General features: G+C 57.5%; 1 protein-coding gene across 1 annotated transcript; it reads right to left on the bottom strand.

Moving 5' to 3' along the window:
* Positions 1–9,507: 9,507 nt before the first annotated feature.
* On the bottom strand, positions 9,508–45,636 carry LOC120248690 (collagen alpha-1(I) chain-like). The gene is made up of 15 exons (XM_039257136.1): positions 45,614–45,636; positions 43,646–43,791; positions 42,869–43,318; positions 38,307–38,516; positions 37,978–38,221; positions 37,360–37,510; positions 37,184–37,316; positions 20,205–20,369; positions 19,989–20,086; positions 19,657–19,798; positions 18,913–19,145; positions 17,432–17,542; positions 16,615–17,050; positions 15,561–15,705; positions 9,508–9,910 (listed from the first exon to the last, which is right to left on the bottom strand). The coding sequence occupies exons 1-15, from the start codon at positions 45,634–45,636 to the stop codon at positions 9,508–9,510; spliced, it is 3,090 nt and encodes a 1,029-aa protein (XP_039113067.1).
* Between the last annotated feature and the right edge of the window lie 24,106 nt (positions 45,637–69,742).

Genomic DNA, 69,742 nt, shown 5'->3' on the forward strand with positions numbered 1-69,742 from the left:
GCTCCTTCCCTGACCTCTTACTGTCTGCGGGTCGGAGCGCAGTCCCGGCCCCTCCGGCCCTGGGCTCTCAGCTCTGCACCAATGACTCCCAGTGCAGCTCCCCGCGGTCCCCTGGGCCCAACCCCAGACTCACGCCGCTGCCTCCTGGGCCTCTCTGCTCCAGTGCCCGGTGGGCACCTCAGAGCTCCAGGTGCCAGCTGAGAGCCCCTCCCCGAGCCTGCCGGTGCCCAAGGTAAGGGGCCTCAGAGGCGCATCCCTGCCCTTGGGCTCAGCCGGGACCACCCTCCTCCCACACACCCTCCTCCCATACATGCACCCAACCCCTTCTTCTCATCCACTCACTTCAGTCTGTCTGGACGCCTCTGTAGTAATGATCGTGTGTAATCTTTGCAAAATCTTGTAGACAATTTCCCAGTTTTACAGACGAGGCAAGACACAGGCAAGGCCTATTGTGGCCAAGATCGGGGGCTCGTTAAGTGGCAGCCTGAGCTGGACCCGGAAGGTCTGGCTTTCTGGTCGTTCAGACAGGGACACGGGGGAGCAGGGCTGCTTCAAGGTGACGGGTCCCAAGCCCAGTGTCTGTGCAAGTGGGGGCTCACATCGGGACCCCCTCCCCTCTGTCGGCTGCTGGGTTCTGGGGCACGGGCAGCAGCTGGGAGGGACATTCCGGGGCCACAGGAAAGGCAAGCAGGAGAGAGGGACCCTTGGGGGCCTCCCCTGCTCACTCACTGGGTGTGTGATTAAGTCATCAGCTGAAGTCTGTGTGGAGCCTCTCATGGGCTCTGCTATCTGGGTGTCCCCGCGGGTAGGGGTGGTCTTGGGACCGAGACGGCCAGCAGCCTGCCCGGGGACACTGCCGGGGCCTCAGGTCCTCACCAGGCTCGCCCGGCCACGTCGGAGGCATTAGATAGCCACGGACCAGCCACCAGAGCCAGTGCACGAGTTCTCCGGGACGTGGCCTGTGGCACGCCACCGACCCTGCCTGACCTGAGGCCCAGCCCCCATGGCCACGCCCCATTTGCCCCATTTTGATCTAGTTAAAAAAAAAATCAGTGTCCTTCAATTCCGGAAGCGGCTTCCACCACCAGAGACAGTCTCGGCTCTGCCTTCGCCGGGGCAGGTGCCCTGGAGGAGACCCCTCTGCCTCTGGCCGCACTCACAGCAGGTCCGAGCCCCAAGGCTGAGGCTTCAAGGTCCGTACACAGGGTCGCGGGTGTCCCTCCACAGGCACGACCAGTGGCCCGTGAGGACCCCGGCCCCGGAGGAGGGCGGTCCCGAGCCCTGGCTCCCACCCCTTCCTCCCACCAGCGTGGCCTTCAGGAGACTGGGCTGGTGTCCCCCTGAGAGGGTCCGAGCAGCTGCAGCTCCCTGCCGCGTCCTCGGGGCCTCCCTGGGCCAAATCCCACGGAGGCAGTAGAGACGGCCCCGTGCTCTCCGGATACTGTCCGCTCGACTTCATCAGGGAGGAGGCCTCATGTGATTGCAGAGTGGGATGTGTTTGTGGGGCCTCACTTCCAACTTACTAAAATCGGTTTTTAGGTGTGCGTGGGGTGAGGGGCCCAATGATCTTCTCTACGAACACGCATCTACGTGGCTGTTTGTCATTCCCAGTAAGAGAAGGGGCACGGAGTCTTGCCTACTAGCCGGGCAGGCGGCGCAGAGGCCTGAGGGCACCTTTGTCTCAGAGGCTCTGGAAGGTCTGTCACACTCCGGTGCGGACCCAGAACAGCCAGAACTGCAGATGTGGGGACCCCGGCCAGCACCCTGCTCCGCCCCCCTCATCGACACCAGCGCACCTGCAGGCTGACCCACCGACCGTATCGCTCCCCGGGGCCCGGCTGTGGGAGCGAAGGGCTGCAGATGACCCAGACGTCGATCCCTCTGGGGCTGCTTGGAAAGCATGCGGGCGTCAGGAAAGAGTGAGGAAGACCTGCTGGTACCAGAACAGAAAGGTCTTCAGAAGATGCCGCTAAGGGGGGGGCGGGGGGGGGGTGCCTGCTCAGTCCGTTAAGCATCTGGCTTCAGCTCAGGTCATGATTTTGCGGTTCATGAGCTCGAGCCCTGGTGTGCTGTGTGCTGACAGCTCAGAGTCTGGAGCCTGCCTCGGATTCTGTGTCTGTCTCTCTCTGTCTGCCCCCTCTCTGCCCCTCTCAATTTAAAATTTAAATTTACAAATTAAAAAAGTTTAAAATTTTTAATTTAAAAATGAAAAAAGAGAACATAATGCTAAGAAAAAAGCAGAAATGTATAGCAATGGGGGAGGGGAAGAATGAAGCATTTGCTTGCATTTACATGAACACAGAAGAGCCAGGTGCACACCGGGGGCAAAGGCTTGTTCTAAGGGGCAAGGGGCAGTGGATCAAGTGCGAGGGGCAGTGGATCGAGGGCGAGGGGCGGCGGATTGAGAGCAAAGGTGTGGCAGACGCCATCATGCACGTATCTTTAAACCTGACCGGAGTATCTGAGCAGTGTAAGGCGTCACCCAGCTACACAGAAAGCCGAAGATTAGCAGGACTCCGACCTGGGTCAGCACCTCTGGCTCGTCTGTGCCCGGGGTGCCTTTGAAGCCACTCGGACGCCAGCTCATCCCTGACGCGCCCACTCAGGTCTGGGTGCTGTGCCCGGCATCCCCGCCGCGCCATCTACTCGTTTATTAAAGCATTTATTTCGCTCAGCCTTTTGTAACACTCGGTAATTAACCTGCCCGCCTCCCCTAAATGATACATTTCTCGAGGGGAGGAGCTGTGTGCTAGTCATCACGGCGCTCTGCACGGAGAGGGTGATTGAACCAGTGTTTGCTGACGACCGGGTGACTCAGGGGAAACCTGGCTGGTGAGGAGGCTCTCCCTAGGATGGAAGCGGGTGTGGGGTCTGTGGGAGCAAGTGCCCGGCCCCGGGTGGACCGTGGCAGTGAAAGCCCCAGAGCTCCCCCAGCCACGTGCCGTCAGACCTCGGGGAGCCTCAGCTGAGTCCCACCGTGGGGGACGGCGATTCCGCTGTGCGACACGGAGGCAAAGGCCCTTTCCGCATCTCACATTGTCAGGCTGCTCCCAGGCGTCCGCCTCACGCCAGACAATTGCAGGGCTTCACCAGTCAAAAAACGTGATGTTCCAGTCATGAAAATACGAGGCGATAACAACTAATGACATATTTGCCTTGACTGAAACCTAATCACCTTGACGAAGGCCCCTGGCGCTCGGGGACACTGACGCCTTCTTCGGAGAGTCCCGAGTGGCCTCCGCCCTCCCTCGGAGGCGGCCCAGGCCTGCTGGGAGGTGGATGGAGTGACTGGAGAACTGGTTTGTGCTAAGTGCTCTTTCTAGGAGGTGCTGTGACCTCCCGGAAGTGCCACTCAGCGCTCCGCCAGCGCTTTTCATCCCGAGATCCCACGCTTGAGGGAAAGGGCCGCGCACCACCTCCCCGTCTCCCGGGCCCCTGGCGGGGTGAGGTCTGGCCCCACAAAACCAGAGCCACTCTGGGTGAGGCTGAAGGCGGCTTTGCTCCCAGTGATTCATGAAATGCTGATCTTCCGAAGCAGGAAGGGGTGTGACGGGTCACAGCTCACGGCGCCCATCGTGCTGGGGGCCCAGGTTCCCGGGAGCCCCGCTGAGCGGAGGCGCCCGATGGGTCCTGGGGGCTGGGCTCAGCGGGTCAGCATTTTCCACAGCACTTGTGTGGCCAGTCAGCTCCACTTCCTGTCCGCCCTGAACCTGCCACCATGACGGAGAGGGGAACGGCCCGGTTTCTGTTCTCTCCCGTCTACAGTCCACGTGTGTGTGAACCGCCGCCCAGGCACCAGCGGACGGCGAGGAAACAGTGACGGGAACATTAGCCTGGCGTTTGCTGAGGGCTTTCTAGGCGTCACGTGCTGCTAGCCTGACAGTGGCTATGGCTCGCGGGCCCTTCCAGGAGAAGGCCCAGTGCACCCGGGCCTTACAGATGAGCTCCGGCCACAGCAAGGACACGGTGTGGCCCAAGGCCACCCGGCACGTAAGTGGCACACACCGCACGTCTCTTCCACTGTTTCGTGGGCTGAGCCCAATGACACGTTTTATTTCTCTGAAGCATTTGGTTAACAGTGTTCAAAGGGAGAGAAAACACTTCTGATCACCTACTGGGGGTTTGCATTCAAGTTGTACAAATAAAATAATAATAAATAAACCCCCCTAAAGTCATTTTTAAAAATTCAGCATTTTTGACCGTGAATCGGAAAGTACACAGGGTTCATGGCTGGTGCAGTGAGGGAGTCTGTCTGTGAGACTCAAACGGCCTGCGGCACGTCTTGGTCCCGGGGCTCCCTGGTCTGAAGACATGGCTCCGAGGGTTCGCGAGCTTCCCATTCTGCCCCCCACTCTGTCCCCCAGGGTGGCGGTGCTCTCGTCCGCATCACCGCGCTGGCTGGGATGCTGTCTCGGGCCCCGCCCCGCCTGTCCCCCCGCGGTCCCGGGGCCTGGCCACGCGGACGTTTGACAGGTGCTCCCCTGAGATACGGTCTCAAGTCCTGAGGTCTCTTCCCGAGCCTTATGATTCATGCTGTCGTTGAAATTCCCGGGCCAACGAAGCCGGGCTGGGCGGGGAATCCGCGGGCCCGGTTGCGGGTGGGCAGCGGTTCTGCTTTGACAGTGGCTGACGCCCGACCCGGAGAAGGGACTGAGGTCACTTGGTTTTTCTCCTTTTGTTGAGATGGGTTTGAATCTGATTTGCACTTTTCCTCCATCACTGTTAAGAGAGCTGTTATTTGTTCAGCAACAAAACATTTGAGGAAGTGGAGCCAAAGACAAGTGCTTGCCCCTCGTGCTCCGGGGCCGGGCTGCGTTTGCTGCGAACCCTGGGGTGGGCCCGGGGCCGGCATCTGGGGGGCCGGGTCAGCATAAGGCTCAGCGGGACCAGCGATCTGCTGGCCTACAGCTTGGGGGAGAATAGGACGCCCGGGCTCACCTGTTAGAAGGCTTCTCTGCCACCAAAGGGGCAGCTCGGTCTCTCTGGGTCTGGGGGCTTCTGCCCTTGTAAAGAGGCCCCGTGAAGACCCTTCAGACTCTCCAGGACTCTCTGAGGCCGGTGACACAGCCTCGGAGACTCCTCGGTGGCAGCCGCTGGTGTCCCGGGGCTGGGCTGGCCGCCGGCTCTCCCGGCCCACAGAGCTGCCCTGTGTCCTGCCTCGAACTCTCAGCTCCCGCACAGGGCTGGGCGTCTACCCCACCCGGAAAGTTCTGAATACAACCAGCCCGGGAAGTGACTCCAAGAATCTGAACATGCAAAGTCAGTCCAACAATTCAAATGGAAAGAAATCAGATCGTAACCCAAACTCGTTCACCTCCTCAGGTGCGGTGTCAGGAGAGGCCCGCTGCTCTGGCTGAGGCCACCGACCCCGTCCTGAGGAAGAGAGTCGGTAAGGAAGGGAGGTTCTCTCTCGGCCCCGTTATCTCTGGCTCCAGGAAGGGGTGGCCGAGATGGGCGGAGGCAAACTGCCCATGGCCCGTCTGACCCCCGGCCTTCACGGGCCTGTCCTGGGGCTGGGGGGCGGGGAAGGGCCGCATCTGGGAGTCACAAGTGTGTGTCAGATTCTCCCTGGGACACCGGACCTTTGGATTCGTGGGAGGCACTGTCAGGTGTTTGAATCCATGTTGGTTTTTTAATCTTTTATGTCAGAACTGATGCCTTCAAACTTGCTATTTGACGATTGTGTTCACTGGGTTTACTATGTCTTCATGTCACCTGTAAAGTTTGCAAAGTTTTATAATAAGTAACTGTCTGGAACGTGAAAAATCTCTTTTTTCTCGATGCCAGAGGGAACCCATGGCTGCAGAGAGTGGAGAGCGCGTGGAGGGCACCGGGGGGCACATGGAAGGCACGTGGAGGGCCTGGGGGAAGTCGTGCCTTCGGCTGGCACATGCACAACCCTGGGCGTGGCCCCACGTGGTCCTAACCGGGCCTCCCCTCTGCCTGGCTCTTCACAAGCGGGTGGAGAGGGTAAGGCCCTTCCTCTGCTTACAGACGGGGCACCGATCGGGGATAGCAGCTGCAGACCCGAGGGCACCAGGCTGACTCGGCACGTTCCTCCAGGGCCCGCACGCCTGGGGGTGTCCGTGAGCCCGAGGAAGTGGGGGGCCTGGGCATCTGTGGCTCGTGTCCCTGGTGAGCAGACATCTAGTTTTTATCAGAACTACAGAGGAGGACCCAGCGGAAGCCATGGAGACACATGATGTTGAACCTCCTGTCCTTCAGATTCCGAACATACTCTCCAAACTTCCTTCCTGGGAGAAGGAGGTGTTCTCACCAAGGCAGTGGCCAAGGTCAAGAGTGAGGTCAGTTCAGATGTGAAATGGGAGGGTCCAGGACAGACACTGGACCAGGCCCCATCCAGCTAACTTAGGCCCCCGAGGCTCGAACCGTTCTGGGCTACTAGTGGAGAGGCCCGGAAGGGAGAGGGGAGGCAGGCACAGCAGCGGTCAGCCTGGGTCGCTGGAGGACCCCGCGGGTGGGTTGCAGGGAGGGCTCAGGTGACAGCTGCGGGTTCTGCCCTGTGAGGAGGACCTCGCTCACGCACACTGTGTCTGCACACTTTGGAAGGGCTGTGTCCTGGCTCCCCGTGGAGGATTCCCGAATCCATCCCGAAGCTGGGGGCTAAGGTCCCAGAAGGGATCCGTCTTTGGGTCACCCCCGTGCAGAGCTTGGGCAGCTGGGCTTATGTAACTCGCTCCTGAAATAGCAGCGTCCCTGCCTCCCCAGGCACACCCCAGAGGCGGACACACAGGTTAGGCCACCTTCCGGGATTCCTGAGCTCGACGTGCACTCAGGGAGGCTTGGCCTTTCTGTCCAAGTGCGTCCAGAAGAGCCGGTCGGTCGGGCGCCCAAGATGCCACACCCCGGGCTGGGTGGGATAGGTTCCCACCCTGCGTGTCTCCCCAGCAGGGAAGCCAAGAGCCCGCGGGGGCCTGGATCTTCATACGGGGTGACTCAGACACGAGTCTGCAGCTCCAGCCTGCACGCGACGGAAATGTCAGGCTGTCAGGCAGGTTGCACTGTCTCGAAGCCCAGGGACAGCTGCAAACTTAGCAGCCTGCAGAGGAGAACCTGCCGTCCTGTGCCGAGTGTCAGGCGCCTGGCTGATCGCCTGCGGCCGGAGCAGCGCGCCACCTGCAGCAGAGGCGGGGGGGGGGGGGGGGGGGGGCTCCCAAGCTTGTGGGACCCGTGTATTGCAGATCACGTTGCGTCTCTAACAAACACGGTTAACAGGACGGATTTTACAGGTCATCAAAACGCCGTTTCATGTAAATGCAGTGAAATGCACATGTTATCCACCAGCATATGTGGGATTCTGGAAACTGGGGATCTGCCTGATTTACAGGACGGATTGTGATTCTGAATAGAAACTTTTAATGAATTCGGTATCTCCAGGTGGTAAAAATTAAACCACCTGGCCATTGATGCTACCAATTCTTCTCTTTTAAGAAAATGAAATGTGAGTTCTTTCCTCCAAAGTCTTAGAAGATGGGACCAATTTTTAAAAATAACCCCCTGCTTCCCAGATGCTGTCTGCTGGGCTCACTCTTGCTCCGGACAGGTGCCAGAGGCGCCCACTGAAGTGGTTTTAGAAGAAAGAGTATAAATCTTCTACATTTAAGAAATGGTCTCTGTTGCATAAGATGTAAGGTTCTGTAATGGTGGGAAAGCAGGAGGCTTTGAAAATATGAAAAGCCATAGGCCCTTTTCCCAGACACACACACACGCACACACACACAAACACATAATTTTGCGTAAAATTTCAAGGGGCTGACAATCCCCTTTGAACGCTGTTCAAGACCCCATGGTCACCTTCTCTTATTAACGTGAGGCTGTGTCCACCCAGCCTTGGGCGCGGTCTGCCCTTCCCGGGTTGAAGCCCAGCCCCCCCCCCGCCCCCCCTCCCCGGCTTCCTTCTCTGCTGCCCCGGCAGCGACCCGTCTTTCCAGGAGTGGGGGAAGGGCTGTCCGTGGGCGACGCCGGTGCCTGGGGGCAAACAGTCACAGCTGGCAGTGACTCGCCGGGGCCCTGCCCCCACCCCTGCACCCCTGCAGATGCTGCAGTGCGGGCTTTGCTCTGCGTCCACTTTGTCCGCTTGGACAACACCCTGAAATGGGGGCAGAGAGAGCGGCCTCTGCCCCAGGACCAGGGCACGGACGGCAGGTGCGAGCCGTCAGCCGTGATCCGGCCACTCAGGGCGCCACTCCACGTCTGGAACATGGGGACGCCGGCCAGGTCCCCGCCCCTGACTGCAGGGCCCTTCCCCCCGCCGCGCCGCCTCCGGCCCCGGGCACCTGGCGCTCTGGCCCGAAGCGCAAGACCTTGCTCGCCCCCCTGTGACCCCGGAGCCCCGAGCTGACGCACCAGCGAGTGCGCAGGGCGGTGCTGAGTCCGGCCTCGCTCGCGCGGCCCCGCACGCGGAAGCGCGCGCAGAGCTTCGCCCCGAGGCCGAGGCCGGTCTCCCCGGACCAGGCACGTGCGCGGGGCTCTCGGCCGCCTGCCGGGGACGCGCGCGCCCTCTCCACACCCGCGACCCCGGTCCTCCCCCCGCCCCCGCCCTCCCTTTCTTCCGCAGTGTGGACACGAGTCAACACAATGACACACAACGCAGTCAGATGTGTCTAAAAGTCAAAATCTGTGCGCTCTTTACTGTGTTAATTCATTTCTAAAAAAGTGTTTTCACATAGTTTGGGTACCTCTAAACCCTCCCACTGGTAGACAGTCATAAAATGACACTGCTCTAAATACATTATTTATCTCGTTTAAAAATTTACCACATGCCCATCCATAATGCATGCGGCGGGAGAACGCTCTTTAGCTTCCGGCCCAGCACCGAACCGCAGCTCAGACTCGCCTTGCACTGCCCTACTCCGCCCAGAGAGGCGGGGGCAGGTCAGCGCAGGGCCGAACCGTGCAGCGCCCCCCGCCCCCCCCAGAGCGGCCGTGGCCCCCCCCCGTGCCCCCCAGAGCGGCCATGGCACCCCCGCCACCCGCCCCCGCTCCCCGCCACCCCCCGGTCCCCGCCCCAGAGCGGCCATGGCCCCCCCCGTCCCCCCCGACCCCGCTACCCCCGAGCAGCAGTGGCCCCCCCGCCCCCCGCCTCCCCCGAGCGGCCATGGCCCCCCCGCCCCCGGCCCGGCCCCCCCGGAGCGGCCCGCAGGCCTCCACGCGGCCCGCAGGCCTGCTCCCCGTAACCGCTCAACATCAAAGGCTCACCCCGCAGACACGAGGCTTGCAGAGCAGTCGCAAAGGGAATTACGATCTTTTCGGAGGGAATATTCTACCCGCTCGCAGGGACTCTGCTCTGGGAGAAAGTGTCCCCGCCAAATTGGGTCATGAGCGGATGGAAAGAAATGTACGTGCACAGCCGTTTCTTTTCTTTCCCTATAGACGTTTTTAAGGTCGTCTTAAAATTGCTCTTCACTGAAAACGTCCCTGGGGACAATCTGTAAAACCCAATGATTAAAGTACTCTAAGCAACCAGGACTCGCTCCCAACGTGGGTTCAAACATCTCTGCCGTCTTTCCGGCGAGAGAAGGGGGCCGGCGGGGGCAGCAAGGCGGGGCGCGCCCCCCGAAGGACGCCGGGCGGGGCCGGGCTCGGCAGCGGGGAGGGCGCCGGTGGCTTGCGTCCTGCAGGACGTTCCCGGTGTCGGCCCCGTGGCTGAGCGGCGCGTCCGCGGCCGAACTCCTTGCGGAGACCACGGGGCACATGTTTTCTCCAAAAGCGGTCTTTCCTTCGAGCCGGGCCTCCGGCTCTGCCGCCCCAGAGCCGAGGGAGCGTTTCCTTCGGCCGAGGGTGGACGCTGCTGGGGCCGCTGGGGCCCTGGCTCAGGGTCCGGGACGCGGGACAGCAGCCCTGGCCGGGGGCACGGGGACCCCAGGGCGAGGATCCGGGGCTGTGCTGCCTGTGGGTGGAAATGTGGAGCTGGGGTGGGGGTGGGGGCGCCACAGCGACAGGGCAGGAAGGAAGCATGTGCCAAAGCTCCTTGTCTTCCTTCCTTCCTTCCTTCCTTCCTTCCTTCCTTCCTTCCTTCCTTCCTTTTCCTTTTTTTTTTTTTTTTAAAGAGAAGCCAGGTATTTAAGCTTTAAAATGAAATATAATTTTGAACTATTGTCAAGCCAGTAGGCCTGCGGGACAGGATTCCTAGCTTGGCCCCCAGAGCCCAGCCCTCATTTTAACGGGTGCCCCCCTGAGGGTTCTGCCGGGAGTTACCGTGAGGCTGGGGCCAGGCGCCCCTGAATTCTCTCTACATGTGGGGACATTTCTTCCCTGGTGGGGGAGGGACTGACGGATCCCCGGCTGAGCCACAGCACGGCCCTGGAGGCTCATTGCCTTTAAGACTCAAATACGAAGGGCATGTAAATATACATTTTTAAATATATGAAAAGACATACATTCATGTACATACATGTATGTGCTTATATGTATATAAATATCTACGCATCGCATTGCGCTACAGCTGGCCGTGTGCGAGGGGACAGGACCACCCCGGAGTCCTTCGCCCTCTCAGAGATGTCGCCAGATGCTCACGGGATTCTGTCCACATGGTGCAAGGACGGGCTGATGGGAGGGCTTCTGTCACGGATACTTAACAACGAGATAAGGTAGCCTCAACAAGCCCCTGATAAGGAGGGCCTGTGGAATTCCTCAGAATGCCTGGAATTCACTGTCAGGGCGACTGTCTTAACACAGGGCTCAGCTCTGCCTGGGTAGTGGGCAGCCTAGGTGGGGAGCACTGGCCTGGCGGCGGGGAGCACCGGCCTGGTGGGGGAGCACCACTTAGCCCCACTTGTGGCCACTCAGTGTGACCTTGCGGGCAAGGCAGTTCTGACCCTCACCTTTTTCTCATTTCTGAAATAAGGAGCCTGGACTGTTGTCTCCCCAGTCCCTGGGGTCTGAGAGGCCCATTGCCTGCCACGTGACCTTATGTAGATGCCGCAACTTTTGTGGGCTTTGATTTTTCTCCTCCGTGAGCCAGGTCTCTTACAGCTCATCAGGACAGTGAGGCCACGCTGCCGTGGACTCCCCGCCCTCCCAAGGTGCCACGTTGAACATGGTCTTGCCCCACACAGGGACTTGCTGCAGACCAAGTCTACCCTCCGGCACAGCAGTCAGGCTGCACAGAGTTTGAGATTTTACAATAACCACGAAATGCTGAACGCGCCTGAAAGCCTGGTGTTCTGAAGTGGTAACCGTATTCCAGTCCGGAGGGGTCACGTCTGGGGGCCGGGCTGTGAGAATCACGGTTCTTCTCAGAACAAACAATGACAGACTCGTTTGAGGATTTGAGAAGTGGGAGGCGTCAGGACCAGCCGGCTGCTCAGAGGCTGGGGGTCGGGTTGAGGTGCCGACCGTGAAATTGCTTCTGCTCGGCAGCTCTGTTCCTCCTGGAGATGTGGGTTACGATGGCCAGTTCAGGGGCCTGGTGGAGACTCTCCGGCCACCATCCTTGGACTTGAGGCTCTAAAATCCTGGTCTGGGGGCCCCCACGTACAGGAGGAGACCAGTGGAGACACTGACCTCCCCAGTCCTCAGAGCAGCTCAGGTTCACATCCATCTGACACCAAAGCTATTGGCCACCAGGCTCTTCTGCAACAGGGACGTTTAACGTTATCACGGAGTTACTGGCTGTTGGGAACCTCAGCGCCCCTTCAGCTCTAAGGTCCCACAGATATTCCTCAGGCGGGACACGGAGCCCAGAGTCCCATTCTCTTCTCCGTCCTGCTTCTCAGCTTCTGGTCAGTTTGCTTTTCTCCACATTTCTTGGTTCTAAAATTTGGGTCAGTCAGGGTTCAGCCAGAGAAACAGATCAGTAGGAAACACTTATGATGAAGGTAGTGTGAGGAGGTGGCCTGTGTGGTGTGGGGGGCAGGCCCTCGGTGCCGGGGAGGCAGGCCCTCGGCATAGCTGAAGCCTCGTCTCCCGGGCGGGGGTCTCTTCTTCCTCCGGGAGGCCTTGACATTTCTCTCCTGGCTTTTCAACGGGTTGGGGCAGGCCCACCCAGCTTATCTGGGGCCATCGTCCTGACTTAAAGTCACATTCTGTACACAAAGTCACGCAAACTTTGGTCACATTTACAAATGCTGCAACACTTACATGAATGTCTGGGTCACTGGCAACTGTAGCCTCACCTGGTGGACAATAAAACTGACCATCACGGTTCAGCCTTTGCCGACTTGGACCCATCTAGTCTCCTTAACCTGTAGGCAATCTCCAAGTAAAGACAGTCATGAAGCCACACTTGTGCTGACGTGACACAGCTCTCCTGTGTGCCACCCAGAATGCACTAACCCCCTTCTCCAGAAGCGGAGGTGAAGTTCCCGTGTGATGTTTACTCTTGTCTGGATATCCTGTATTTATACTGTGACATAAAGTTACTCTTTATCAATTCAGCTGTGTCAGATGATAAAAGAAGAAGAAAGGAAGAAACAAAAATATCTGGTCGGTATATACAAACGTATTCCTAACAAAATAAGGAATGGATACTCATGACAATTACAGTCCTTTCTGTAGCTGGTCACTAAGTCGTAGCTGGTGTTTGTCACTGCCTTCTTTGCCCAGCCGTTCTGTATTCCCTTTGTGCTCAGCAAACATCCCAGCTGCCCCTCAGCTTCTTTACCTGGCTTGGTCCTGAAGGGTCTTGGCCACTACGAGTGTCCTTGAATTGAGGGTCTGTATTCCAAACTCTTCCCTCCATCATGGAGCAGTGGTTCAGTGTCCCCTTGGTGGTCAGGGCCACTCACCCACGTCAGCACGGGAACCCACACTCTGTGCCTGTCAAGTCAACACGTGAAGGGCTCCAAGTGGCCGGGAGTCAGTTTAAGCTTCCAGATCAATGAAACCATTGTTATGTCTCCTGGTGGAAGGATTTCACCCTCTGGAACTAAGACCTCTAGACTGGGGACCCCAAGATTGCAGGGGCGGGAAGCAGTGGGTCACTAGGGCATGAAATAGGGCAGTCTCCTCTTTGTCTCACTGTTGATGAAGATAAACACATTGGAACTTTTCTTTGGAAGGCAAGAAACAGATGGGATTAACTAAAAATAATAAATACGTGGGCATTCCAAAACCCAAAAAAGTAACCAGAGTCCTTTGGACGTCTGCTTCCCTCCTTCTGAATTCAAGAGGGAGAGTGGCTCTCCTATTTCCAGCCACACATGCATATGGTGCTCATATCTCCTCAGTTACGTGCCTGCGTCCCAACTGGGTAATTTACATTTCACCCACTTAATATTTCATTCACTTATTCACTGACTCATTCACCCATACACTCATTCATTTTCTCATTCATTTATTCAACAAATATTTACTGAATAAAACCAGGTGCCAAGCTTGGTCCTAGGTGCAGGGGATGCCCCTGTGAAGAAAATACAACTATTTCTGCCTCACAGAGCTTATAGCCAAGTGCATCTTAAGAAGTAGCTCTTAAGTTCCCGACCCCTAGATCTTACAGTGACAGGAAGAGAAACTGTGATCTGCAGCTTCCCTTAGCAATGCCTCAATGTGCTTTCTTTGGAAGATGATGCAGTCAGCACTAAGGGTAAGGCTCAGTGCAGTGACGATCATGTTTCAGTGGAGATGTGTGATAGCCATTGTCCTTAAAGAACATGACAAAAGTTTAGATTTGAGAAGTTTCCCAAAGCTTTTCTTGGCACCTTGAGAACAAGAACGATACATTTTTACTGGGAATAAAGAAAATACATTAACCAAAGAAAAGAGAGAACCCATAGGATCTAATAGACATGAAAAAGCAGTTAACAAACTTGATGATAAGAATGTTTCGACATCTTGGAATAGGAGAGAAATTCCTCAAGTTGATAAAGAGAATCTATGAAAAATCTAGAATAAACATCCTATTTATTGTAAGATAATAATTATTTTCTCTTGAGATTGGGAACAAGGATGTCCTCACCACTCTCTTCAACATTTTGTTAGAGGTTTCAGATAGTTCAAGAAGGCAATGAACAGAAAAATGGCATAAAGACCAGAAGCAAAATAAAACTGTCATCATTCACAAATGATATCGATAACACACGTTGAAAGCCCTATGAAATATACAAAAAGGCTTTCAAGAATAGATGGATTTAGCAAGGTCACAGGACGTAAAGTGAATAATGAAAAGCAATTGCATTTTCTTAAGTTAGCAATGAGCAACTAGAAAACTAGGAAAAAAACTAAAAAATAGTTTCAAATAGAGAGGGAAGCAAACCATAAGAGACTCTTAAATACAGAGAACGAACTGAGGGTTCACGGGGGGCTGGAGAGAGGGAGAAATGGGTGATGGGCATCGAGGAGGGCACTTGTTGGGATGAGCACTGGGTGTTGTATGTAAGCCATGAATCATGGGAATCTACCCCCAAAACCAAGAGCACACTGTCCACACTGTAGTTAGCCAACTTGACAATAAATTATATATATAAAATGGCATCAAAACCATTAAATGCCTAGGGATAAATGGACTTAGAATAGTCAAAACATTTTTGAAAAAGAACAAAGTTAGAAGATTTATACTACCTGAATCATGAGTTACTATAAAGCTACAATTATTAAAACAGTTTGGTATTGGCAAAAAGATGGGCTTATAGATCTTGTGTTACAAAATAGAGTCCAGAAACAAATCCATACATTATAAAGTGGATTGGTTTTCAACTAGTGCCAAGTTAATCAAATGGAGAAAACAAAATCCCTTTGAACAAATATTATTGAAACAACTACATATTGTGTGGAAATAAAAAGGGACCTTGACCTTTTTCTTTCTGTATACACATAAATTAATTTAAATGGAGCATAGACCTGAATGCAAGTTTCAGAACTATCAGGCTTCTAGAAGAAAATATAGGACAAAATCTTCATGAGTCTGAGCTAAGCAAAGATTTATCATGCAAGATACTAAAAGCACTAACTATGAAAGAAAAACATGACAAACTGAACTTCATCAAAATTCAAATTTTCTGTTCATCAAAAAATAGCTTTAGGAAAATGAACGGGCAAGCCATAAACTGGGAGAAAATATCTGCAGCACATATAGCTGATAAAGGGCTGATGTCCAGAATATATAAAGTTCTCCTATGAATCAACAATAAAAGATGAACGAGCCAATGTAAAATGAACACAAGATTCGAACAGCGAACATCAAGAGCGAGCACGGAAAGGTGTTCGACATCACAGTCATCATAGAAATTCAAACCGGGCCGCAGTGGAATACCTTTCGCACTCACTGGTGTGCAGGGCGTGCCGGTGGCCGTGTGGGGTGCGGCAGCCATGCTGAAAACTCTTTGCAGTTCCCATGTGAGTTAATCACACCTTCCTGTGATGTAGCAGCCCGCTCCCGGGCGTTTACCCAGGAGAGGAGAAAGCACAAGTCTATCAAAATCCTCAGTTGGGTGTACAAAACCGCTCAAACTGGAACCAAAGGGAGCTCGGGAAACGGAGAAGCATGATGTGCCGTGTGCACACACGTAACACTCCTCAGTAGTGACTGACCCCCACACAGCACAGACGCGCCGCGAAACGGCGGCAGCGCGAGAGGCCCGCGCGCTGTGTGACCCACTTACACGGACTCCGGGGACAGGCGACATGACCCCGGAGGGACGGAGACCGGACGCTTGGTCGGAAAGGCGAGGAAGGGAACTGCCCAGGGCGATGAAGGGTGCGCGTACAAGTGTGCAAACACGGGGCTGCGCGCGGAGCAGTGTTTGTCTACATGGCGAGAGGGAAAACGCGTTGGTTCTTTGGCTCCTGCTGCAGCAAGCGCTGCGCGCCCCCCTCCTCGGGCTCAGCTCCGGGCAGGTGTTCCTGGGCGAGACAGACCCCTGGGCCCGGCCCCTGCGGCCTCGGGCAAGGGTTTCGGAACAGGGTTCCCTCGCGTTAACTGGGGGAAGACCCGAGGGGTCTATTTCGCAGATATGTTTAGACGTCCGGAGCCCTGTGTTCAAAAGCGTGTGCCTAGCGGGGCCGCAGACGCCAGGACAGGAATGTGGCCCATGTCCTGATCCAGTGTCCTGACAGAGGCCAGACAGGAGTGACGTCTCTCTCGATCTCGTTTTACATACATTCTCCTAGCCTTTGTTTTTTCATGTTTATTTATTTATTTAGAGAGAGAGAGTGCGTGTGTGAGTGGCGAGGGACAGAATGAGAGAGAGAGAGAATCCCAAGCAGGCTTCTTGCCTTCAGGGCAGAGCCTGACATGAGGCTTGAACTCACAAACCTCAAGATCATGACCTGAGCCAAAATCAGGAGTCAGACACTTAACCGACTGAGCCCCCCGGGGGCTCCCACGTTTTCCTCACCTCTAAATGGCATAAAATCATATAGAAGAAAACACACAAAGCAAAACCGAAGCGCTCCCGGAGCTCCTGAACCGGGCGCAGCAGGTGCTATCGCTGCAGGACTTTGAAGCCCCTTCACTTGGATACATTTCTCCCCACAAATTCCGATTATATCGCACACCCCGTGTCAGGGCCCTTCCGCTTAGCAAACAACAGAAAACACTTCCCGTGCTCTCAAACAACTATTCTGCAACGCGGGTTTTGACTGCAGCGTGGAGTCCTTCGTGGGAAGGCGGGCGGGAGGGGCCGGGGTGCCGCAGGGGTGGGCTTCAGCCCTCACCGGCGGGCGGGGTGGGGTCTGGGCCCAGTGCGCAGTAGGGAGCCCCCTGCGCGGCCCCAGTGGGCCCGGGAGGGAGGAACAGGGTGGGAGGGCCAGGGAAGCGGGCGCGGCTCCCCGCTCCCCAACCCCGCTCCGCAGTGCGCCTTCGGCAGGGAGCGTCCAGTGCAGGGACTGGCGTCGGGCAGGTGGCCGGGCCCAGGCCGCAGGGCGGAGGGGAGGCGCCCGCGGGGGCCCTCCTGTGTGGAGTGAGGCCGCCCTGGCCGCCAGCCGCCCTGTCCCCGTGTGTCCGCACAGCCAGCTCGCCGTCCTGCGGGGGGCCTGGGGGGCCTCTCCCCGTGCGTTGTGTGCGCCCTGGCCTCCCGTCCTGGGCGGGCTGCAGACCCGTTCGCACTCCCTGAATAGAATTCCTGAGCCAGCAGTCCGCTCGGAAGGCCCGCTGGCCATGGGGGGGGGGGGGCGGTCGGGGTGCGGGCGGTGGGCGCCGGGGCAGGACTGCAGGCTGGCGCCCTTCCCCGCGGTCAGGAGGGACCCTCGGGCTCCACCAGGGTCTCTCCTGAGACACTGAGCCTCCCTCTGCAGGCAGTCCCCCCCCCCCGGGGTCCACTTCAGGGCGTGTGTGCGTGGAGTCGGGGAGGCCAGCGGTCTGCCGCCCCCCTGCTCAGGGAAGCCCCGGCCTCACTGGACTTCTCTCAACGGCTGTGCCAGCTGGGCGCCAGCTCCTCGCCCCTGCAGCCTCTGCGTCAGCTCACGGCTGGGCCCTGAGGATCCCCGGGAAGCCGGGGCAGGGGTGGTGGGGTGAGGCCCAGGGTCCCCTGACTTTCTCCAGGACCTCGTGCTCCGGGATGTCCACCTCGGCCGACAGCTGCGTCCTCTGCGGCCCAACTGCCTTCTCGCGAATTGTCTCCGTAATAGTTGCGTCACTGAATTCCTGCAAAGATGCAAGTGCGTCCCACTGAGTGTCCGGAACATGGCAGGTGCTTGCAAAGACTGCTTTCTCTTTTGCCCCTTTGCCGCATACGCGGCGGGTTGGCACGGAAGGCCGTGGGAGCGGAAAGGACGTGGCATGCACGCCCCCAGCAGGCTGGGGGGAATCTGCAGCTCAGGGGGAGGACTGGGGGTGTGTGTGTGCCCAGATTAGAGGGCCCCAGACGATGGGGGACGTGGTGGGCTGCTTCTCAGGGTCCCAGCCGGGGGACCCCCTCCAGCCTGAGGTGGGGACAGGGAACATTTGCCAGCTCCCCCAGGACATGTATCCAGCGGAGCAGGGGCCTGGTGAACTTGGGGGTGTCACGCCCTGAGGACTGGGGAGGGCATGTCACCCCCTGTACCACCTGAAGTTCACTCTTAGCCCCAGTCCGACCAGCCCCCCCAGGGAGAACCTTCTTTCACCATGGGTGTCTGCTGGGTACTTTGCACAAAGACTAGTACACAGTAGGTGCTTACTAAAGTAGGCTCAGAAGCTGGACTTCAGGATTGTTAGCAGGTGTACACAGCCGCTGCCCATGGGAGGGGTCTGGACTGGGCACCGGGTCCCGGGAGGCTGTGCATCGCACCCCCTCATGGCCTCTCTCAGGAGGTGGGTGGGGTTCTCTGCACGGGCACCTGACCTTGCCCCCGGGCCGGGGCGTGTGCAGGGCTCGGGTGGCTCAGGCCCCAGGAGGCCTGCCTTCATGGTCCTGCAGCTCCGGCTGAGGCCCCCCCCCCAGTCAGGGCTCCCAGCTCGCCCTGGGCACCACTCCGTGTACTTTCCCCAGGAGGCGAGGCGGCGGCCTCGGGCAGCGGGGAGGGCAGCTCGGTCTCAGGCTGATGGGAAGCAGCCTTGGAAAAGGCTGTAATTACACCCAAATTGCCCAGGGGCGTGGGGAGTTCGGAGAGGTCGGGTTTGTGCGACTAACGGGCCTGGCCCAGGCCCTCCCCCTCCCGGCCGTTGGCACATTCTGGCAGGAAGTGTTGCACAACGTCCAACCCGGGTCCAAGCACACGGTCGAGTTCGGAAAGGCGGAAAACGGAGGCCGAGCGTCGGTCTCCCAGGAATGAATGTGGGCCGTTGTTTAAAATAAACTGTTTGTTCAGAAAGCCCGCACTTGTCCAAACACAGGGGGGCGGGGGTCCGACAGTGGGAGTCACGGGGGGGGGGTGTCAGAAACTCAAGCCCGCGAGCCCCTCCCGCCTGCGGGTCTGCCCCGGCTGGACCCGGTCGAGGGGCGCGGGCTCTCCAGACACACACTGCTCTCGGCTGCGCCCCCAGTGTTCCTGAAACTCCCCCCACCCCGGAGAGTGTCCCCTGAGTCACCGCACCCGCGGGGCGTCCCGGTGCCCCTGCAGCCCCCCTGGGGGCGGCTCCGGGGAGGCTGGCCTCACAGGTGACCGGCGGCCCAGTGGGGACGGGGGCCTGCCCTCAGACAGGTGGCCGTGGGGACTCGGACTCGGCAGTCGCACGGCCCGGGCCCCGGCGGGCGGCGAGGGGCAGCGCGTGCGGCGGGAGCCCGGGGGAGGGCGGGGGCGTCGGTCCACACGGCGGCCCACGCTCGCTGCGGGACAGGCGGCGGGCGGAGCGGCCCTGGCCCCTCCCGGGCCGTCAGGGGACGCGCGGAGCTACTCCGGGAGGCCTGACGGAGGGACGCGGGTCACGAGGCGGGGGGCGCGGGGGTCTGTGGGGCGCGTAACCCAGGGTGCTCCGCTCCCCGCCAGCCGGACACGGGGCGTCCGCCGGGCCGGTCCCCCCACGCGTCACATGTCTCACACTCGCGTCACGCGCCTCACACACGCATCACACACGTCACACACGCCTCACATGCCTCACTCACCTCACACATGCGTCACACGCCTCACACACGCGTCATGCGCCTCACACGCGTCACACGCGTCACACACGCCTCACTCACCTCACACACGAGTCACACGCGTCACACACGCGTCACTCGCCTCACACGCGTCACACGCGTCACGCGCCTCACACATGCGTCACGCGCCTCACACACGCGTCACACGCCTCACGCGTCACGCGCCTCACACACGCGTCACGCGCCTCACGCGCCTCACGCATGCGCTCCGGCAGCTCAGGAGGGAGGCACGTTGCGGCTCCTGGAACAGCGCCTGGCGAGGCTGCGGCTTGGGGACAAGGCGGCAGGGTGTCCCCTCCACGCTCGCCCGGCCTTGGCTTTGCTCCCCGGCAGGCCTGCTCCTGGGGGGGGGGGTGCCGGCCACCAGGGGCACCAGAGACAAGAGAAAACGCCCCCCGGGTCTTACGGGGGTCTCGCCTGGGGAAGGGCAGGTCCAAAGCCGCAGGAGCGCGGGCGGGAAGTGACGCCGACACCGAGTGGCGGACGTACGCGTGAGTAGCACATCCTGTCTCCGAGCCTCAGTTTCCCCACCTGTGGGGCGCACGCGCGGTCTGACAGTGTCCCGCTGAGCGAGCGCCACAGATGGCGCGGGGTCCCGGGTCCCGGCTCGGCGCGGACAGACGCCTGTCCTGGGCGTGGGGGGCGCTGCCCGGGCGGGGTCCGCGTGGAGAGGGGGGCGGGTGCCCTCACGTGCCCGGAGCCCCCGGCGCCGCACCTCAGATGCGGGAAGGGCGGCTCAGCCCGGGCCCGCGGGCGGCCTGGGGTCGCGCTTCGTCCCGGCCACGCGCACCCCCTGCGGGGCGGCGCCGCCTCCGGAGCCACGCGGGCGTAGCTGCGAGGCTGTGACCGCGTGCGGGGACCTTCCCGCCCGACTCACGAGACGCATTTCCGAGACCTTCTGCCCCATTTCTTCTGTGAAAGAGGGCGGTGAGGAAGGGGCGCGAAAGGAGCCTCACCTCCGTGCCCCATGGGCCTCTCCCGGCCCCCCCGCAGCCTCCTCCGTCCCCCCTCCCGGCCTCCCCCCCCCGCGGCCTCCTCCGCCCCCTCTCCCGGCCCTCCCCCCCGCGGCCTCCGCCCCCAGAGCCGGCCGCTCAGGAACTTCTGAATGTCGGTCCCCACGTCGCGGCCCAACACCAGCTCTTTTTCTTTTTAATTTTTTTTTAACTTTATTGATTTGGGACAAGCACCGGGCGTTACATGTAGGGGATGAAATACTGGATTCTACTCCTGAATTATTGCACTAGATGCTAATGACCGTGGATGTAAATGAAAAAAAAAAAAAAAAAAAAAAAGTTTATTCATTTATTTTAAAAGAGACAGAGAGACTGAGTGAGGGAGGCGCAGAGGGGGAGAGAGAATCCCAAGCAGGCTCTGCACTGCCAGCCCAGAGACGATGTCGACCTTGAACCCACAGAGTGGGATCAGCACTGAGCTGAAATCAAGAGACAGACACTTAACAGACTGAGCCGTGCACGTCCCCCCGGTCCCAGTCCTGTGCTGATTTATGGTCAGTCCCCATTTAAAAAGTGTATTCTGGGGGCTAAGTCACTTAAGCGACCGACTTCGGCTCAGGTCAGGATCTCACGGTTCGTGGGTTCGAGCCCCACGTCAGGCTCTGTGCTGACAGCTCAGAACCTGGAGCTGCTTCAGATTCTGTGTCTCCCTCTCTCTCTGCCCCTCCCCCACTTGTGCTCTGTCTCTCAACAATAAATAAACATTAAAAAAATAATAATAAATAAAAATGTGTTCTGGGGGTTATTATCATTTTTTGAAAGATCTAAAGCCTATAAGCATATGGAAGATCAGAGGGTAGTTTTCACTCTCAGCCGCCGTATCAAAGACGTGCCCTGGGCCGCACTCTCTGTGTTGGCCTCAAATAATAATAATAGGTGAGTGTTCGGTATTGTCAGGCGGATGATGCCCCAGAAAGGCGGCGGCCTGAGGACCTGCCGTGCCCAGGCCAGCTTTGGCTTCTGCTGGTGAGCTCGTGGTGAACTCTCGCCAAGCAAGCAGCTGGGAAGTCTGCAATCTCCCATTTCTGTCCTAGGTTGAGGGCGGATGAACAAAACGGGCCCAGGCTGCCTCACGCTTCTCACTAATATATTTGCAAATGAGAAGAGAATTGGCAAGCAGGGCTCCAATTTGCTCTGCCAATCATCCCGAATTTTCTCTCTGCGTTTCCTATCGAGACAGACAGACAGGTTTTAAATGGTTGAGCAACTTTCGGCTCAATAACGTGCAAAGTAAACTTACCAACCCCGAGGACAGGCAGCGATGCCCGGGAGCGTCTGTGCTTCACTGGAGGAGGCCCCCCAGCCGTTGGACTCACATCCGCGAGTCTGGACGACGACTCCCTGAGTAACACAGACGGAGGTGCACTCTCAGGGCCTGGATGCTGTGCGAGGCCACCCCTCCCCAGCGGACAGCCGAAGCCTCAACAGAGTACAATTCACTGAAATACCGGATTGCGGAAGCAGATGTCAGCTGTGTCTACCAGGAGGGGGTGACGGTGGGGGCGGGTGGGGCGCCCTTTGTGGCCCTGATCCCTGCACTCTTTCCCTCAGCCATCGGGTAGTGTTATTTGTGTAACCACAGACCCTTTGTGCAGCCTGCCTGTATGCCCTCGTTTGTAAAAACAGGATTCTAACGATGCATTGCTTGTGGACAGTCAAGAAAGATCACGGATTTTAGAACACTTGATAGAATTTGCTCCTTGCAAATACACAAATTATAGGTAAGTCACTGCGGTGGAAGGTGGCTGTATCGTGATCGCTGAATATGAGCCTAAGATCTGCGCGACCAGAGCCTCACCAGGGCGCTGACATTGGGAGACCGGCCAAGGAGAGAACGACGTGGGTCCCCGTCAGGCGTCAGAAACCAGTGTGAGGCCAGACCCGTCAGGGCTCAGAAGACACTATAACGGTACAGAGGGCGAGCCCAGGTTCCTATCAGTGAGCAACGGACATTGTAGATCATTCAATAAGTGGTATTGGTATTGGGACAATCACTTATTTATTTTGGGGAAAAAGATCCCAACTCATCGCCTTTGCAAAAATAATTTTCAGGCAAGGAACCGAATGTTACAAAAAATTCTAAAACTAATGACTGAAAATGAATGACAGGCTATTTCAGTTTTCTGGAGGTAGAAGTCCTCTCTCTCTCTCTCTCTCTCTCTCTCTCTCTTTTATGCTATGTTGTGATCTGAATTTTAATGATGGAGGAACCAAGCCTTGAGGAAGTTAAATTTTTTATTTTATTTTATTATTTTATTTCACTTCACTATTTTATTTTGTATTATTTTACTTTACTATTTTATTTTCCCTTACTTTAAATTATTTTACTATTTTATTATTTTTAATAAATAATATTTAATAAATAAATTTCCGGTATAGTTAATGGGCTGTGTTATATTAGTAGAAAGTCCTTCTTAAGCAAGACCCCCAAAAGAAATGAAAGACTGATAAATGACCACAAAAAATTTTGGGGTGCTTAAACCTTTCCCATTAGACTTTCACTGACTTACTATCAACACGCAGAAGAGGGCCCAAAGTCGTGACTGGTACCATGAGGCTGTGCCCGAGCCATCCCGGTGTCCGTGGTGACACACGTGGAGTGTCGGGCTCCTATGCAGGCCGCAAGAAACGCAGTCACCTGGCGGGGGTGGTGGTACTGCGCAGCTGCCAGTGTCGGCGTGTGAGTCGCCGCCTTGACCTTCCCAGCGTGTCCCCGCCTGGGCACTGCCACCATGCCAGTCTCCGTCAGTTGCAGGGAGGGAGGCGGACGCTCGCTTGTTTGAAGCCGAGGTTTGTTGCACAGCAACACGTACGGGAATCACCCCTTCCCCGCGGCCGCGCAGAACCAGAGCGGTGGCTCGTTTCTGGGACCCTGTCTCCGGTCCTCGTGGCTGAGCTCCCACCGATGCCACAGAATGAGGCACCTGAACACCATTTCCTGTCTTCCGTGCAGAGTTCTTACACATATTACTTCTATTCCTTTTGCATTTCCTGAACACAAAATTATCTCGTCTAAATAAGTGAGTTTTATTTCTTACTTTCCCACCCTCCTGGTTGCTCTTATAGACCAGGCCAGGCTTGCGGGGACCGTATTGAATGGAAGGGACAATAACAAATATCTTCATCATATTCCCAGTCTCCGAGGGAACGTTTTCATATTTCACCATGATGTATGATATCTGGGTTAATATTTTTCTTTTATTTCCGTTGAGGTACATACCTTCCATCAGATTATGGACATCCCCTTTCATTTCTAGTTTGCTAAGACTTTTTAAACCATAAATTTTTTGAATTTATTAAATCCTTTTCTTTGCATTTTTGATATAATCCTATGTCTTTTTTTCCTTCATTCTCTTAATTTTTTAAAAATGTTTATTTATTTTTGAGAGAGACAGAGACAGAGCATGAGCGGGGGAAGGATAGAGAGAGAGAGGGAGACACAGAATCTGAAACAGGCTCTAGGCTCTGAGCTGTAAGCACAGAACCTGATGCAGGACTCAGGAACAGTGAGATCATGACCTGAGCCTAAGTCAGATGCTTAACCGACTGAGCTCCCGTGTGCCATTCCTTCATTCAGCCTATTGCTGAAACATTGATTGATTTTCAAATGTTAGGTCAATCTGGAGTTCCCGCTGTAAACCAAATTTGGTTGCTCTGTATTTTTCTTTTTTTATATCATTGGATTCAATTTGCCTTTTTTTCCCTTCTATTTTTTGGGGGAGTTTGGCCTGTAATTTTCTCTTTTGTAGTATCCTATTTTGCAACAATTTTGCTGGCCTCATAAATCAGGTTGGGAAGCTTTCTTTTTCTATGGAAGGGTTATGTTACCATTTAGTGTTTAAATGTTTGCTGGAATCCCCCAGTAAAGTCACCAGGGCCTGGAGCTTTCCTTGCAGGAATTTTTAAAATTATAAATGCAATTTCTTTATTAGATATACTGCACAAGCTAGAAATGACTCTTTGTGATATCTGACATGATGAAAACAACACTATCTGAGTGCTGTAAAACTAAATAGGGATATTGCTGTTTTCTTAAAAGATATGTTGAGAGGTAAAAATTTGGAAACAACTTAAATTTACAGGATGTAGAATGATCCCAATATGTATTTGTTAAATCAAGTGATTTCAAGAGCAGTGTGTATAGTTTGAATCTACATACAGCACATGAATTAAAAAAAAAAGAAATAAGATTTATTTTCTAAACTTGCAGTATCTGTGTGAACACATGTAAAAATGTGTCATGACTCACAGCAAACATGCGAGGGTGACCTCAGTGGAGGAACGAACCAGCACGGCAGGCTGTGTGATGGTAGCTCTTCTTCTAGGTAAGGAAACAAATTTGTATGTAACTTGTACAACAGACAGCTTGCTGTGGGCATCGAGGATGGACATCCCTGCAGCTGAGCTGTGGTCTAGGGCAGCGGGCAACCCCGTGACCCTGCCTCCCAGGACCAGGGTCTTCCCTCTGTTGGGCGGGGCTCCTGCCCCCGTCATCCCCCTTCCCCGCCCCCGCCAGCCCAGGCTGACCGGGTCCCTGTGGCCAGAAGGCGGTGTAAGGGGTATCGTGCCACCGGGACCAAATCTGCAAGGACACCGGTTCACTTCAGGCACAAAACCTGCCTGAAAACAGGACACCATTCAGTTCGCTTAAACCCCACAGGCAAGCTGCCCTCTAGCAGCGGGGGGCCGTGGTGAGCTCTCTTGTTTTTGAAAGATTTTCACTCATTTTAGTTCTTTGCCCTTGTGTTAGAAAAGAATCCTTCTGGGTCGGCAATAATGTTTCTCTTTTCCACTTTGCGAATCTGCCCACGGGCCTGAGGTGCAAGCCTTTGGGATCCTGAGCCCCCAGGAGATGAAAAGGCCGTGTCCGCAACCCTAGGGGGTTTGGAAAGGGAATCTGAACTTCTGCTCCAAAAGGTACTATTAAATTTAAAACTTGGCAGAAAATTAGCCACTCTGTAAATGAATATAACCAATAATAATAATAACGTGGCAGCGTAGAGCCAAGCCACATGGGGAAGAGGGCACGGCGCCTGTGTCTTGGGGCGTTCCTTAGGATGGGACAAAGTTCATCTCAAAAGCACACGTTGCACTGTGTGCTTCTGCAAAGCAGGGAGCGCCCTGATGAGTGGCGGGAAATAGGGAGCTCACACGACAGGGTCCTGCTGTCTGGAGTCCGAGGAGCCCGGCGGGTGTGTGTGGGGGGACCAGCTGTCTTGGGGACTCTGGTCTGATGCGCTGGGGAGGCGGCTGGGGAGGACCAGTGCCTACTTTGCAGCACGGCGCCTGTCCGGAGGCTGGTGGCGGCCACAGCTGGCGACTCGGTGGGACTCGGGCCCCTCAGCCTGTGTCTGTGAGTCGGCGACTGGAGGAGAGAAATCCACTGTTCACTCCAGGGGTGGGGACTTTGTGGGAGCACGTGAGAGGGACGGAGCACAAGGTCACCTCTGCAGACTCACCGCGCTGTCACTCTTCCTCGGGTCCACGAGGGACAACCAGCGTCTGGCTCCTGCTGAGATAACCTGGCTGTCACCTGTCAAGGCAGCGCTGCGGAATCCGGCCAGGAATCTGTTTCAGATCAGGTGTAAAAGGATCACATAGAAATTATTGTAACGTTTCTACCCTCTGATGAAAGTGCATCTGGTGTGTTTCCTCCTGGAGCAGCACCGACGGCCCCGGGGCCCTGGGCAGCCGGGGTCCCCGGACCCACACACCTGTCTTGGGATCGCACCACTGCCAACCTGCTGGCCTTCACCGTCACACGTGGAGAGTGAAACCTCCATCGCGGCTGGGGCGCACAGCCCATGTCGTTTCTCCCCCGAGCGAGCGGCTGGCACGGGTCAGAAGCAGAGAAAGAGCAGCCCCGTGTCAGCCGGCCCTGTGCTGCGCCCGCGCCCGGCGAGGTGGGTGCCCTGTACTCCTTTCCACGCCCGGCGCATGCGGCCCTGTGGCGAGACGGGAGAAATCTACTGGGCACTTAGGTCATGGAGAAGGGGGGTGTGTGTGTGCATATGATTCGGGGCCAAATTATTTAGTGCAAAGTATTAAAGTGTAGGGGTTTAGGGACAGAGAAATAAAGAGAAGCGAAGCAATGGTAATCATGTAAAAAAAAAAGTAGTTGTTCATTTGTTTTATTTATTTCCTCTGAGTTTTATTGAGAAATAGCTGACACGAAGTAGGGGATGCAGCCACCACGGTGTGATTTACGTGTACTGTGTAGTGACCAGAACAGAGCCAGCTAACACCATCCCCTCCTACACATACGGTAAACAAAACAAAACAAAACAAAAAAACAAAATAGGAAAAAAAGGAAACCAATTCCCTTGTAATGAGAACTCAGGATTTACGCCCCTAACAAATCTCCTTCACCCAGCACAGCGGCATGAGCCACGGTCCTCAGGCTGTGCCGCACATCAGTACTGATCGTTTGTCTTGTGCTGAAGTTCATGTCTTTGTGTTTCAGATCCCATACGCAGGTGAGATCACACAGTGTTTTCTCCCTGTGTCTGACTTATCTACTTAGCATCATGGCCTCTGGGCCCATCCAGGTCGTCACAGATGGTAAGGTTTCTGTGTTGTTTTGGTTTGGTGGCCCACTCATCCGTCCGTGGGCACTTAGGTTGTTTCCATGGCTTTGCTGTTGTCAATAGTGCTGCTCTGAACACAGGGGCGGGGGGCGCGGATATTTTTTTGACTCAGTATTTTTGTTTCCTTTGGGTAAATACCCAAGAGTGCGATTACTGGATCGTAGGGTAGCTCCATTCTAAACTTTTCCAGGAACCTCCCTACTGATTCCTCAGCGGCTGCGCAAGAGGGTCCCCCTTTCTCCACACCTGCGCCCACACCTGTCGTTTATGCTGTTGATTTTAGTCCCTCTGACAAGTGTGAGGTGGTATCTCATCGTGGTTTTGATCTGCATCCCTGATGATGAGCGGTGTTGAGCATCTCTTCATGTGTCTGTCGGCATCTTAATCCCTTATAAGGTACATAGTTTGCAAATATTTTTTCCCATTCCATAGATTGTCTTTTTACTTAGCTGTTATTTTGTTTGATGTAGTCCCACTCGTTTGTTGTTGATTTTGTTGCCTCTGCTATAGGTGTCGCATCCAAACATCCCCGCCAAGAGTCTCACCGAGGAGATGTATTCCTGTTCTCTTCTGGCAGTTTTAGGGTCTCCGGTCTTTACTTTGAGTTAATTTTTTGTGACTGCATTAAGATATGGGCCCAGTTTCATTGTTTTCTGCGTGAATATCCAGTTCTCCCAGCGCCATTTATTGAAAAGACTATCTTTCCAGGGGCACCGGGCAGCCTGGGCAGCTGAGCGTCCGACTTCAGCTCAGGTTGTGATCTCACAATGCATGAGTTCGAGCCCCACGTCAGGTTCTGTGGTGTCAGCCTAGAGCCTGCTTTGGATCCTCTCCCTCTCTCTCTGCCCCTTCCTCATCGTGCATGCTTTCTCTCTCAAAAGTAAACATTTAAAAATAATAAAGAAAAGGCTATCTTTCCTCCACGGAGTATTTTTGGCTCCCTCGTGAAACATCAGTTGACTGTAAAAAACAGCTAACTTAAAAACATTTTTCTTAATGTTTTTTATTTATTTCTGAGAGAGAGAGACAGTGTGAGCAGGGGAGGGTGAGAGAGAGAGGGAGACACAGAACCGAAGCAGCTCCAGGCTCTGAGCTGTCAGCACAGAGCCCGATGTGGGGCTCAAACCCACGAACCGTGAGATCATGACCTGAGCCGAAGTCGGACGCTTAACCGACTGAGCCACCCAGGCGCCCCAAAACATCTAACTTTTTAATAGAGCCATTAGCTGTACCCCTTAGGGTTAGATTCAGATGCGTGTAGCAGAAAACCTTTGTAAGAGAGACATAAAATGCATCAAGTAAAATACAAAAATCGCATAATTTAAGTCTGGAGCTGGCTCTCGGGAGTGGGGTTGTTATGTCTCCCTCCCCTGCTATTAGGGTCCTGGCCTTTCTGGTCTGCTCTGAATTCCCTCCTGGGTGCAGAACGGCAGTTACAGCTGGGGCACCGCGTCCACATTCCATCCGCGGATTAGGCTCCTTAGACGGCGCCCCCGCAGCCCCGTCCCACAGCTTTTTACCGCGCGCCCCGTCCTCACTGCAGGCGCCGGGGAAGATGGCATCCCAGAAGCCCCTCTCTGCCCCGGCCCGTAGAAGTGTGTGCCTCCCAGGAAGAGGAGGCGGATCCAGGGAGGCGCGGGCACCTGCATGAGCCAGCTCCTGACCGGCGTGAGATGCGAGCCCCCCCCCCGGTCTGTTCCGTCCGCCGGGCCTCCCCTTCCTCGGTGCCCACCCCATTTCCCTGTCCTTCTAGACCCCTCTTGGACGGGCCCCGCAGGAGAACCAGGGCCCGCGGCTGTGTTCCATGCTTCCACTCGTGGCCTGTTCGCCTGCACGGTCCGCCGGCCGCCCAGCCAGGCTCTCGTGTGCCCTGCTGTGTCCCGTGCTGACGGCAGCACCAGCTGGGGCTCCACGGGACCTGGGGGTGGGGGTGCACCGGGCAGACGGGGCAGCTGCGCCCCCTGAGCTCAGCATGGCGAGGCTTGCCATGCCTGTCACCTGGGTGCAGGCAGAGGGGACAGCGGGCCCGGGAGGCTCCTGGGACAAGCCTCTGTGGGCAAATAATTACTTCACCAAAGTCCTTTTTCTGGGTTTTGCTTTGTTTTGTCTAAACACTGTAATTCAGCCAGTCCACCTCTTTACTCATCACCGTCCCACCGGGGTAATGACCATCATTAGCTTTCACAGAAGGATAGTTTTCTGCTCAGATTATTTTAATTGGAAGGAGATGACAAGGCTGTATGTCTGCAGTCAGGTGGGGCAGCGGGAACGAGGCCAGCACGGCGACGAGCCACGAGACCCTTGCAGAAGCGGGAGCCCTGGGAAGCCAGGGGTGAGGCCGCGGCCAGGGCAGGAACGTGCACGCTAGTCTCTTTCGAGAAGAACGATTGTATTTCTCAGAATGCTGTTAAGTGCGGAAAAGCAAAAATTCATCCCGATGTCATTGCCTCGAACTCACAACCGCGCATCTGGTAAACACTTCAGAGATTCCTCCAGACGGCTTTTCTCATGGGTACGAACCATTGTGCAAAAATAAGATCAATGAGGGGCGCCTGGGTGGCTTAGTCGGTTAAGCGTCCGACTTTCGCTTAGGTCATGATCTCGCGGTTCGTGGGTTTGGGCCCCGCGTGGGGCTCTGTGCTGACTGCCAGCTCAGAGCCTGGAGCCTGTTTCAGATTCTATGTCTCCCTCTCTCTCTGACCCTCCCCTGCTCACACCGTTTCTCTCTCTCTCTCTCCTAGAAATAAAAAAAATAAAATAAATAAGATCAATGATTTTTAAAATACATCACCAGAGGCACCTGGGGAGCTCAGTCAGTTAAGTATCCAACTTCAGCTCGGGTCATGATCTCACGGTTCGTGGGTTCGAGCCCCGCGTCGGGCTCTGTGCTGACAGCTCGGAGCCTGGAGCTGCTTCAGATTCTGTGTCTCCCTCTCTCTCTGCCCCTCCCCTGCTTACACTCTATGTGTCTCTCTCTCAAAAATAAATAAACATTAAAAAGATTTTAAAAATACATTAATTAATGGATTTTGTATTACTTGGAATTGACCAAAAGAAATGAAAAGAAAGGAAATATAAGTTAAGATATATGTTTTTTTAAATATGTGAAATTAGTTCTTAAAAACCCAAAGGATCAAAGGAATGAAGCTAAAAGATTGGGGTTATGGTCGACTTTCATTTTTTTAAAAATAATGTTTAGTTATTTTTGAGAGGGAGAGAGAGAGTGTGTGAACAGGTGAGGATAGAGAGAGACACAGAATCTGAAACTGGCTCCAGGCTCCGAGCTGTCAGCACAGAGCCTGATGAGGGGCTTGAACTCACAGACCACGAGATCATGACCTGAGCTGAAGTCAGATGCTTAACCGGCTGAGCCACCCAGGCGCCCCTCAACTTTCATTTTTAAATTAAAACCTTCAGCGTTATAACGTGAAAACCCTATTGATTCCCCTTTGCATCCTGACCTGTCCCCCAGCCTCTGCTCCCAGCCGCCACCAGCAGCGTCTGTCGGTTACACCACGTTTGCAGACTTGATTTCTTACCGTCTACACTTCGTTCTGCACCCGTCATGGCCCCGGTCTTCCGTTCTGGTCCTTTCTGCCTTCAGGGAGGTTCAGCGGCTTTTCACCCCAGCTTTTCACCAGTAAGTTTTAAAGAAATATTGATTTAGCTGCTGTGTGGCTCCATGTCTGACATCCCGCATCGTTTTCAAGAAGGTTCTACCAGCCCCGTTCTGTGGCGGAGCAGCCCCACAGGTGGGCGTGATTCTCGGGGAGCCCGTCCTGAGGGGCTGCTTCCAGAACGTCTTCTGGCCGGCAATGCTGCTGAGTCTGAGGCCGGCCTGCTTCCCCTCGGTAGCTGATGCAGACGCCTACCCTCCCGCCTGGACACTCAGACGAGGTGTCTCTGGTCCCTGAAATTAGTAAGGTCACCAGGGTAAGTCTCCGTGACCGACGGTTGTGACCAGTGCTTCCTGGAACAGGGAAAGCATCCTTTCAATCTACAGCCATGGCTTTTTCTCACTTCTGGAAACCTTCCCATGATATGTACGTATTCTTGTGTGTCATTCTTGTTTCTGATACACCGATTGCCCTCTGGCTCGTCTCCACGTCTAGTTAAGTTGAGCCGCACGGAACTGCCACTTTCGACTTTTTAAACCTGCAAACACGGCGTTTACTCATTCCAACCGAACACGCTGTCATGATGTTGCTCTCGCGTTCATTCTCCTCGCGGGAGCGTCTCAGCTTGGCTGCGGCCTCCTTCCCGCGCAGCCCGGCGTCAGCTCTGGCTGGCTGGTCCCCAAGGTTTCGGATGTGGCCGTCCCTTCTCCCGTGTGACTTCTTGGCCTCATCTGTTTCCACGTCTCTGCAACGTTTCATTTTATTCTGTTGTCTCATTTCATCCTCGAATTCTGTTCTCTGTGATTTCTTATTCTCTTTATTTTTAGCTACATTTCAAATAGCTTATTATAAAAACTTTTTTTTCCTGTTTCTTGGAATATGTATTTTTATTGTTTTATTTTTGAGACAGAGACAGAGTATGAGCAGAGGAGGGGCAGAGAGAGAGGGAGACACAGAATCTGAAACAGGCTCCAGGCTCCGAGCTGTCAGCACAGAGCCCGACGCGGGGCTGGAACCCACGAACTGAGAGATCACGACCTGAGCCGAAGTCGGACGCTTAACCGACTGAGCCCCCCAGGCGCCCCTTGGGTATGTTTTAAGGGTGGCTTTGACACCCGTACTTTGCATGGAATTTCCCTCTCCCTGCTGCTGCGGCTGCTGTTTCTTCTCTACGGCTGGGACGGGCTGAACTGTTCCCATGACTCCCTTCTCCCTCCCTCCCTCCCTTCCTCCTGCTCGGAAGTGTGTCTAAGACATGCCTGAGCCCCCCGAGTCCACTGCCCCCTGCGCCCCCTTCCGTGCCCCAGTGTCCCCGCACCGATCTCCCACTTGCTCTTCTTTGCCCAGTGGTTGCTTCACGGTGACAACTACCGGGCCACTTTATTTAAGTCGGGGGCTCCCGCAGGCTGGGGCCAGGGTGGTGGTGCACGGGCTCCAAGTGCAGGAGCCAAGTGACTCCCAGAATCGCAGCCCTCCTGAGCCCCCCGCCCCCCCCCGGCCTCACCGATGTGTCACAGCCGCACCGCACACCTTGTGCGTGAGTCACAATCCTTGTCTGTCTCTTGCTGGAGCGTAAACCCCATGACAGGAGGGGCTCGGTCTGTTGCTCACCGGGACACGGGCACACACTGGTTTGTCCGTGTGAACACACGTGGGCACGGATGCAGGTACCCGGTCCTACTGGAGACGGCGAGTTACACCGGAGGCAGGCTCCGACCCCAAGTCTGCGGTGCCCTGTGGCCCAGCCTCTGGCCTCTCAGGCTGGGGGGAAACTAGGTCCCCCGGCTGTGGTGGGCGTGGCCTTTGCACGGGGATGATCCTGGTGCTGAAGATCAAGTGTGCTCTCAGCCTCCCCCCTGCGCGCAGGAAGGGGCGACCCGGCTGGGAGATAAGGACACAGGGAGGCTCATACATAGCAAGTTACAGCAGCGTCCGCTCGCCAGCCCGCCCGCGCGGTCACCCGCCCTGTCCACTATCGCCGTCTGCTCTGTGCCACAGCCTCCCCCAAGTGCCAGCAGTAACCATGAACCACCCGCTCAGCGAACTGGCTCGTGATGTTAGCCCCGCTTCGCTCTCCTGCCTTCTTCTGAACTTGCTCAGCACACTGTCGGGGAGCCCCGGGGCGCCCCCTCCCCCGGAACTTGCTGAGCTGACTATGTCAGGAGCCCCAGGGGCGCCCCCCGCAGCTGCAGTGAAAGATTTAAGGTTGAAAGTATAAACGACCTTTAGTGTTGCCTCTCTCGTTGGGAGACTTGGGGACCACGGCCTGGTGCGCACCCTGAACTTTGCTCGCTGTGACTTGTGTGTGTCTCATGGATTTTCCCAGTGTGCAGTGATGATTGCGTAAGTGCAGAGCCACACCCCAGGCCCTGAAACCTGTCAGCGCGCTTACATTTACAGCCAACTTCCTAGAATTCTCCTTTCTTTCCTCAGTCTGATGCCAAGCTCCAAATGGTGAAGACTTTATTTCCTCAATGTCCCTTTCACAGCTTTTCCTAGGAATGCAGGGAAACAGCCTCCCTTTCCCTGCGGGCCAGCTGCATGCCTCACGTGTGGTGCGAAATTCCCAGTCTGTGAGGGAAGCCCAACCTTAGAAGCACCTGGTGCAAAGGCCCTGGGGCAGGGTCCCTGCAGGGAAGCAGGTGGAAGGGTGGAGGGTGTGGGTGGGATGGCCGGGAGGGGGTTGTCAGTGTGTGAGAAGCCTGCACTGGAGAAGCTTCGAGGAACATTTTCGTTGTTCCAGCTGGACAGGCAGAACCTAAGAGAAGGTTCTGGAACACTGCAAGGAGGCCATTGTTCTTGTTCTTGCACAAAAACCCTGCCAGTGGGAGGGCCAACGGGGATATGTCAAGTTTGCTGTGGGTTCCCTGTGCCCCCGGGAACGGCCTCCTGAGCCACCTGCTCTCCCAGGCACGGCCTTCCCACGAGCTGCGGAGCTGGCCGTCCAGCTTCGTTCTGAGGGCCTCCTGGCCACGTTGTGGCATAACTTATGGCTGGTTCAGAGTTTCTCTCCCTTTTTTTTTTTTTTTTTAATATTTTTATTTATTTCTAGGAGAGAGAGAGAGACAGCGTGAGCAGGGGAGGGTCAGAGAGAGAGGGAGTCACAGACTGAAACAGGCTCCAGGCTCTGAGGTGGCAGTCAGCACAGAGCCCGACGAGGGGCTCGAACCCACGAACCGCGAGATCATGACCTAAGCGAAAGTCGGACGCTTAACCGACTAAGCCACCCAGGCGCCCCAAGAGTTTCTCTCCCTTTAATCCACAGGACACACCCCTTTTGAAAATAAAGCATGTTCTGTGTAAAACCGTAGCGATTCCTGGTTCCCAGCTCCTCCCATCCGGCTATTTCTGGGCCACTCTGAGAGAAGCCTTATTTAGAACACATGTGCGAGGGAAGACGTGTGCAGCCCCAGCTGGGCCGTGAGGTCTGTGCACACGACCTCGCTTCTCCCCCGCAGCGCGCTCCCCTCGCCCTCGCGCGGTCAGCGCGTTTCCCTAAGACACACGGGAGCCGGAGGCCACACTGGCCGCTGGGAACACGGGGACAGCAGGGGACCGGGTCCCGTCTCCTGGCCCCTCCCTCCAGAGCCCCTCACCCCGACCGCGGGCGGCCTCCATGCCAGGCTCCCCCCCCTCCTGGGGTTTCTAGGTCCCCTCCCCCACCCCCCACTAGGGCTGCGGATCTCATACCTCATCGTGGTGGGGGGAGCACAGTCCTCCAGTGTATAAAACAAACAAGCCGTTTGTGTGCCTTTGGAAGAGGTTTCATATTAATAAACTCTCACATCAGAAAGAGGCACTGTGTCTCAATTTTTAATGAGCCAGTATCGTCACCACATCTGTAACCCTGGCTGGACACCCGTCATCTGTCCCTGGACTTTTCCAGATGCCTGTGATAGGTCCTCAGCGAGCTCCCAAGCTTTTAAAACCGGGGGCTGCATGACATCGTACGCCGGTTACACCGGTTGGTGCTGAATGCAGAGCGACGACCTCGAATGCGAGTGAGCAGATGAGCTACAGGTGCTCCTGGGCCCCAGGGCATTTGCACAGCTGTCTCCAGGCTGGAGTTCAGAAAATCGGAGCTAGCGATGTGGATAGCCCCGTCCTCTCACTGACGATTCTGTCTCTGACGTAGAAAGCACTGGCTTTGGGTCAGAACGACCTGGGTTAAGTCCCAGCCCCAACCCCTTGAAACTATCAACCAGGCCACCTCTCTCAGCCTCTCGGGGAACTGCTTTTCTCCCCAGCCCCTTCCTCCTCGTCTTTCTCTTCCCGAGTCTTCACACAAAAGTCCAGACTGACCGGGACGGTTTGGGCACGAGGTGAGGGCCCTTCCCCGCGCGTCCCGTCCCCGCGGGTTGGTAGAGAGAGTGGAGACCGTGAGGGGCCAAGGGCTGCCCTGCTGGGCCTGTCCCGGAGCCGGGCCACAGGAGGGCTGCCCGCAGAGGGTGCGGACACGGCGATCCTGGAAGGAAGGAAACCTCAACGTGAAGTTCAGCACGTGCTCGCCGAGCTGTGAGCGGGGACAGGTGCTGCCTGGGTGGAGGGCCGGTGCCCCGGGGCGTCGTCTGGCTGCGGCGGGCCCCCCGGGGTGAAAGCCAGCTGGGCGGGGTTGGGGGGTGCGGCCCGGGCGGGGGTGGGGGAGGAGGGGGGCAGAAGCCCGGCTGGGCTCCGGGTCCGGGATATTGCTGCCGGCACCCAGGTAACATCTCTGAGGATGGGGCGATTTCCGGGGCGTTCTCCACGGCTGCTCCCGCCCCGAAAACATCACTGCCGACCGTGCAGATGCTTTCAGCTTTTGCTCATTGCTGAGTTGGGACGCTGTGCGGCCGAGCCCTGCTGGTGGCCGAGGGGCTCTCGGGGGACGTCCTGTGTCCCTGGCGCCAGGCCCAGGGACAGTCTTGGGTTGTTGACACCCTTCTGCCATCATGTTCTGTTTGAGGAAAACAGGTCACTTTGGCCAAGGCCAGCAGGGATCCTCGCTCCTGTAGGTGAGCACAGCAGCCTGGTCACAAGCAGCCTGTCACACGCAGCCTGTCACACGCAGCCTGTCACACAACAGCCTGTCACACGCTGTCTGTCACACGCGGCGCTGCGATGCTGACCTTCCCCGGAAGTGCCTGGCATGGTCCCCTCTGCCTCTGCGCTAGGAGCTTGCCTTCGGGTAATTACGTGTGATATAATTCAGCCAAAGGCCACAGCTCTCAGAGTGTGACACCCTAACCGTGGCTGTGAATGTGCTTAACAGTCCTTGAAGCAGAGCTGTGCTCATATGGTCACTATGCGAGGCTGCCGGATTCTAGTGATTCTAGAAGATTCTAGCAGATTCTAGCAGGGTGGGGATTATTTGAGAACTCAGGAAGTGCCCTAGGCCCCAGATGGCTGGGATTCATAGCATCTTCTAGTGAGCAAAGCTATTTCCTACTTATGAAGAAGGCCGACCTCAGAGGAGAATATTAGTTTGAGCTTCAGACAGTTGTTTGTCTCTCTCTCTTTTTTATATGAGAGAAAGACAGCCGGTCGTAACTCTCAGCACCTAAGTGGGAAGAACAAAACATGAGGTTCCCATTCCCTCCACTTCCCCTGTGGGGTCGCAGCCTTCAGTCTACGTGGGGCTCCGCTGGGAAGGAACCGCACACAAAATGCTTGTACGATATGCAGTAACTTCCTGAAAATGAGAGACATTGGAGCAGTCGGCACACCAGCTACACACACCGCCGCTGCTATGCGGGACGAGGGGCTGGAGGGGCTTCTGCCTCACGGTGCGGTAATTTAGAAACTGTACCACCTTCATACGAATTCTTCAAAATAAAAATCTTCATTTATTTTGTTTATTGAGGGGGGAGGGGGAGAATGGGGGAGAGAGAGAGAGAGACGGAGAGTGTGTGTGTGTGTGTGTGTGTGTGTGTGTGTGTGTGAGAGAGATAGAGAGAGAGAGAGAGAGAATCCCAAGCACAGAGCCCAACGTGCGGCTCGATCCCACAACCCTGGGATCATGACCTGAGCCAAAATAAAAAATCAGATGCTCAATCCACTGAGCCCACTAGGCGCCCTAAACGCCGTCTTCCTTACTGCTCACCCCCCACCCCACCCCCACCCGGCTAGGAAGGCGGGCCTTGCCTAGTATTGCCGCGAATGCGGGGCCGCCAGGAAGCCAAGCCCGGACTCCCGGGCGGCTGGAGCAGACACTTCTTTCCTTCCTGCGCGTCTGGAGGCCGCCCTGCTGGGGACGCTCCAGCAGCCTCGCATCGCAGTGCCGCACACAGGGAGGTGGCCACACGCTCAGAGAGGAGCCCTCCTGACGAGCTTCCCTCTCTGTGGGGAGGGAGGATGACCCAGCGTCGCCCCTGCCTGGGCGCACTTCCCCGGGTTCCGCGCCCGCAGCTGGCCCACAGGACCACGCGTGGCCGTGGCTGTGCCGTGGCCGTGGCTGTGGCTGCACTGCAGAGCCGTGGGCTATGGCGCCGGCTGTCAGCTGTGTGTGGATGCCAGTGTGGCCCTGCCCTCACCCGGCGGCGTCCACACCCCGTGGCCCCACTCATCGAGGGGCCCTCCTTCCCGGCCCTCGGATCCGGGCGGCCTCTGACTGCTGTGGCCGCGGACTGTGGGGTGCTCGCACACCCCTCGGAGCCCCACCGGCCCCTGTTCCGGCCGAGGGCGAGGCCCCCAAGGCCACCCGGCGGACCTGGCCGACACAGACGCACGAGGGTCCCCAGGTCCACGTCCCGGAACTTTCCAGATGTAGATCTGGTGTCTCGTCTCTTGGGTTGTCACTGCGATGGTGGAAAACCCACCGGAAGGCAATACCATCCCTCAGACACTCGTCGTCAGAGAATCTGAAAGTAGAGACGTGGGCAAAGCGGGGAAAACTGACGCTCCCGCCCACTGCGCAGAGCGCCCTGTGCTCTGAAGGTTTCCTAAGTGTATTTAGAGCAAAATTGAAAGCAAAACTCTCACAAGTGATAATTATTCCCCTGAGCAGTTCTGTGACCCTTTTGCCCTGGCGGCCAGGGGGCTCCTAAGGAAACGCTTGGCCCCACTTGCGGAAGGGGGTAGAAGCTTCTCCAGGGAAGTCCACTCTGCCTCCCGCCCGTGCCCTCGTACCGGGCGTGCGTTTCTTTCCCTTTACTTTGATTTCTGTATGTTTCTGTTTCAGAACATGCATTTTACATAAAGTTCGTCACATACGGAAAACAGCTTTGCTGAAAGAGGCTGAGTGAGCCGCACGATGGTGACGGTGGGCAGAGACTTACCGTCACTCCCGGAGGCTCGGTTTTACTTCCCCTTTGCGTCTTTATGTCACCTGTCAGCCGGGCCTTGGGGCTCAGGTGGGCGCTGCCCAGCGGTGCAGCCAGCAGGAGGGGCAGGGAGCACCGGCCTCTGGCCGAGGGGGTGGGCGGGCGGCGTGGGGGCAGGGCTGGAGGTCCGCGAAGTGAAGGATGAGAAGGAACTCTCTTGCTCTTGGAGGAGCTTCTGGAAGTTTCCTGAGGTCAGCTTGGAGAGTGTGGCTGTCTCAGTCCGCAGCGTCAGCGGCCCTGCCCGGAGTCCTGGCCGTGGGGGGGAGGGGGCGTCCCATCCAGGGAGGGCCGGCAGTGGGTCCGCCGGGGGGGAGGCCCAGGGCCACCGTGTCACCTTCCAGCACCGGCTGCCCCGGGTGACCTGGCGCCCGGCAGGCAGAGGAAGGCTGGACCCCCACCTTGCGCCGCTTCCGGACCCCAGGGGGGCATCCCCGCTCCACCCGCAAACTGAGCCTTGAGTTTCTGCGGCAGGAGGAGCCCCAGCCGCGGGCCCGTGTCCGGGAGGCTGGGGGGGCCTCGCAGGGAGTGAGGGGCTCCGCGAACCCTGAGCGTGTGGGTGCGGGGACCGGGCACCCGAACACCCCCCACCCCGAGGACGGGGGCGGCCGGGGGGGCGCCCAGGCCTGAGGCGCGGTCACGGGCGGGGGTGGGGTGGGGTGGGGTGGGGTGGGGTGGGGGGAGGGGGGCAGGGTCCGCTGTCAGCCAGGCCGCCCTCCGGCCTCACCGCCCCGCCGGGGCCTCTGATGCTGCCACACACTCAGCCCCCGCACACGCGCTCCAGAAAGTCACACGTACACCTCACACACCGTCACCTGCTCGTAAAGTCACACACCCTCATGTACACTCACACACACACAGTCACACCCTCACATGCTCTTAAAGTCACACACCCTCACACACTGTCATGTACACTCTCACACATTCAGAGAAACACACACACACACACACACACACACACACACACACACACCCCTCTCCCCTGGGACTGCTCGCTGAGCCCATACTCTGCACAGAGCGTGGATCTCCTGGGGCCCAAGCCTCCCGAGTGGTGTCTCTGGAGCGTCAACAGGGGGCCACGGGTGCGGTGCGGGGACGGGAACAGTGTCAGCCTCCACACACGTGTGGTCACAGCCCGGCTGCTGGGCTCCGGGAGGGGGTGCGGGGGACTCCCCTGCCCTGTGTCCTGTCCTGATGGGTGACCACTGTCCTCAGTCACGGGCTGTGGACATGCTGTGGGGGGTCCCGGGCCACGCGCTATGGGGGTGCCTGCTCTGGGACACACCGTGAGCTCTGTCACGTGGCAGGAAGTCTCATTCCTGGTGCGTCGTGTGCGTGTGTGTGATCCTTCAGCGGGATCGTGGGCTCTGCTTTTAAAACCCTGCATTTCACAGACCTCCCGTTGCTAACACCCTCTATGTTCTTTTTGATCCATGACGAGCAAAAAGAAAATAAATTGGATGTATCAAATATTCTGTATTTAGTGATGGCGAGTGTTTCCAGAGTGGAGTGTGTGTCATTGGCATTTTAGGAAATAACTTCAGGGAACACGTACTTCCTAAACTGTATTCATACTTTTAATAGTTATTTATTTTAATGTGTAGTAGGAAAGAGAAAACAGTGTAGACCCTTGACTTGGCAGTTATTTTTGCTGAAGAAAAAGCTATACTATGTTTTTAAGTAAAAACATCAGTTAATTTTAAGAAACACTATAAAGTAATGATGCTGCATGTGGTAAAAAAAAAATTTATATGGCAAAATTTTGGGGGAAATAGTAACGTCTGAGAATTGGAAAGCACGAACACAACATATTTCCTAACCGGAGAGCTATTTCTCAAGGCACACAGCTTTTATGTTTCCTCTGCGGTACTTTTATACCTGGTATTCTGTCACGTCAATATAACCAGTGTAAACAGACTAGATTTTCTTTGCTTTTATTGTTTTTGGCACTTCGGACGTCCACACATCCTATTTTAAATTATGGTGACTATATCTAAGTTTTTCAAATGAATTACTTAACATAGTTTTGAAGAAGCACATGAAGTGAGGGAGTGGGGTGTGTGTGTGTGTGTGTGTGTGTGTGTGTTTAGATTATGGAGGCCTATTTATTCTCCTCTATACTCTACATTCCTTTATAATCAACTTCTCGACTTAGTTCATTTAGTTGGTATTTCTGTTCCTGATTGATTTTTTGGTCATGTTTTTATTTTGTTGATTTTTTTAGAACTTGGTCGATTTAAAAGTTTTAAATTCTGGGGGCGCCTGGGGGTCTCAGTCGGTTAAGTGTCTGACTTCGGCTCAGGTCATGATCTCGCGGTTCGTGGGTTCGAGCCCCGCGTCGGGCTCTGTGCTGACAACTCAGAGCCTGGAGCTGCTTCAGATTCTGTCTCCCTCTCCCTCTGCCCCTCCCCCACCAGTACTCTATCTCTCTCTCTCTAATATAAATGTTAAAAAATTTTTTTTAATAAATAAAAGTTTTAAGTTTTGTTTCAACTGGTCACAGTGGTCTTGGCCAGTGACTGCATGGTGTGACGGTCACATCCTTGAGCAGATTTTTTCTACTAATCTCCATTGACTGACATGGATTTTCAAGTGAATGTTTCCAGGAATGTATATTCTTTGTAAATTCTTGTGGATTTGACAGGATTGCTGTTGTCTTTAACTAAATTCTTTTTTTAAAAAAATTCTAAGTACAAGAATGAGATTAAAATACACAAGCTGTTTTCACACGGGAATCAAAATTTGACTGGCTCTGAGTCTGACGATCATGGTTTTCCTTCTTCAAATGAAACGTCACAGGCGGGTTCATTACACGTGGGCCTGCGTGTGGTGCCGTAGAAATCCTTCCTGCACCGAGTTGTTTTCTCCTCTGAGTACTTACAGTACTTACAGCTCTGACTCTTACCGTTACCTCCGCGTGGGGTTATTTATAAGGTTAGGTGGCATGTATTTACACTGCTATTCACAAATCCTTATTTAGAGCTCGTAATCTCAATACCCGTGGAGACAAAAACCACAGATGTAATATTTCAGCAGGCCTAAGGGGCGCCTGGGTGGCTTAGTCGGTTGAGCGTCCGACTTTCACTTAGGTCATGATCTCGCGGTTCGTGGGTTCGAGCCCCGTGTCGGGCTCTGTGCTGACTGCCAGCTCAGAGCCTGGAGCCTGTTTCGGTCTGTGACTCCCTCTCTCTCTGACCCTCCCCTGCTCACGCTGTCTCTCTCTCTCTCCTAGAAATAAATAAAACATAAAAAATTAAAAAAAAAAAGTAATATTTCGATGGGCTAATAGTCCTGCTGAAAGACATCTTAAGGCAGAAATGCTGGGGTTTATGCAGAGGCCCATTGGTTTTCTGTCTGGGGGTGACACAGAGCCGGGAGAGGAGCCCCGTCTAGGTTCCCGCCGCACTGAAGGTCGGGGCAAGTTCGGGCGGTTCATCCCCAGAGCTCCTCGGGCTGCCGTGTGCATGGCTTCCCGGTTCCAGGATGGCGGGCCAGGGGGTTTGGGCCACGAGAGGAAATAGGTGGTGCCTTCAGCAGCAAGTCCCAGAAACTCTGACTCAAAGTGCTTTACAAGAGAAAAGGAAACGCATTACCTCACAGGAAACAGGAAGTGCGGAGTGGGTGTGGATGCGGAGCCATGAATCGGTGGTGTAACTGGGCTCGGCTCTTGCTCCCAGCCGGTCCGGCCTGTTGTCCGTGGCTGGGGCGGGTCTCCTCACAGCCTCCGCAGCCGCAGGGGGGGGCCATCCCTCTGAGGTGTGACGGGCTGTCCCACACGGCACCCAAACTGTCCCCAGAGGAGGCACCTGCTGGTGCCTGGTGCCGGGAGGTGGTCCTGAACCCAAGCCCGGGGCCAGGCCCGAGGCCCAGCTCACAAAGACCCCGGCGGAGACCCCGGCCCAGGCTGCGCGGCCTGCCTCCTGCCCCGGGGAAGGGAGGTCTGGGGGAGGGAGACAAACTGTCAGGTCCGTCAGCAGAAGGGGGCCCTGTGATCAGGAGGGGGGCCCCCTCTGTGTTCCCAGCAGTGGAGACCAGAGCGCAGGCTCCACGCAGGCCGGGGCCTTGCAGCCAAAGAGCAGGCACTTGGGAGAGCAGGATCCGGAGTCCAGACGGCACCCAGGTGGGGGGCGGGGTGTGTGTGTCCCACGGTCTATCCCCCCTGCGGGCTGCAGGGCTGCTCGTGAAACTGTGACTCCTGGAAACACGGTCCAGGTGGGTCTGCCTGCCACCCAGGCCGCCTTCCCCTGATGCAGACCCATAAGTGCAGTGGGTGCAGTGGGTGCGGGGGCAGGGGGAGCGGGGTGTAGGGTGAGCAGGGAGGGGGGGTGCATGCAGAGCGGGGGCAGGGTAGGTGCAGGGGGTGGAGGGGGCCCAGGGGGCCCAGGGGCAGGCAGGGGTGGGGTGCAGGGGGTCAGGGGCAGGCACGGGAGGGAGCAGGGCACTCAGGGGCAGGCAGGGGAAGGAGCAGGGCGCTCAGGGGCAGGCAGGGGTGGGGTGCAGGGGATCAAGGGCAGGCAGGAGTGGGGAGCATGGGGGCACAGGGGCAGGGGTGGGTGCAGGGGGCGCAGGGGCAGGCAGGAGTGGGGAGCAGGGGGCACAGGGGCAGGGGTGGGGTGCAGGGGGCGCAGGGACAGGCAGGAGTGGGGAGCAGGGGGCGCCGGGGCAGGCACGGGAGGGAGCAGGGGGCGCAGGGGCAGGCGGTGGCGTGGTGCAGGGGGCGCAGGGGCAGGCAGGGGTGGGGTACAGGGGGTGCAGGGGCAGGCAGGGGTGGGGAGCAGGGGCAGGGGTGTGCAGGCTGCCCCCTGCTCCTTCCTGCATCTGGGGGAGGTGGGGAAGTGCCACGGCACTGGAGGGGCCAGGCTACACCATGTGTCAGCACCCAGGGGACCCTCTCCACACAAGGGCACAGAGCCTCCTGCGTGAAGGGTGCTTCCGGGGGTGGAGACAGGAAGGGTCCGTCTGCGTCCACACCGCTGGACCCTGCCGCATGGCATTTCCTGAGGGCGTTCCAGGTGGCTCCCCGGAGGCCTTGGTCGCCGCGCCCCAGCTTCCTACTCGGCCCCTCTGGCTGCCCTGGACCGGCCCCCCGGCCCCCCGGCCCCCACACCGCGGCTCCTGCCGCCACTTCCTTCTCGGCCGCTGCCGGGCACGTCCAGGCACGTCTTGCACCAAACTCTCGAGAGGCCGGGCCGTCAGTGACCGTCCCGCCGTCGCCTCCAGGCTGCCCACCACTCAGACCCCTGTTGCTGACGCCCCCCGGGTCCAGAGGCAGACGGCCTCGGTGCCCACCTCCGCCCCGCGCGGCCCGGCCCCGCGGCCTGGCAAGCTCTGTAGTCTCGATGCTGTGCCCTGGGAAAGAGGGGAAAAGACTCGTAATCTTAAGGCAGCGCAGGAGTCATTCATCTCGACAGGGACGGGGACGTGGCTGAGACAGTTCTGGGCCTGACGCACGTGGCGGTTACTCTTCCCCTCGCGGTGGAGGGCAGCGTCGAGGGAAGGCGTAGAGAGGGCTGCGGGCACTGGAGGCTCCCAGGTGCCCGTTGCCGAGCTTGCTGGAAATTAACGGCCTTTAGTCCTAAATCCTAAAAGAAGAGACAGAAAAAAGAAGACAGAACATCCCTATAGCAAGTCAGTCCATCCACACTTGGGGTAACAGCCCGGAGCCCGGCTCCTCACTTCCCCAGATGGCCTTGCAGAAAGACAGACAGTGGCCTGGGACGGCGGGACGGCGGGACGCACCCCGGTACCGACCGCTTACGACCAGGTGGGCACCCTGTTGTTCACCCATTAAACAGGCACCCCCAGCGGTCACGGGTGTCTGCCTGTGGGACCATGACGGGCATGGAGAAGTGACACGGTCTCAGTGGTTTTCTCTATCATAGTAACAATAACTACACAACACTATGAAAAGCCCAGTCAGTTTTGGATTTCTAAGTGCTCTTATATGAATATTCAAGACGAATTCTCCCCCAACACAAAGAGAAACATTTGCCAAGTGTGCCTCTTGCAGCCCACGTGCCCCCCCCCCCCCCGAGAAAGACCAAAACATCAAAAAGGAAATGAGCACTTGGCTGTGTTGCGCCAGTGCCAGTGGCCGTAATCCTGAAGCTTCGGGGGGATAAGTCGGCGTACGCCCAAGGCGCCGGGGCAAATCCTTTCTTAATAAAAGGAACAGAGCAATTTTAAAACTCACATAAAGGTAACTTCATATTAAGAAATATCCTCACTCTTTCGCTTTTCTCTGTCTGAACGATAAGTACGGGCTAGTCAAAAAAATGAAACAATAGAGAAGGGGGGGAAATGGGAAAGCGAAAATCTCCATAATATCCACAGTCCTGCCCACATCCCGTCTAAGAACCACGGTCGGTGCCCGGCCACCACCCTTGTGGATTTGTGCCTCCATGGATTCCGAGACAGCCCATGCAGGGATTCTCGTGAAAATTGGGTCACGCTGTACCTGCGACTCTGTTACCTCCTTTTTACTTTATAATCTGCTTTAGACACTTCCCGCGTCACTGGCCCTCCCCCACCGCGTTCTCTCTGACGGCTGCGGCGGGCGGTCCAACCTTGATGGACTCACCAACCCCTTGTTGCTGGACATTTGAGTTTTCCCCAATTTTCCCTGGTATAAGAAACGCTGCAGTGAGTATCCTTGTACACACGTCCTGTGGACTTTGGTGAATCTTTGGACACATTCCTAGGAGTGACTATGTCCTCAGGCCCCCGGTGCCCCCGAGGAGGGTGGCAGGGGCCAGCAGTGTTCAGGGATCTCCTAGGGAGCAAAGGCTTTGCTTTGTCCGGGCACCCCCCACCCCCCAGTGTGGAGGCTCCTGCCCCGCACAGGCCCGCCCCCCGAGGGCAGGGGAGAAGCGACCCACGAAAGGCGCGCTCTCCTACTCCCACACTCGAAGCATGAGCTCCCTGCACGAGGAGACCCTGCAAATGCAAGACGCAAGGCGCCCCCTCTTCCTCCGCGTCTTGAGCAGTCTCTCTCTCAAGGCTCCGCACTTGGACCATCTGAGTTATTTCCTCGGGGGCACCGATCCCCAGGTCGCAAACCTGATGCGGATCTGTGGCGGAGCCCTGGAAGTCCGTTTCCAGAGGATTCGACCACGTTGCGCACACGGCTCCGACGCTGCTGGGCATCTCACGGGTGAGGGGACTCTGGATTCACCGCGCTCCTCACCTGCTTGGACTCTCCGCCTCGTTTCGGTATTTCTGCTTGCCATGGTTTTCCTCACCTTTTTCACATTTAGTTTTCTGTCTTTATGAAACGGTCGAGTTTCCTTTGTCCCCTTCCTCTCCAGAGGCTCCAGGTTACAATTCTCGACGAGTTCTCACAGCGCGTGCACTAGACAGCACGTACACTAGACATCGCGGCCACTGTGCGCCGCCCGGCGGGGCCCACGATGACCCATACCCGTCCCACCCCAGAGGACCTGAGGACGTGGGAGCGCCTGAGAGTGTGTCTCCGGGCTCGTCCTCCGTGCTGCTGGCCTCGCTCCGTATTGTCGTTACGGTTCGTGTTGTGACAGGGTTATCGATTTTACCGTCAATGTTGATTTACATTAATCACTAGCTTTACACATTTCATTGTGCATCATTCTACCAAATCCTACGTCCCTTCTGGTCCTTTCTGCTTACTGGATGAAGTTCTCCATGGTCATTTCGGCGGGGGTTACAAGTGGTGAGCTCCCAGTCTTTGTCTGGAAACATCTTTCTCTCTCGCTCTTGAGCAAGAGTTTCAGCAGTTTCCTGAGAATTTGGTCAGTCTGACTGTCAGTTATTAGTGTGTGTGTGTGTGTGTGTGTGTGTGTGTGTTTTGTTTTGGTGGTAGTAAGTCTTTTCTTTTGTTCTAATATTCGGTCTCTGACCTTGGTCTGTGGCGCAGCGCGTCTGAAGCCCTTGGGAATTCCTAAGGGAGAACACTGGAAGCATCTCAGACTCTTGTGCGGCTCCCGGTGGGACTCCCGGCTGAGGTGTGGTCACCGAAGGAGCCACCTTGCTAAGAAGCTTGGGGTTTTCCGCCCCACCCCGTCCTCCAGAGAGGGGAGGGGGCTGGAAATGGAGTCAATGCTGGTGTCTGCGTGGTTGGCGAACGCAGAGATCTGGGGAGAACGACTGGGCTCAGAGATCACGGAAGCTTCTGGCCTGCGCTCCTCTCCCACCCGGCTGCCCCTGACTTATGTCCTATCCTAGGAAACCAGTCTTCCAGCAGGTGCAGCGATCCTCTGGGTCTGGGAGCTCTGGAGCAAATCCATCAGGTGAGCCAAACCCAGCAGGGGCCGTGGGGGCCTCCCGTCTACAGCCAGCCGGTCAGCAACACAGGTGACAAACTGGACGTGCGGCTGGCATTGAGGGGGACAGTGTGCGGGAAGGAGCCCCTGACCTGTGGGGTCTCGTCTGAGAGCGAAGGAGAAACACAGGAGGAGGAGTCTGTTTTTCCCAGACACGTGTGGCCATGACTCCTTTTAATTATCCTGCTTGGCCCAGAGGCCCATGTGTCGCTTTCTTCAATTCGGGAGCGTGTTCAGCCATTAAGTCGCCTTCCGTCTCCCTCCTGACTCGTTAGGGCGTGTGTGACAGACACACCCTGGACCCCAGGTCCTACCCACCATGTCTCTTCGTCTGGCCCATTTTCTCCTGGCCTCTGAGCTCCATCCAGGCGATTCTCTCGGATCCGCCTTCCCGTTCACTAATTCGCTTCTCTCTCGTCTGTTGTCTAACACGGCCCTTGCGTTTGGGGTTTCCTTCGCTGTGCTGTCCTCCTCTGGGAACCGTGGGCGGGGCGCCGGGGTCTCCCTGCGGGTGCTGTGCTCAGCCTCAGGGGCTGGCTCTTCTGGGTGGGGGCCAGGTCTGCCCGGAGGTGTCAGGGGGGCACCTGGGTTAATTTTCCCCTTTCCTTTCTATGTCTTATGCCCCGATGTCTGTTTTACTCATGAGCAGCTTCTCTTTCCCAGGCCGAGTTGCATCCCTGTATTTCTCGTGGATTGTGAACATCCGCATGCTCCCCGCTCTCTCTCCTCCCTCCCCCTGCTTCCTCCCCCTCTTTCCCCTGTAAGGACATTTGATAGGAGGATCTTTGTTGGATTTGCTGACCGTTCATCCTCGGATGGGGAGGTTCTATTCTGGCCTATTTTCCCAGCAAGGCCGTCATTGGTGTTTCTCCATACGTGCTTCTGACCACATGGACCGTATTTGAATGGCCTCCTTGAATCAACACCCAAGGGCGATCTATTCCTAATTCATAAGCTGTGGTTGACGTCAGCTCTCTGGGGGGAGGGGAGCAGTCCTGGCAGCCGGGAGCCGGGTCTGGCGGTCCCTCTGATGGAGCCCCTCAGTCCTCTGTCATGGGTTGGAGTTTCCCTCTTGGGGGAAGCCAGGGTCATTCGCGCTTTCGCGGCTCACAGCTCTTGGTGGGGAGAGTTTCCATTCAGTGTTTCTGCTCAGGTCACTCTGGTCAGTTTCTGCGAGTGGACTTGCCGGTCATACTCACCGCCCTCAAGGGTTAGGGCGACAGTGTTTCAGGAAAGGCTTCAGTTTATGTGGATAAGACCCTAAGACTTATATTTAGAACAGCTGAGCATTAGGATAAGAATATGAATTAACTTTGTTAAGACGATCTCACACCACGTGTACAGTGTGGTATTTTAAACTCGACCTTTGTCCTTCAGGGATGTGGGCAGAGAACTCGATGTCAGAGCCCAGGATGCTCCAATCTGACGCTTCCCTTAGACGACGGCTCGGCCTCGTGCCCCGGCAGCCTCAGGACCACATCGCGACATGGCCAACAGCAGACAGCCTGTTGTGGGTCCCGAAATCTATTCTGGGGTCGTGCAGACTGCCGCGCACAGCAGGGGGAGCGGGGGTCCCCGAGCTCTGTTCCGATGCGCTGAAGCACCGGCAGAGGCTGGGAAGCAGGCCTGACTCGGAGCAGACCTGCCATTTACCCCCTAACAAGGCACATGAGAAGTGCCGGCCTGCGACCGGGAGACGGAGCCCTCCAGGCGGGCTCCGCGCCTCCTCCCTGCTGAGCAACATATCCTCACAAGCCACAGCAAGTGATTTCCCATCTAAGGCCCCTCATTGGCTGTTGACCCAGGAGATCTGGTGGGTGGGTCAGCGATCAATGAAGGCAGGTTTGCAGGAACACCCGCATCTGGTGGGGACAGCGGCCGCGAGGTCCCCAGATCACGCCGCCTGCAGCTACACCCTGGCGATCCTTGTGCAAAGCAATCCCACGAAGGGACAGAACGCGCCCGGTGCCCGATCATGGCTTTTCCTGTTTTCTGACCTGTGGGGTGGGGAGCTGGGGCCGCCTGTGACCTGGGGCCGAGGGGCTGTCGGGCAGAGGGCTCCGCCTCCGCCTTCGGGGCCTCCGCAGCCCAGGGCCAGGTTTGGGGTCTTCCACAGGAAAGGAGGCCAGGAACGTGGACTTCATTTCTGTGCGCGTTGCCCAGAGACTCAGAAGGGAACGCTAGCTGCCTTCTGTGCGGTGGGACACTCCACGTGGCTCCTGCTCCTGGGCTGTTGGCCCGAGCTCCTGGGGTGTCACCCAGACCTGGGGTCTTCCCCCCCCGCCCCCCGCCGCGGAGTGTCGGGTCAGCCCGGGCTCAGTCACAGCGCTGTCTCCCTCAGGCCCAGTGGAAGCAGCAGCCTGGCCCCGGTTCCTGTAAAATCTTCACACCCTCCGGGGTCCCAGCACCTGCGTCCGATCTCGCTCTGGAGACGCCCACACAGCCACCGTTGCCATGGAGATGCCGCCTCTGCTGGAGGTCACCAGGGATCCTGGGGCAGAAGCCTCGGGGACACAGAGGGGCTCTTGGGGGCTGCCGGGCCAATGAGGCAATGTTCTTCCCCATCTGGAGATGTCTCCACAATTAGGATTTCTGGTGAGGAGGGGCGCCTGGGTGGTTTAGTCGGTTAAGCGTCCGACTTTCGCTTAGGTCATGATCTCGCGGTTCGTGGGTTCGAGCCCCGCGTCGGGCTCTGTGCTGACTGCCAGCTCAGAGCCTGGAGCCTGTTTCAGTCTGTGACTCCCTCTCTCGCTGACCCTCCCCTGCTCACGCTGTCTCTCTCTCTCTCCTAGAAAAAAAAAAATGTTAAAAAATGTTTTTGGAGATTCTCTTAACATGAAGAGGGTTCAAAGAGAGCTTGAATGCCCATTTTGTAATCAGGGAAGCTACAGTGAGTGGGAGATTTTACAAAAAGGAACGTAACTATTTCCTGGACAGAAGTAAACTTTCCTTCAAATAACTTCATCTGAATGCTTTTCCNCTGTCTCTCTCTCTCCTAGAAATAAATAAAACTATTAAAAAAAAAAAAGGATTTCTGGTGAGGAGAACGTGTCAGGATCAGAGCCGGAAGGAAGGGAAAAGAAAGCTCTCAAGGCAACTCAGCCAGACGGTGGGGACATCAGATGTGAGGCGAGAGCGGCAGCTTGGTGCCCAATTAACTGACCAGAGACACGTCCGCTAGAAAGTCGTGCCCCCCTGGAAAGTGGAAAACAGGCCGGCTTTTCTCTTATAAATCCCACCTGCCTCCTGCCATCCGGGGAGGAGCTACGTGGCCCGTGTCTTCCACGCGAGGCGCAGGAATGTGGGCTGGAGGAGGTGCGGATGGACCTGAGCTGCTGCCACCCCGCCGGGCCCCGACTGCCCTGCGCGAGCGGCCGGGGCGCCCGCCGCTCACTCACCTGGGGCCTCAGTGCCTCTCCACAGGACTCGGTCCCAGCAGCGCTGGCGTGGTGGCAGCGTCCACACTCAATCGCGTGAGAAGAACGAGCATTTCCAAGCTCGCCCCCCACGGTGCACAGTGGCCGGAAGAGAGGGAGCCGAACGCCACTCGCAGACGGTCCAGGGCGCGTGGGGCTCTGCCCGGGCTGCGGTCCCCTTTGTCTGGAGGGAGGAGTGTTTCACGGGAGCCAGACTCCAGGCCTGGAACCCGGGGGCTGCGGAGACAGGAGACCCGCCCTCCTCTGACATCAGGCTCCTGTCCACCGATGTCACCAAGCGAGGGGCCAGTTGCCTCGTTATGAGGTTATGTGCAGCCTGGACGCCAGGAGGGAGCCCACATGCTGGGCTCGTGGGCGTCCGGCTCTTCCTTCTGGAATCTCCTGCGTCCTGAGCGGAGGGCTCCCTGGGGACTCCACACGGCTGCGTGTACCTCGAGGCGGCCCAGCGCCGTGAGCGGGGACCCAGGGGGCAGCGGGGCCTCCCGGACACCCCGCACACAGGACGCGCCGTCTCATGCCCGGCTGGCTGTCCGCACGCCGATGTGATTTTCCCAACTTCTCCCTGATCCTTCGAGGGCTGAGCAGCAATGACCTCAAGCCTGCACCGGCCGCTGTTCCCTGGCTCCCCTTCCTCTTCCTGGAAACCGCGCTCTCGTCCGCAGCTCGCAGGCCCCCGCCCCCCACCGCGAGGAGCCGGACTCCCGACGGGCCGTTCACTGAGGAGAGAAATCGTGTCACACGTCACAGTGACCCCCAGGCCCCACCCGCTAACGACAGGAGACTTTTCAGAAAGAGCCCGGCGAGGCCGGACGTCCGCGTGGTCGAATCTGCCTTCCTCCGGCGTCAGGCTCAGCGAGCCCGCGGCCACTGCCCTGTCCTGCGGAGAAAGGGCAGCTGAACCGGCCAGAGGCGCCTCCTCCCGCGGGCGGCTCGTACGCCGTGACTGCTGGACACACGTCCCCGCCCACGGCGGTGCCCGGAGGGGGGTCCGCGCCTGGTGCTGGAGAAACTTGCACGGGAGAGTTGTCCTAGAGAGGAAACCCCGCCGTGGACCTTGACCTCCTGGGCAGACAAGAAACAAGCCGCTCTTGTCCTCGGCCCCCGCCGACGGCCAGTGCAAACTGCTGCTTCCAGAAGAAGCCAGGACCTCGGGTGTGGCCGCCGTCAGTGGGAATCCTGGGCTTGAGTCCCTCCCGACCTGGACAGCTCCCAGGGGTGCTGAACTCGGTACCCATCAGAAGTACCGTTTTTGAATGGTCACTAAGCATATTGTTGATCAAACCCATATTTCCCATGTATCTAATAAAACAAAATTATTAAGAATTTTCTTTTCCCAAACCGCTCTGGAGGGACCTGGCAGATTTTGACCAAACCTGCGGCTCGGATACCTTTCGTCTGTGAACCATGACTTCAACAGCACGGCCGGGAGGTGGTCCGGTGTTTTGCCTTCACTCTGGGCACCGGCTGAGCAGTTTGCAGCTTGGGCTGCGGCCCCGCGCCCGCGGCTCCTCCCCGTCACCCAGGTCCCTCCCGAGCCCCCCCACCCCACCCCGGAGCCTCTGCACAGAACCCGCCTGCTCCACAACGACACGGTGAGGGAGCAGCTCTGACTGACGCACGCACGTGCTCCGTCTCCGGCTGAATCAGCGAGTGTAGACAGCCCAGATGGGTCCCTGCATCTCCAAGCCTGTGCTCACCCTGTCCCTGTGAACCTATGGTCCCCTGTATGTGGGGACAGTAGTGTCCTTCCAAGTATTTCTGAGGATTTATGTGTTTAAAGGGGGCTGGGGGGGTCAGCAATAGGAAGCTTGTGTTCTAGATGCTTCCTGAGCCAACTTCCAGGCTCATGGATTCTTGGTCCTGGGAACCTGGGCCCACAGGCTCCATGTTAGTCCGGGTCCTCGCTGGGGCTGCTGACTCAGTCTCCCCGGAAGCCGCTGGGGGGAGGGGGTCCTGCACTCTCACCCGGAGCAGACGGGCTTGCTCCTCCCAGGCCGGCCTGCCGCTCCGTCCCGACTGAGGCGCCACGTTCCTCGAGCGCACGCCAACGCGCGCAGAAGGCTGAGTGCCGAGGTCACAGCTGCTCCTCAGCTCTCCCGCGTCCCGGGGCCCCCTGGCCAGCCCTCCTGAGAGGTGACCCCACTCTCCTGCCAATGCCATTGTGCGGGCCTCAGTTGCTGTGACGTTGACCAACAGGCAGGCCCCTGGGACCCTCTCTCCCGGGAGACCGTGACCCTGACCGTGACCCTGACCTCACCCAGGACGGGTGCTCCCTGGACCTCTGAGCACCCGGCCTGGCCACCACGCTCCGTGGTCCCGTTTCTCACCTGCTCCTTCTCACTAGGACTTTCCCACCGGGGACCAGGAAGACCACCATTCCAGGTGCCGTTGGTTAGTGCCACGTGCTGCTCGTTAGTGCCGCGTGCTAGGAGGCAGGGAAAAGGAAGGCTAACGTCGCCGAGAGCCCGGAACGTCTCCCTCGCTCTCTCTTGCCCGCAGTGTGGAAGGCGGTGCTCCCTTCGAGTCTTCACCGTGTCTTCCCTCCTCATTCTGCGTTAGCCCAAATTGTTCAGACGGGATCCCCGGCCCGTTACTTCTGATTCCTCGGCTCCTGCCCCTGGACTTCCAGCCTCGGTAGCGGGCGCGGTCCCCAGAGCTGATGCAGGGTGCACTGCGGTGCCTGGCCGGCCCACTCGGGCGTCTTCGGCATCGGGGACACAGTGGGGAACCGGCTGCAGTGTCCGAAGTGTGTGTGGTCAGTGTGGGCGCAGCAGGGGCAGGGCTGCACCCCTGAGCAGAGCCGTGTCCCCCATTAGGGGACTGCATCCCTCAGGAAGACGAGAGGAGGGGCCCCGGCTTCCGGCCACACTGGCCGGCCTCCTGCTCTGCTGTAGAAGGTTCTGGACGCCGGCAGAAGCAGCCCCCCTGGGGTTTGCCATCCTTGGGCAGCATGAATCTAATTCATGATTAGAACGGCCTCTGCTAGCTGCAGACCCGACCACAGAAACCCCAGTCCAGTCTGCTCGGCGCTTCCTCCAAAGGAGGTAAATTAAAGACTGAGGCCAACGGTCAGCTTGCAGGAAAACACCCTGGCGGCTCAGATCGTCCCTCGCCGCTTCTGCGCGCGTCCTGGTACAGGGACCGCCCGCCAGCGAGGCCCAGGCTTCCTGCCAGGGGGCGTGAGGCTTTATCACCCTGAGGCGCCTCGCTGCACATTTCAGAACACGCTTGGCCATCTTATTCAACACTATCCGCGCCACACTGTTCCCAGAGCAGCGGCAAAGGAGGAGGTTTGCTTAGTCCCCCGAAGGAAGAAGACGGGGCTGTAGCCAGAGAGGGAACCCCAGGGGCATCGCGTCCAGGAGGAAGTTCCCCCAGCCTCCGAGCCTTGTGAACCTCCAACCCTTTCCTGCAGCCTCTTCAGCTTGGGATCCGAGGTGTCGGGGACGGGGCAGCCCCCCCATTTTCTGGACATTCCATCAACCGCATCTTGCTCCTGGCTGGCGCGGACCCGGGCCCCTTCGGGACGGTGCGCGGTTGCAGTCCCCTGGGACCCACCCCCACCAGAAGGCCACGCCCGCGCAGCCTCCCAGCCACAGGCCCGCCTCTTCAACCTGGGGTCCAGGGGGGCAGTCAGGCATCGGGGCTCGGGGTGGGGGGAGTCATCAGGTGCCTGGGCCTCGGGGCTCTGGGGGGGAGGGGACCACCGGGTGCCTGGGCCTCGGGGCTCTGGCAGGGGACACCCGGCGCAGTGTCGGGCTGTGGGGCCAAGCCTGCGGGCTGCTTGGTTCATGCGCTAAGGACACGGACTCCAGCTTTAATAGGAGATGGTGCAGCTGCCTCACCGCCCTGCTCCCGGCCTGAATGGCTGTTTAAAAGCCGTCCCGCCAGGGAGAAGTCCGCACCCACACTCGGTCCCGGGACCTGCAAGGAGCTGACCGCGCAGGGACCCTTGGGGGCCGCAGGGGAACGTGGAGACTGGGAGTCGCTGGCCCCTGGCAGAGTCCGGCCGCCCAGCCCTGCCACGCACCTGAGCCTCAGTGTCCCTGTCTGTGCGCAGGACGCCTCCCACCCTGCTGCTGATGAGTGTGGGCGGGTCTACGTGTGAGGCCGCACACCCACGCGGTGCCAGGCGCCCACTGGCCGCCACCTGCTGTTACTGCTGTGTGGGCACCTGCGGGGAAGGAAGCTGGGATGCCCCTTCTCTGGGGCTCAGGGGGCTGAAGGGGGTGGTGGCGGATGTGCTCACCGCTGCCCTGGGGCTGCAGCAGGCTCTGCGGAGCAAGGGCTCTGCCTCAGGGAGCTCACCCTGCAGGGGAGAGGGGGAGAGGGAAGATGCAGGCCTTCGACTTGAAACTTCTCCTGGAGCCACTGAAGGACAGGACGGGGCGGGGGGGACAGGGAGGGGGGATGGGGGGATGGGGTGGGGGGGACGGGGCAGGGGGTCCCCCAGTTCAGGCAGTGCTTGGGCGCGGGGCCAAGTCAAATGAACTTACTGTCTGTTTCCAGGTGGAAAGTGAGGGCGATGGGTGTGGGGGAGACTGCGTGTGTGGGTGTGTGCGTGTGTGCGTGAGTCTAAATAACAGGAATCGCGTTCATAAACGGGGAACATAATCTGGTTTATGAAGCACGTCCTCAGCAGGATGAGAATTTCTCTGCAATCTTCGCTTTGAGGAAAAGTCTGTGAATAACTCCAGTGACAGTCACGCTGGCAGGAGTCACTGAAGAATCACTGGAGCTTCTAAGAGAAGAGGAGAGGGGAGGTGGGAGCGCACAGGCGGGCTCGTGGGCCCGGAGCAGGGGCGCAGCCTCACGGCGGGGCGGGCCGTGCACCTTGCTGCACCCCCCACCCCCTGTTTGCACACTTACGCGGCATCCATACTCAACAATTCTCTGTGTTTATTGAGCCAGTTTTCCACCGACGTGACAAATGACGTGTGGGTGCAGTGCGGTCACATTGGTCCCCGTCAGCAGAGGATGGGTCGGGCCGCGGCTTTGCCTTCCGGTCACATGTGGCAGGGGTGAGGCTCCGCCCTCACGGCCCGGCGGGCCCTTTGCACTCCGGTCCCGGCGTCTCATAAGCTGGAGGTTGGTTACTGTGAAGACCGTGCTGGAGCAGAGCAGGCCGCGGACACGGAGGGGCGGGCATACGGTTCAGTGGGTGCGGGCCCGGCTCTGGAGGGGGGTGCCGACCCGCAGAACCTCACGGGCACGGTGCTGCTGTGATCTATTTGCACACGGTTCTGGGCAAAGCTGGTGCTTCTGTGATCACGCGGGGTGGGGGGGCAGCCTTTGTGTTCCCGCCGGGTGAGCGGCCGCTCGCAGTCCCTCGTGGCTGCCGCGGAGCAGGGGCTTCGGTCGCTGTGTGTCAGCTGCCGGTGGGGATGGGGACGGGGAGACACGTGCCGCGCGAGGGCTCCCCCTTCGTCCCTCGCCAGCCGTGCTGCCCCGAAGGGACGACGTGACTGGCGCTTTCCGGGGCCTCGCGGGCGTTTCTGGAAATGGCCCAGCCTCCGTCGAGGACACAGCGCCACATTTTCAACGACTTCCTTTGTGCAAACTCACACGCACTGCACAGCCGTAAGGGGACGACAAGCCACGCAGAATGTGTGTGAGGGAACGAGTCAAGCCGCAGGGTCTTTACTGTCCGGTTAATATTTGCAGGTTGGGCCCCGGGGCAGGGGTCGCCCTAAAGGTACCCCCTCGGCGGCAGCAGCGGCTTGGCAGACCCCGGGCTCCGTTTCCTGCCCGTGCCCCACGGCCGCCTCCTCTGCTCGTTTCCAGCTGAGCTAAAGTGGAAACGTGAGCAAAGCCTGCAGTCCTGCAGCCCCCGGGTGGGGGGGGAGGGGGGAGGGGCGGAGGTAGGGGTGGGGTGGGGGGTGGGCAGGAACGCTAGAGACATGGATGCAGGTGAGCGGACCCCGTAGTCCAAGGAGGCCGGTGGTGGGTCAAGGTCACCGTGGGTCCATCCGGGCAGCACACATGAGCGCTCTCCATGGACAAAAAGGCTTCTTGCTGGAAACATACCCGTGTCCCCGACGGACAAGGGGCCCGGCTCACAGGGAGCCCCGGGCAGCAGGTCCCGGGGTGGCTGACGCACCCCAGAGGAAGCGGGTGGGCCGGGGGGGCCCTGGCTGTCTTTGAGGGCCTCAGGCCAGCGTCCCCGGGCAGCTTTGTGACCGTCTGGTCCCATGAACCAGAACCTCCTCGGAGTGGACCCTGAGCACCGGCAGCTTTTTATTTGTCACTATCAGGGGGTCCCAGTGCACAGCCCAGGCTGGGAACCGCTGCTCTGGAGACGTGTCATCGGACAGAACCTTCGGTGGCCTGTGCGTGCTGCCCCCCCCACTATGTCTTCTCACCTACAAGTTGTCCTCGGATGTAAAACGCAGCCCTGACTTAATACGCATTTTTCAGGGAGAAGAACACTCCCCACGTTGTACCTTTTCCCTGAAACATTACAATATGGAAAAGTACGTGTAAGCCGCAGGGAAATATAATCTTTAAATAAAGGTGGATAATTCATGCCTTTCAGGTGTGTCTTCAGGGCAGGGTCGATACTTGAAGGACACATCAAGACTGGACATGATGGTCAAGGCTGGGGGCGTGAGCTGATACCGACAGGGTGAAATTAAATGTGGGTCTGGGCGGTGGAGGTCAGAGCAGGGACTGCACAGGACACAGCACGGTGAGGCGGGGCCTGGGGTCTTAACTGATGGAAATTCAGAAGGACTTTGTGCTAGAACAGGAATAGCAAGTATGTGTGGAATGTTTACTGTTAACAAAGCACTTATGCAAGCGTTAAATATGTCTGTGGGTGTGTGTGTGCAATAAAAATATATATGGAACACCCACATACACAACTCACTTAATTCTTCCGAAGGAGGAAGCTCAGGCTTGGAGAGACGAAGGAATTTGCTGCAGATGACGCACTGGGCTTTGAACTGGGGCAGCATTGACCCCACCTCCCGCCCCCGGGTCATTAAAAATACTGCTTAATGTGAGTGCAGACTTAGCTTCCTCTGGGGTCAGTACAAACCTGTAGAGCAATCAGGCAACGTCTGGAGTGTTAGACGGAATCCTCACCTTCTTTCGAGGAGTGACAAAGGCCAGGGACCTACTTAAGTCAGGCTTCCCCAGGAAAGGTCCTAAGCAAGTGCACACAGTGTTTAACCTGCGGTTCACTGCGTCCCCCAGATAGCCCTGGATCAAGTTCACACGTGCCTCTGCCAGGGCCATTGCTGACTCCACGTTCGTCACGTCAGGGGCTGGCCAGGCTGATCAGGATCCCGACACCACTTCTCAGAAGAAAGGGGGCGGGCGTGCCTGAGGTTTATCATGGAGAAGACACGAAAGGGTGTGTAAGAAATCTCGGAACGTTTCCAGAGATTTCTGCAGTTATCACACAAAAGAAGGAACAGATCGAGTCTGTGGCGGCCTGGAGGCGGAGTTAGCAAGAACCAAAAAGAGAGAGTACGGGGAAATTGCACTTTCACCAAAAGGATGAATTTTTTCCCCAATCGCACTTGCCTCCAAACGGATAACTCTGATGGTTCTCTCTCTTGTTTTCCTTCCAAGATTTTATTTAAGTTCAAGTTAGTTAACATACAGGGTAGTCTTGGCTTCAGGAGTAGAATTTGGTGATTTGTCTCTCACATATAACACCCGGTGCTCATGCCAACAAGAGCCCTCCTCACTGCCCCTCCCCCACCCAGCCCCTCCCCCACCTCCTCCCTCCATCACCCTCAGTCTGTTCTCTAACGTTAAGAGTCTCTTATGGTTTTTCTTCTTCTCCGTCTTTATCTTATTTTATTTTTCTTTCCCTTCCACCATATTCATATGCTTTATTTCTTTCTTAAGTTCCACGTATGAGTGAAATCATGTAGTATTTGTCTTTCTCTGGATAAGTCTGATTGTGAGTAATAGCAGTCTCCCCTAAACCCCAGATCTCCTAGATCTGAACAGAGTCACACGGAGGCTTGGCATGGACCCAGGCAGTGTTCGAGGGGGATCTGCTGAAGACGGAGGCTTGGTCCTCTTCCTGGGATGCATGCCCTCCTCTCCGGAAGCTCTTTAGATCACAGCTGTAAGCAGACTGAGGCCAGGGACCACGGCTCTTTCGTGCACCCCGGTACCACACAGAGTTCACGAAGTCAAGGAGAAGGGACCGAATTGAGAAACACACCTGCTGTGTAGCCAGGATGCTGTGGGGGAGGAGTTGGGTGCTGGATCCAGGCACCCTGGGATTGGATTCAGCCCCTAGAGATGCAGCGAAGGTCCCGTTACCGCATCTCGCTTAGCTCGTTCCTCACGTATGGTGTGTCTGGTGACACCTCCCACCTTGTGAGGAATAAATGAGGTATTCTAAATAAAGTCCTTAGGATAGAGCTGGGAGCAAACTTTAAAGCTCAGTAAGCTTTTACGACTATTTTATGTGGAATTACAAATGTCTGTGTGCCTATCTGTCCCTCCCTAGCCCTCAGACTGCCCCGTAGGGAGAGCAAGCCCTCTGTCTTGCCTCTCTTGTTTCCGTAGTCCTGATGCATGGAAGCTGTTTAGTTAGGGCGTATGAGTGCGAGTGCGAAAAAATGGATGGATGGATGGATGGATGAAAGGAAGAGCAAGTGCCTTACTGTTTTCCAGGTTCTTTTCCAATCCAGTTGGAATCTGCATGTCTGGGATTCTTTCATTTTCTCCTCCCTGAAAATCTGAGACAAGGCAGATGCATTTATTTTCATGGTTAATTGTTTTCTCCTACCTGTAGTTTAGGCTAGATGGAACACTCACTGTAATGTAACGCTACCCTTGGGATCGAGGTCTGTAATACCAGAACACGCCATAATGCCACAGCACCCCCGAGAGCCGTATAAACAGACTCTGAGCTGAATGTCATGGCTGATTTCCAATAATGGGTTATTCCCTTACTGACAAGCTGTAAATTAGCTTCTCTGTGTTACACTGGACACTAACCCCCCAGAGATAGGGTCGTGTCAGAAAAATAGTCAATGTTGAATATCACCTGTTGAATGGGCTTCCCTTTAGTTACTGAGTGCTCTGAGCTTCTCAGAGGTGAGAGTCAGCACATTGTGTCTGCTAAGGCTTCTCCTTCTTCTTCTTCTTCTTCTTCTTCTTCTTCTTCTTCTTCTTCTTCTTCTTCTGTAGAGATGCAGTGTGAGAACCTCATTTATATAAGAAGGCCGAATCGCATGGCAAAGAAGGAAATATGAGATATGGTGAGTGAGAGGGCATTGGAAAGTCTTGCAGTCCCTTCTCAAGTGATGACATGATGATGGTTGGTGATGATGATGGTGACAGTGATGACGTAATGATGGTGCTGATGGTGATAAAGGCGGTGATGATGATGGGGAGGATGGTGATGGTGCTGATTGGTGAAGATGGTGTGGTCATGGTGAAAATGAGGAGGAGGAAGGTGATGGTGGTGAGGATGATGATGGTGGTGGTGAGGAGGATGATGGTGATGGTGATGACATTAGCGACAGATTACAATGCCTGAAATTTGACAAGCATGTCGCATCTCCACACTAAATGGAGAATGAGATGATCTCTCTGTGAGGCTTCATGATGCACTGGAGATGGAAAGCCTCTAAAACCCTAGCCAGCTGGCCGTGTATCTATGAGGTTATTCTGACATGACCTGGGGTATCTGAGGAGGCCCATGATTGCCATAATCCCCCACAACTGGATTTTCTCCCACTTTGAGCAGCAACGTGGGTTTTGTTATTGACCTCTGAAGAGTGGTGGATGACGGGGCTGATCAACCTGGGACTGAAATGCTGCTCAGCTCTACTGGAGAGACTGTCCTTCCGTAGCCACCTCCACGTGGCCCTGGGCCACTGGCATTGGCTTCAGACACGGAGTGTGCTGATGTGCTCGCTGGGACCACAGGATACACATCCCAGACATCACAGTGTCTGATGGGTTCGTGGGGCTCCTTAAATGTTTATTAGAAACTCTGCATGATTCCCTTATTGGATTAAACTCATGTTTCCAATCCTTTCAGGCCTCCGTGGAAAACTTGGAAGGTTCTCGTACTTTAGACAATGCTTCGACCAGGAAGACGCAGTTCAGAGCCCCAGCCTCACCCGAGGTCGCTAGCTGGAGCGCTTCCAGCCTGGATCAGAGGGGAGGCTCCCTCACAGGGAAACTGTCTCGGGGTGTGGCCTGTCTGTGCCCCCGGTGTAGGGACCCGGACTCGTCGGGGCCGTGCTCTGGCTGAGCCAGGTGCATGAGAGAAGGTACAGAGACCCCGCGTGTGGGGTCCCCGGGTTCAGCCCTGCAGACGGCACACTTTTGGTGTCTGCTGCTTTCTCTGTTTCTTCCAGGATGAGAACAGCTCTCCCCCAAGCCTCCTGGGGTCCTTCCTGGCCTCTTCAGAGCTTGGGGTCACATTTCAGGCCGCAACCGAGCCAGGGCCGGGGTGAAAGGTCATAGTTCCAGGCCACCTGTGCCTGTGGGTGTCTGCCTGGGGACAGTGAACAGGGCGATGTGACCGTCCTCAGGGCCGGGGGGCCCAGAGTGGGGGAGTCGTGTTTCAGCGGGGTGACGTCCATTACCCTTTACCAGTTGCACGCTGCCCAGCACGCTCCCGAGGAAGAGCCAGGGAGGCGAGGCTGCGGATCTAAGGGATCTTCTGTCTTAGGGGGCTGTGAGGGCTGGGGTCCCCAAGGGGTGCGGCCTCTGGACTAGGCTCCTTGTCAGTGCCTCTTAACAGCACGATTAGAAGGTCATGGGTGCGGGGAGACTGGCAGCTGATCCCGGGGCACGGGAGTGATCCCGGGCCCCGTGGAGCGTGTCTGGGTGTTCAGGCATCCCCGGGGCAGGCCCAGGGCCTGCGGACCTTAAGCACCTAAGGCGTCTGTGGCCGGTGCTTTTCACCCCATCCCTTGGGAGAGGGTTGAGATCAGGCTCCTACACCTGGGGCTGTGGTCACTGTGTCTTCTCCTGCCACGTCCACGGTGGGGAGAAGACCACGTTCACAGGAGAGGGCCACGTCCGTTGGCAGACAAGATTGAGAGGAGATGGCCTGGGGCCCCCAGCCAGGCAGCCCTCCTGGGTCAGTCCCTGGTGCGCGCATGTCTTAGGCTGGGGGGACCCAGGCAGCTCGCTGGACCCGCCTGATGCCCGCAGGGGGCTCAGCACGCCTTCCCGGCGGTTAGCGGTGCCTGGCCCTGCGTCCTTCCGCGGCGGGTGGGGCTCCTGGCCTCCGGGTGATCGTAGGTCAGGCCTGCGCTCCGTGAGGCTCCCTTCTGCCCATGCCCCGCTGCCTGCCGTTTCTCGGCGGACACGGGAGCCCAGCCCGGCTCACCGTGGGGGGACAGGAGGGGGCGCACCTGCTCCAAGTCTCCGTGCTCCCCCTTCCCGCTGGCCCCAGGGCCCCGGGGACCCCGCTGCAGGGGAACAAGCTGTGAGCTGTGCAGCCGAGACGGAGGGGTGGCTCTGCAGGGTCCACGGCCCGACTGCGGCCCTGGCTCTGCCTCCTTCACGGTTGTCACGACAACACAGTCCCTTGGAAACTATTTCTGGACAATGTGCCGTTTTTGAAAAGTGTGAGCCCAGGAGCAACTTCTTGTCTGACCTGCTTCAGTCTCTTCCACTCCAGCCCGAGGGGGCGCGGGAGGGGGCTGGGCCTGAGGACAGCGACGATGTTTGTCCGCACTGGTCTTGTCAGGGCTCAGGTCAGCCAGACAGGCGTCCCCTTGTGTTTATAAATTCAGCTCGACACACGCGTCCCCGGTACAGGCGGTCAGGACGACGTTTCCCTGGGGGCCAGCACCGCTCTCGGTGCCCTTGACTGACCGCTGCTCCTGGGTCTCCGGGCCTCCCGCGAACCCCGAGGCCAGGACCTGGGCTTCCTGCGGGTCCAGGTTGCCCTCAGCGCCTTGCGGGCGGCCCCGCGGGACAGCGGTGCTGGGCACACGAGCAGGCTGACCGGAGAAGGACGGGGCTCCTCCGTTAGGTTGTTCCTGACGCGAGGGGTGGGGAGGGCGGGCTGGGGAAAGGCCACACAAGAAGCCACAGGCAGAAATGCAGGGTCCTGGGAAAAGCCGCATCTCTGGAAACAGTAAGAAAGGCCAAGTGCACATGAACGTGACCACAGAGGCCGTGTCCCCGGGGCTGAGCCCCCGCTGTCTGCTTTTCCGCACAGAAGCAGGAAAGCCGGCCGGGCCTAAACGTCCAGTGACGGAACCTGTGCTCCCGAGCTCCTGAGTACAGGGGCGCAGGGCAAAGCCCGCTGGTCAGGGACAAAATATGCTGAAGCAAAGTAACAATTCAGCCTCCGCTTGTGAGATAAACAGTTGTTTCCAGAATAAACAAGCGGATACAGTTTAAGTCTCCTTCTGCTACAACAACACCCAGGAGTGCCCTTTGCAGCCAAGGAGCAGATGTTCGCATGTTAATCAAGTCCTCGAGCAGGACACTCAAGCCCCGCCCTCCCCGCACCCCAGCCCCCCACCAGGCACGACAGGGAGGCCCGGGGAGGGGACGGAGGGACAGCGGCGTCTACGGTTTCTGAATCTCTCGTGCTGTGGGCACAGCGCACGTAGGGAAACGCCAGAGCCTGGATGCCATGGAAACAGCCGTGTGCGCACGAGGTCCTGACCGGACACGGCCCCCGGAAGTCTGTTCCAGAACAGCAGAGGGAGGCGCCCACTTCAGGAGAGGCAGCCTGCTCCCTGGAGGTGGAGGCACCCCACATGGCAGGCGGCAGGCTGGGGGCGAAGCAGAGGGAGCGGGCCAGGGACGGCGGGCTCCGTGCAGGACCGGACGGGGGGCAGGGGCCCAGGCATGCCCAGTGCGGGAGTGTGTGGTCCCTCTGCTGCGGGGCTGCACACGGCCCCGAGTTTCCAGCGTGGTGGTTCTCTCGGGCACAGCGGGTGGTACCAAGCCCGTTCACACCGCTTGCCGCTGTCCCGCAGCAGAACTCCTCCTTCCTCCCTCCCGAGGGACACTGTCCCCCATAAGCACTGACTCCCCTTCCCCGTCCCCCAGTCCTGACCCCTCTGGGTCCTTCCTAGTTGTGGAGTCAGACAGCGTCTGTCCCTTTGTTCTGGCTCACTTGTCTTAGAACAATGTCCTCGGGCTCAGGCTGCAGAATATCGGTGTGTGGACGGGCCAAGGGGCGATTTTTTAAAAACCTTTTTTAATGTTTATTTTTGAGAAAGAGAGCGAGTGAGCACAGGCGGGGAGGGTCAGAGAGAGAAGGAGACACAGAACCGGAAGCGGCTCCAGACTCCGAGCTGTCAGCACAGAGGCCAATGTGGGGCTCGAACTCACGGACCGTGAGATCGTGACCTGATATTTTGATGATGATATTTTGATACCAGCCCAGGTCATCTACTCGCTTGTTCTGCTCGCTCGCTGACCGGCAAGATCTAAAAGCAGAGGGTGATGGGGACGGGGGGCCCTTTGAGTGGAGACCTGCGTGGTAGTGACAATCGGGGTGTGAGAATCAGGGGACAAGCGTCTCAGGACAGACCCGGAGGCTGCAGCACAGGCGGGAGGGTGTGTCCGCTCAAGCAGGGATGTGGGCGCGCTGCGTGGGGCAGGGCTGGGTGCCGGGTGGGGGAGCAGGCGGCGAGGGCAGGGCTTACCCCGAGGGAGACCCCAGGCCCTCACTGTCAGCAGGGGAATGTCTATATTTCCAGTCTCTGACCACTGCAGGGTGAATGTTCTGTGCACAGAGAGCAGCGACAGGGCGGTGTGGGCGTCCAGCAGGAGGCAGTGGGGCTTGGGGTGCGGCCGAAGTGGGGGGGCAGAGGAGAGGAGGGTGGTACCCGGGGTGAAGTAGGGCCAAAGAAGAGGGTGCAGGATGCCTGCAGGCTCTGCCTAAGTAAGAAAGAGCAGAGAATGGCTCAGGGGACTGCAGGGGTGGGGTCAGGGGGGCTGCGGGGTGGGGTCAGGGGGGCTGCAGGGGGAGCACGCCCGCGGGCGGGGTCAGGGGGGCTGCAGGGTGGGGTCAGGGGGGGCTGCAGGGGGATCATGCCCGCGGGTGGGATCAGGGGGACTGCGGGGTGGGGTCAGAGGGCTGCAGGGGGAGCATGCCTGCGGGCGGGGTCAGGGGTCCAGCCTCAGCAGAGGAGCCAGGAGGTTACGAGAGAGGTGTGGACCACAGGCGTGGTTTGGGGTGAAATCGGCCCGCAGACGACAAGGAGCCGTGATGTGGACGTGGTCAGGAAGACCACGGAGGTGGAGGGTGGGGGACACGGGGGGTCTGAGTCTCCGATCAGGCTCCTGGAAGAAGCAGTGTGGCTTTGATGCGGCCGAGGACCCGGCGCGGCCTGGTGGCCCATCTGCGGCCCCGGGTGCTTGCCGTGGCCCGACCGCTGCGGCCTGAGCGGACGGAAGGACGTGGGCTCTCGTGGACCCTGGCAGGAGCCCGGGAAGCACTGTCGCTGCAGCTGCCCGGCCTCAGTGGGGCTGTGCTGTGTCACCCTTCCGGAATGCGGCAGGAATTTGAAGCCTTCAAGCCGCCGCTTTAGAAAAAGCCCTTTGTTAATCAGGAAGCCGGCACTTTCCCGGCCAGACCCGGTAAGGCGGGCGCTTGGTGGCCCCGGCCTTGCAGGGGGGGCGGGAGAGCAGGGCGAGGTGACGGGCAGAAGCCTCCCCTGCGCCGGTGGCTCTCAGGTCAGGGCTCACAAGCAGCTCGCAGAATCTCCGCCTCCACCCCCGCGACCCCGCGATATTTCTGATAAATGTGCCCAGACCTCCAGGCAGGAGGAGCAGGATCCGGACCCCGGGGTTCAGGCCCGGCCCCAGCGCCGAAGAGCGCTCGGAAACGCACGTCCCACCTGGTCCCCGGCGCGGAAGCGTAGGGAGGAGGAGGCGCACAGGATTGCTCCGCGCTGTGCAGGAGACAGAGTGTGTAAACACGCCCCTTCCTGAAACTATGAAACACTGAACGGTAACATTATCGCAATAGACGATGTGCCCAGATTAAAATCAACAAATTCGCAGGAGGCGTGGTGTGGGCGTCCCCTCAGCCGGCAGGAGGGCCCCTGGGTCCGGCGTCTGGAGGGATTCTTCAACTCAGAACCTGAAAAACGTGGCTCGCTGTGGGTTTTGTGAACTAAAGGTTTATGTCCCCACATTCCTATGTGGAAGCTCTATCCTCCGTGGTGGCTGGATTTGGGGAGGGGCCCCTAAGGTCACATGAAGGTCGAGTGAGGCCTTGGGTGGCTGTCCTTATAGAGGGAGACACCAAGGAGTGGCTATGTCCCGTGTCCCCAAGGGCAGAAAGAAGAGGGCGGCCATCGGTGCATCCTCTCTGGGGACCGAGTCAGCCGGCATCAGGACCCGGGACTTGCAGCCTCCAGAGCTGTGACCATAAAAACGGTCATCTCAGTGCACAGTCAGTATTTTGTGGAGGCAGCTCAAGCTCGCTCATATAACAAATACTTTTAAATAGTAGGTTCCAGAAGGAGAAGGAAACCCCGGTTTGAAAGCCTGTGTCTGGGGAAGGCAATCCCAGAAGATTCAGGACCGTCGATGAGCTCCCAGTGACCCGGCACCCCGGCCGCTGTGCACCCCCAGTCCTGGGCCGCGGAGCCGGCGGGGGGCCTCTCACGGGCGCTCAGCGCTGCCAGCACTGCCCTGATGACATCCCCGTGGCAGATGCAGGCCGTGGTCGGTGGCCGCAGCTTCCCAGCCGGGCTGTCCTTCCCTCGGGGCACGGCCGCGGGATCTTAGACTCCTCAGGGTTCCACAGGCTCACGACACACAGCAGGTGCTTTGCAAACCCCGGCGTTCGGGCCCAGCTGTTTTATTGGCTGCTTCTCACGCACTTCCTCTCAAAACCACAGGTGTTCTTTCGCGCGCATCTCGAGGTCAGCGCCACCGAGTTAAGCAATAAATCCCCATGGGACCATCCCACAACCAGGTCATAACTTGAAATATCGCATTCATTTTATGAACGATCAGGTGCCAGATGGCGTATTCCTCTGAGAGCCCGTCCCAGCTCTGCGTTTCGTCCGGGAATTTGATCCGCGTGGCACTTCAGGGCCTCCTTGCCTGGCGGGCAAGGCTGCTCTGCTGGGGTGCCCGCTAACCCGCGTGGGGGGGGGCGGGGGGCGCACGCGCGCTGTGGGGGCGCCGGTGGCCCAGGGCCAGGCTCCTCCAGGAGCACCTAGAAGACTCAGGCGGGAGGAGCAGCTCGACGCTGTGCGCGGGGAAGTGTCTTCTTCCTCCACGTGCAATTCGAAGGGCCGCCTGGGAAGCCCCGGAGCGTGGCTTCGGGTCTGCTCGGAGCGGTGGGCGCGGAGAGGGGCTGCTGAGGGCGCGCAGGGCGGGGTGCCGGGACCCACTTGGGAACTCGGCCACCCACCTGTTCGCAGCAGTGACTTTTCCGCTCCTTCCACTGCGCGAGCGGAGGCACCCGGTGGCCACGATGAGTTTGGGGACCCTGAATGCACCGAGGGCGTGGGAGGAGGCCACGACCGACATCCACTGTCTGCCCCTGAGACTGGAGAAGTGGCCAAATTTGGGGGTTTACTTGCCTCATTCACCCTTCCCTGGAGGAGCCCAGAAACATGTGGCCAGAGCACCTTGGCTGAGCCAGAGAGAGATGTTCCTGCCAGAAAATCTCACGACGGAGCCACTGAAACGTGGCCTCCCACGGGTGGGACCTGATAGCGGCACCCCATCACCAGGACGTGTGGAGCGGCAGGCGTGCCACTGGCAGAGCGGGCCTGTGAGTGTGATGGTGTGTGCGATGGCAGCGTGTGTGAGGGTGTGAGTGTGTGTGTGACGAATGATAGCGGCGTTTGTACATGTGTCTGTGATGGTTTGTGGGTAGGGGTGTATGTGATGGTGTGTACAGGGATGTGTGTGTGAACATATGTGTATGATGATGTATGTGTGTGCATATGTAGGTGTGTGTTGATAGTGGAAGGTGTGTAATGTATGTGTGGTGGTGTGTGTGACTGTGTGTGAACACATGTGTGATGGTTGTGTGTGTGTGTGTGTGAATGTGTGTGTGATGATAGTGTGTGCATGTGCGTGAGGGTGTGGGTGAAGGTGTTGTGTGCATACATGTGTGGTGTATATGCGTGTACGTCTGTATGCACGCGAGCGTGTGTCTCAGGGTGCGTGTGGAATGCTAGGTCCAGAGGTAGCTGTGAGGACCCTTCTCCGGGGTGGCAGGCGGGCCCGGCCCATCTGTGCACAGGTGTGACCTGGCACAGCCTCGCCGCACCCGGGACTCTGCCTCCGGGAGCCGTGCTGCCTGGTGTCCAGGGCAGCAGGGGCTGCGGTCCGGCTGCCGGGGGTGTGGACGGAACGGAGGACTCCTGCGTCCACCACGAGCAACAGATGGCGGGCTGCTGGCTCCGCCCCTAACGTGCACACACAAACATGCATGAGCACACACGTGCACAATCGAACACGTACGTGCACATACATGTGTGCGTCGTGCCTCACAGGCGTGTCCTTTCCCTTCCCTGGAAGAGGGTTCTGGGGGTCCCAGGAGGAGAGGGGGCCTCCGGCCCGGAGCAGAGGGGTCAGAGGGCACAGGGGCGCCCAAGGCTCCGGGGAAGACGGCGTTTTGCCCTCTGTCAGATGGCGGCCGGGGTGCCCCTGGCGTGCGGCCCGGCAGAGGAGGACGCCGCAGGGCCAGGCCGAGGGTCACCCTGTCCCGTCCTTTCTGTGCTGGCTGGTCCTCCCACCCCGGGCACCACCCACCGGGGCTCCGTGCAGGGGGCGCCCTCACCCCCGGGCTCCATGCAGGGGGCGCAGGAGAGGGTCACCCTTTGCTCAGAGGACCCAGCGGCGCCCGGAGTGGTGACAAAGGCTACCGTCTACTGGGGAGAGTGGGGAGGGGGCGCAGCGGGAGGGTCGGGGGCCCTGTGTGAGGATCAGAGGCGGCAGGTTCAGAGCCGCGTGTGGTGTCGGCCCGGCCCCCAAACCACCCATCACCTTGCGGCCACACGCTCGTCGGGATGATTAGGACTCGGCTCAGAAACGTTAGCAAGTTCTTCCGCAGTTTCCCCGCGCTTGTCTTACTTGGGCCGAGTGGCCAGGGCACTGTGTCCCAGACACAGGTCTCTCCTTTCCCGCCACCCCCTCCACCATCACACCGTGACTCCGAACCTCGATTTTCCTTCTACAAAAGGGCAGAGGTTGTTTGGAGCATTTTGGGTAAAGTGAATGACGATGCTGATCAGTGCGGTTTTGGGGGGAAATCCGGAAACGAGACTGGGTTACACGGGCGTCTCGGGAGCCACCCTGAGGCAGGCCCTGAAGGGCGGCTCCAAAGGGTTTCAGGCTTCGGAAACATGATTGGGGTCCGTGAGCCACTGCCTGACGCACGTCTTTGAAAAGAAGGCATCTGCTTGGACGTAGAAGGTACGAGAGCTGACTAGACAAATAGCCGCGGGCGGTGTGGACAGACCCACACCCATGTTGGCGAGAGACGCTCCTCTCTGAGATTTGAATGCCAGCAGCCGGCGAGCCCCCGGCCCGGGCCCGGCTGGAAAAAAGCAAAGAGGTGTGTTTCTGCCTCTGGAAGATTTCCAAGGCCAGACAATGGCTCCTTCACCCAAGATCCTCGAAACTTGGATCGGATTCCTCCCTGCTCTGATACCAGCACATTTATTTTTAGATCCGGGGAAGAGCGTGTGGGAGGAGGGGCAGCCCGGCTGTGCTGGCCAGTGTTGAACTAGTGACTCTCAGATACATGCCTGTGTGTGTGCCTGTGTGTGTGCCTGTGTGTGCCTCTGTCTCTGTGTGTCTGTGTGTGCATGTGTGTGCCTACAGGTGTGTGTGTGTGTGTAAGATAAACCTTTCTGGTGAAGGGTGTGAGGCACACGTACAAGTCATGGTAAATACACACTACTCTTTCCTGTGTGTCCACTGATTCCCACCGGATGCGTTGTGACTTCCGCCCGGCTCGTGCGTCTGCCGACTGCCAGGGAGCACGGTTCCGCCAGGATGTGACGGACGGACGGAGCTGCCTCCCCGTGCACCCCTCCCTCAGTAAATGCATCATATGTGATCTCCTCTCAGACGGTTTCTCACTCTCTCCTTGCACCATGTCGGTTAAAACGAGACCTCTCTCCACTCTAACATTACTGACGTCAGAATTTTTGGGGTTTATGTAAATTTCCGGCCACATCAAGGATGTGAGCGCATCCCTGATCCTGGATTGGGGGAGGTGGGATGCACCTGTGGGTGGCCTGCAAAATGCAGGGGCAAATTTGGGACAATCAGGAAGAGATTTCCTTTGTAGTCCCCTGTCTTGGTTAGCTCTTGACAATTCAGTGAAAGAAGCGCGTCCTTGCAGGTTAAAGAGAAGAGACATCTGGTTGGGGCCCTGGGAGCCAGAGCAAGGTGCTCTCCATGTTAATAGATGCGCCCATTAGAGCCGGCCCCGCCCGTTTGCTTTCATCCGTCTGTATTAACGGAAATTCTACAGCACTCAGAACAAGAAAGGAATTTAACTCTGTGTCTTTCCACACAAGCCAGATTCATCCGACAACAGACGGTTTCCTGAGTTTAGAGCGTGCATTGCGCGCACACAGTTATTCTGCGTGTCTGCTTGTCTTTGTAAACACCTTGTCCTGTTAAAACGGGGAGTCTCAGGTTACCACAATTTGCTTCCGACTCTTAGTGAGAATTTGTTAGTCACAAAATCTGGTTCCCTGGAATGAGTAGGTGTTTGTCACCTTTGTGCTTAAGGTTCACGATGACTTGGTATAAAGGGCAACATATAGGCGCGCACACGTGTGCGTGTGTGTGTTGACGTGCATGTGTGCACCTGCCTTACACAGATGTGCTCACACACATGCTTTCGTGTTCACACATGTGTACGATGCGTTCACGTGTGTATTCACATGCACATGTACATCTCAGCGCATTTGCCCCGTCGCTCTGTCCTCTGGAAATCTCAGCGCCCAGGGGCACGAGAGGGTCAGCTGCTCCGAGTCCCGGGCCCTTTCCCACGGAAGGCCTGGGCGCCGAGCTCGTCAGGACTCAGCGCGCTCCAGGGCTCAGTCACGTGTTGGGGTGCTGTGGCTACAGCTACA

The sequence above is a fragment of the Hyaena hyaena genome, unplaced genomic scaffold (assembly GCF_003009895.1).
Source record: "Hyaena hyaena isolate Hyena2069 unplaced genomic scaffold, ASM300989v1 scaffold_603, whole genome shotgun sequence".
Taxonomy (NCBI): Eukaryota; Metazoa; Chordata; class Mammalia; order Carnivora; family Hyaenidae; genus Hyaena; species Hyaena hyaena.

Excerpts from the sequence above, each read along its gene's own strand:
- LOC120248690 (XM_039257136.1), bottom strand. The coding sequence starts at position 45,636 with ATGACCATGGAGAACTTCATCCA. Across the intron at positions 20,370-37,183 it reads CGGGGTGTGGACGCCGCCGG|AAGAAATGGGGCAGAAGGTC; the intron begins GTGAGGGCAGGG and ends CCTCTTTCACAG. Across the intron at positions 19,799-19,988 it reads ACCGCGCGTGCGCCCCACAG|GAGCAGGCCTGCCGGGGAGC; the intron begins GTGGGGAAACTG and ends CCCCCCCCCCAG.